The 72,089-nt window shown below is 35.5% G+C and overlaps 3 protein-coding genes and 2 non-coding genes across 5 annotated transcripts; 3 read left to right on the forward strand and 2 right to left on the reverse strand.

Moving 5' to 3' along the window:
- Positions 1-18,601: 18,601 nt before the first annotated feature.
- LOC130959092 (small nucleolar RNA R71) lies at positions 18,602-18,709 on the forward strand. The gene has a single exon (XR_009078187.1). It is a non-coding gene; the product is annotated as a small nucleolar RNA R71 (small nucleolar RNA).
- Positions 18,710-22,974: 4,265 nt separating this feature from the next.
- Positions 22,975-28,294, forward strand: LOC130956475 (DNA-binding protein BIN4-like). Its single transcript, XM_057883525.1, has 13 exons — positions 22,975-23,445; positions 23,996-24,065; positions 24,148-24,424; positions 24,892-24,953; positions 25,289-25,568; positions 25,671-25,732; positions 25,876-25,929; positions 26,067-26,184; positions 26,954-27,000; positions 27,144-27,170; positions 27,399-27,474; positions 27,576-27,709; positions 27,793-28,294. Exons 2-13 carry the CDS (start codon positions 24,018-24,020, stop codon positions 27,904-27,906), a joined length of 1,299 nt encoding a protein of 432 aa, XP_057739508.1. The 5' UTR covers positions 22,975-23,445; positions 23,996-24,017; the 3' UTR covers positions 27,907-28,294.
- A 76-nt stretch (positions 28,295-28,370) lies between these two features.
- On the reverse strand, positions 28,371-29,869 carry LOC130957350 (pathogenesis-related protein 5-like). Its single transcript, XM_057884214.1, has 6 exons — positions 29,857-29,869; positions 29,719-29,723; positions 29,101-29,554; positions 28,725-28,986; positions 28,558-28,601; positions 28,371-28,474 (listed from the first exon to the last, which is right to left on the reverse strand). The coding sequence occupies exons 1-6, from the start codon at positions 29,867-29,869 to the stop codon at positions 28,449-28,451; spliced, it is 804 nt and encodes a 267-aa protein (XP_057740197.1). The 3' UTR covers positions 28,371-28,448.
- Positions 29,870-32,384: 2,515 nt separating this feature from the next.
- On the forward strand, positions 32,385-32,458 carry TRNAT-AGU (transfer RNA threonine (anticodon AGU)). Its single transcript has one exon. It is a non-coding gene; the product is annotated as a tRNA-Thr (tRNA).
- Positions 32,459-33,814: 1,356 nt separating this feature from the next.
- Positions 33,815-35,547, reverse strand: LOC130954720 (uncharacterized). Its single transcript, XM_057881479.1, has 2 exons — positions 35,329-35,547; positions 33,815-34,666 (listed from the first exon to the last, which is right to left on the reverse strand). The coding sequence occupies exon 2, from the start codon at positions 34,597-34,599 to the stop codon at positions 34,162-34,164; it is 438 nt and encodes a 145-aa protein (XP_057737462.1). The 5' UTR covers positions 34,600-34,666; positions 35,329-35,547; the 3' UTR covers positions 33,815-34,161.
- Between the last annotated feature and the right edge of the window lie 36,542 nt (positions 35,548-72,089).

Consider the following 72,089-nt stretch of genomic DNA (forward strand, 5'->3'; position numbering starts at 1 on the left):
GCCAGAAGGTTCTACTAGTTAATTCTCAGCTCAAGCTCTTTCCTGGAAAGCTGAAGTCCCGGTAGTCAGGACCTTTTGTGGTAACCGGAGTGTCAACCTATGGTCATGTGGAACTTCAAGAGAAAAATTCTGATAGACGATTCACAGTTAATGGCCAGAGAGTAAAGCACTATCTTGGAGACGAGATTGATCACCAGAGGTCCACTCATCTGCTGACTTAGCAGAACTGACTATCAAGATAATGATGGTAAAGAAGCGCTTGTTGGGAGGCAACCCAACTCTTAGTATCCTAATTTCATGCTCAGTATGATTTCAATTTCTTTTTCATTAATTTTAATGGTCATTTTTAGTTTTCCTTGGTTTAACTATGTTTATGGTGATGCAAAGTATTTAGGATAGGAACAGGAGGAAGCAGAGAGAGGAACAAAACATCCTGGGGGGCCATACACTTGAGTGCTCTAGCGCTAAACACCAAGATGGGCGTTCAATGCCCCAATTGGTACATTCTTTTAAGGAGTGCTGGCGCTGAACGCCAGGGAGGGCGTTTAACGCTTGGATTGGCAGCAATGGTGCTGGCGTGAAATGCCAGGTGGGCATTTTATGCCCTGGAAGGCATGTAGAAGTTGGCGTTAAATGCCAGGCAGGAGTTTAACGTTCACAACAGGCTCAATTCTTAAGATGCGCCCATACCCCTTAGGGCGCTAAATGCCAACTGTACGTTTAGCGCCAAGTCTCACCCTAAAAAAATGATTATGGCATTTAACACCAGGAGTGACACTAAACGCTCATAATCGCATGCGTTATACAGCGTCATGGCGCTAAACACTGGAACTGGTATTTAGTGTCAGCAACGTTGATTTCAAATTTTGAGAATATTATTGACCGTTGCAAACGGTGCTCTCCCCCTTCCACTTTTGACCATTGAAACCTTACTCTCTCCTCATTACTCCTATTCACCCATCAAATCACCTTTTTCACCCACCAAATCATATTCTCTCATTCAAATTCCCATATCATATCATATCATATCACATCTTATCTCTTCACATCTCTCTTTCCCAAGATCACCCAACCAACCAACCAATTTAGTTCCCTAACCCCATAATCCCCATCTGTGACCGAACCCCAACCTTCTCCTCCTCTATAAATACCACCTCCCTTTTCACTTTTTACCACATCTCCATTTTTCACCTTTCTATTCTTCTTACTTTCACTCTTCACATTCCCCTTCCTTATCTTCCCTAGTTTTATTTTTCCTTCCTTGACCGCACCCAAACCAACCCCCTCTACCCTTTTACACCTTGCATCCATCTATTTTCTTTCTCTTCCCTCTCTTTCTTCACTCTTTTTTCTTATTCTCTTTTTATTTATTCGAGGACGGGCAAAATCTTTAAGTTTGGTGTTAGGGCGCTCTACTTTTCACTTTTTCTTACCTCACATGGCACCAAAACTTGGAGAATCCTCTTCAAGAAAGAGAAAGGAGAAGGCTCCTACCACAATACCATATGATGTCAACCGATTTTAAACTAAGATTTATGAGGACCACTATAATAAAATTATCAGCAAAAAGAAAGTGATCCTAGAGGTGCGATTTGACCTGAAGCTAGACGAGTATCCGGAGATCAAAGAACAAATTCTGAGTAGGGGTTGGGAGTTCTGGCCAACCCTGTGACTGAGGCTGGAGTTCTGATGGTAAGAGAGTTCTACGCTAATGCGTGGGTGACCTACAAGCACTCCAAGGATGTGAATCCCGAGTTCAAGACTTGGTGCACTATGGTCCGAGGGGAGATCCTAGAGTTCGGTTCGGAAAGAGTGAGGGAGATACTTCAGTTGCCACCATCCAGAGATGACCCTCACTCTTACACTAAGAGGGTTAACATTGATCAGAGACCGGACCAGGTCTTCACTGATATATGCCTCCTCGGAACACAGTGGAGGAGGGATGCTGAAGGTTAGTCATACCAGCTGGGAAGGCACGATCTGAAGTCGGTTGCTTAGGGTTGGTTGGAGTTCATTCAGCGCTCCATCATCCCTACGAGTAACCGATCTGAGGTTACTGTTGAACAAGCCGTGATGATCCACTGCATCATGCTCGGCAATGAGGTGGAGGTGCACCGTGTGATTGATGAATCCATATTTGACAATATATTTTGGTTTAATTTGAGTGAATTTTATCACATAAACTCACATTTATTCATCCAAATAGCATGCTTTTGTATTCTCTCCCTAAATTGTGCTTAATTGTAAAAACATGCTATTTTATGCTTATTTTGATCAATTTTATTCACCTTTTATTCCATTCAATGCCTTGATGTGTTTGATGGGTGATTTCAGGTGTAATAAATTGGAATGGCTTGATAAGAGTGGAAGAAAAGCATGGAATTGGGAGAAAGCATGGAGAAAACAAAGGAGAAGCACACAGCTATGCGTGCGTACGCATAACTCCCTGTGCATACGCATGTGAGGAAATTTCAGCATGTATGTGTACGCACACACCTGTGTGTACGCATAGGTACCAACACGTGACTTCATTTAAAAGTCACGTGGCTCGCAATTTTGGGGCTCTTTTGGCCCATTTCTGAAGGCTTGAATGCTGAAATCAAATGCTATATGAAGGAGCAACAACACATAGCAAAGGGAGCTCACTTGTAGGATAGAAAACACATAGTAGGAGTAGGAGTAGTGTAGATTAGAAAATTCTCTCTTAAGATTCTTAATTAGGGTTTGTAGCATTTTATACTTCAAGTTTTGATTTGGATTCTAGCAATTTGCATTGTAAGTATTTCTTTAATTTCTCTTTTATTACACTTCTTGTTCTACACTTTCATCTATTTTACTTCCCTTTATCAATATATACATAGTTTTCAATTTTAAATTTCTAGTTAGTTAATTTAATGTTTGATAATTTTTATATGCTTATTGGATTGCTTTTGTTCATTTTGATCATTTGGTTGTTCATAGATTTCATTAATTTACCAATTTTGCCATGCTTTATGTTTGTGCCCTCTATGTGTTTGATGAAATGCCAATTTTGATTATGGGGTAATTTCCACCCCCTGGCTTGGGAAAAATGAATTTATGGATTACTAGAGTCATAATGTCCAATATTTAGTGATAATTCTTAGGTTGTTAGTTGTTATTATTTCCACTAACGTTAGCTTTTTACCAATTAATTTGGTAAGTTAGCTAGGAATTGTGGATTAATGACAATTATACTCACTTAACCTATCCTTCGATGTTAAGGGTTGACTTAGTGAGATTAATCAATCATAATTATCATAGTTGTGGTTATGGTAAGGAAGGGATTCCATAACTCATCCCAAGTCAAGGTTTCATTTATGTTTTAAACCACATTTCCATCACTTTATAGCATTACTTGTTTATATCACACACTTAGTTCTTTTATTCCTTTATTAGTTTATTAATTGCAATTTTGTCTTGTTCTTTCATTTCTTAATTGTCTACTTCCTTATTGAAAACACCCTTACTTTCCACAACCAAAATTGTATGCACTCTTTGGCATTAGTTCCTATAGAGAACGACTCGGGAGTCTAAATACTCTCGATTAATTTTGCATTGATTGTGACATCTTTTGAATTTAAATTTGATTGATGGTCAATTATTGGGTTTGGAACTATACTAGCAACGGACATCTATTTTGTGAAAATTCCTAACCCGCTCTAGGCCAATGTCAGTGATCCCTCAGGAGATATACAGCATAGCTGCGAAGGCTTCCACCTCTGCTAGATTAGCCTTCCCTCACCTTATCTTCTGCTTGTGTGAGGTTGCTCGTGTCCGTATTGATAGAGACACTCTTATTACCATTGACAGACCGATTACTAAGAGAGGTATGGAGTATGCTAGGGAGCTTGGACAAACACCACCATAGGAGCCAGTTCCCCCTCTTCAGCAGGAGCAACATGAGATGCCTCAGGGATACTATTTTTTTCCTCGTGACTATTGGGATCAGTGATGCGTGAGCATCTTTCCTATCTTTTCCTAGTGAATTTTCATCTAATTTGTTGAATTTAATAAAGAATTAATTATCTTTTAGCCAATATGGATGCTACTTTGAGTCTTTTGCAATTTTGTTTATTTTAGGTAGCATTCGGTGGAATTTGATGGAGTTTCTGCAGCACAAGAATCAAAGGAGATGGTAGTGAGGAGCGACGCGCACGCGTGCCTGATGCGTACACGTGATTTGGAGCTTTCCATGGCGACGCGTGTGCGTGACTGACGCGTACGCATAATTTGAAGAATTTCACAGCGACGCGTGCGCGTGATCGATGCGTTCGCGTGACTCGGAAAAAAGACCATCGACGCGTACGTGGTGCACGAAATTGTTGTTCATGTGTTAATATTCATTGCTTGTTCATTCCCTGGTAATGGCGCCAAAAACATGATGCCAACACCATGGTTTCTATATAATTTTTCCACAATTTCGCACAACTAACCAGCAAGTGCACTGGGTCGTCCAAGTAATACCTTACGTGAGTAAGGGTCAATCCCACGGAGATTGTTGGTATGAAGCATACTATGGTGACCTTGTATTTGTCAGATAGGCAGATTAAATAGTTATGGGTTTCGAAAATTAATAATAAAATAATTGAAAAGGGATAGGAATACTCATGTAATTCAATAGTGGGAATTTCAGATAAGCGTATGAAGATGCTGTGCTCCTCTTGAATCTCTGCTTTCCTACTGCTTTCATCCAATCCTTCTTACTCCTTTCCATGGCAAGCTGTTTGTAGGGCATCACCATCATCAATGGCTACTTTTAATCCTCTCGGAAAAATGGTCCTATGCGCTGTCACTGTACGGCTAATCGTTTGGAGGCATCACCCTTGTTGATAGCTACATCCGATCTTCTCAGTGAAAAAGGTCCAAATGCTCTGTCACGGCACGGCTAATCATCTGTCGGTTCTCAATCAGGCTGGAGTAGAATCCATTGATTCTTTTGCGTTTGTCATCACGCCCAGCCTTCAGGAGTTTGAAGCTCGTCACAGTCATTCAATACCGGAATCCTACTCGGAATACCACAGACAAGGTTAGACTTTCCGGATTCCCAGGATCCTACTCGGAATACCACAGACAAGGTTAGACTTTCCGGATCCCCATGAATGCCGCCATCCATCTAGCTTATACCACGAAGATTCTGTTGGGAAATCTAAGAGATATGCGCCCGGCCTAAAGTAGAACAGAAGTGGTTGTCAATCACGCGCGTTCATAGGTGAGAATGATGATGAGTGTCACGGATCATCACATTCATCAAAGTGAAGTGCAACGTATATCTTGGAATAAGAATGAAGATGATTTGGATGGAAAACAATAGTAATTGCATTAAAACTTGAGGTACAACAGAGCTCCACACCCTTAATCTATGGTGTGCAGAAACTCCACTGTTGAAAATACATAAGTGAAAGGTTTAGGCATGGCCGAAAGGCCAGCCCCCAAAACGTGATCACAGGATTCAAAATACAATCCAGGATAAGAATATGATAGTAAAAAGTTCTATTTATAATAAACTAGCTCCTAGGGTTTACATGAGTAAGTAATTGATGCATAAATCCACTTCCGGGGCCCACTTGGTGTATGCTTGGGCTGAGCTTGATCTATCCACGAGCTGAGGCTTTTTTTGGAGTTGAACTCCAAGTTATAACGTGTTTTGGGCATTCAACTCCGGATCATGACGTTTTTCTGGCGTTTAACTCCAGACAGTAGCATGTACTTGGCGTTCAACGCCAAGTTACGTTATCAATTTCCAAATAAAGTATGGACTATTATATATTGCTGGAAAGCTCTGGATGTCTACTTTCCAACGCCGTTGAGAGCGCGCCAATTGGAGTTCTGTAGCTCTAGAAAATTCATTTCAAGTGCAGGGAGGTCAGATTCCAACAGCATCAGCAGTCCTTTTGTCAGCCTTTTTCAGAGTTTTGCTCAAGTCTCTCAATTTCAGCCAGAAATCTCCTGAAATCACAGAAAAACACACAAACTCATAGTAAAGTCCAGAAATGTGAATTTAACATAAAAACTAATGAAAACATCCCTAAAAGTAGCTTGAACTTACTAAAAACTACCTAAAAACAATGCCAAAAAGTGTATAAATTATCCGCTCATCAGTACGCGTGACTGACGCGTACGCGTGACATGCGCCACGTGCAGAAAATGCAGAAAACGCTAGGGGCAATTTCTAGGCTGCTTTGACCCAGTTTTCAACCCAGAAAGTATAGATTAGAGGCTGCAGAGTGAAGGAATCAAGTGGTCCCCACCCATCAACTGAAGACTAGTTAGTTAATTCTGATTTAAATTCTTGATTTTAAAATAGGAAAAGATATTATCTTAATTTTAGATATTAGATTTTAAATTAATTAGGATTAGTTATAAAAAGGAGAGACTTCTCTTCTATTGGTAAGGTTCCATCAGGGGGATTCCGTTAGGGAATTCTATACAAATTTACATTCCACATTCCATGAGCAACTAAACCTCCACTGTTAAGGTTAGGAGCTCTGTCTATTGTATGGATTGATTCATTTGCTCTTTCTAATTTAATTTATGTTTTGATTTATATTTCAATAATTGTTTTCGTTCTTTATTTTATGAATTTGGGTAGAACGGAAGTATGACCTTCTTTCTATTTGAGTTCTTGTAAAACTTGGAAAAGCTCTTTACTTGAACAACAGCTTGAAAACATATTATCCTGAATTTCTAATTGTTTGTATTTAACGGGATACGTGACATATAATTCCCTTATTTTTGGATAATTAGGATTCTTGTGGCATATAAACTGGAATTTGATCATCACCTTTTAATTGGAATTAATTGACCAAGAAATTGGTAGTTAATGAATTTTAGAGGAGACTAGGAAGGTCTATGGAATTAGGGTCTAGTCACATATAGTTTGCCATGAATTAAATCTTGCATGATTAAAATAGTTAGTAAGAAAAATTAATCTAAAAAATAGATAACTCCGAAGCCTTAACTGTTTTCTCCATATTTTATTCCCAACTTATTTATTTATCTATCCTTTTGATATTCTGAGTTCGAACTTAAACTTTTTGAACATCCAAACACTCTTTTCTGTTTGCCTAACTAAGCCAATCAATCAATCATTGTTGCTTGATCCATCAATCCTCGTGGGATCGACCCTTACTCACGTAAGGTATTACTTTGTACGACCCGGTGCACTTGCCAGTTAGTTTGTGGGTTATAAAATACAGCATCAATTAGCTAATGGCATCCATTGGACAGCTGGCATCTTCTGTCGACTAGCTGAGGTTAGAGCACCAGGACCACTCAGCCCTCTTCCATCAGCTAGTGAAGGAACAATAGAGTTAGAGGAGAGACTTGGATTAGCTAAGGCATTGGAGAGGATTCCCAGGAGGGAGCAACAGCCACCAAGACTGAGGTGGTTGAGTTTTATTATCTGCTTTTCTATTTTTTTTTCTGTTCTTCAGTATTTTATCTTATTTTCTGTTTTTTATTTAAAGCCTTTGCATGATCATTAGTAGTATTTTGTTGCTTTCTATTTTAGTCATTTATTTTGATATTTTATGTTTATTTTGAAAAATGTCTCTTGTATTACTCACTGAGCTTCAAAAATCAAAAGAAAAAGAAAAGAAGTAGCAAAATGCATGAGACTTAAGTTATATATTATGAGTTATTCTGGTTACTCTAATGTGGTGGTATTATCTTTGATTCTGAGGTACAGAAACTTAGAAAAATATTATAGATTCTCTAAACTAAGTAAGACATTGATCCTTGAAGCAACACGAATATCACAAAGAGAAAAAGAAAAATAAAAGGGAAGATCCAAGGTTTTGAGCATCAATGGTTAGGAAGGTCAAGTTTGATTAAAAGCTCAAAAGAGTAGTTTTTCTATCCATATGCTTGTGGTGTGAATGTGTCAAGTAACCCTTAAGACAGATCACTAAAGGTCGAGACCAAATACAAGTACAGAGTATGCCAAAGGCTCTGAGCACCACTAACTGAGAGAAATTAAAAGAAATATTAGAACTCAAATAGTTCCTTAGTTAAGTGCTTGTGGTATTCTTTTGTCAAGCTAAGCTTGAGACAAAACACTTAGAGTCACAGATAGAGTCAAGGTGCAAAGTACCAAGAAAAAGATAAGAAAAAGCTATGTTCAAGGATCAATCAGAGCTTAAGGAAGAAGAGAATCCTTAATATCATCTGGGTTCTAGCTCTGAGAGATATCAACATTTCTAAGCTTCAAAGGATAGTGAGATACCGAACCTATTTAGAATCATAGTGTCTTTAACCCCACTCAGTTATTGGACATGAGCTTAAATGAACACTCGTGTCTTTAGATAAGCAACAGTTCAAGTTTGGTGTTGTGATGTGTGAGCATCTTTTCTTTATTTTCTATTTATTTTAGATACAAATTTATGGAGTTTTAATCTTATTTTAGTGTTTTAAACCTATTTGGATGCTACTTTAAGTTACTTTGGTGTTTTGATTATTTCAGGTGAAGTTCGGATCAGTTTGGCAGAGTTCATGTGCAAGAAAAGAAGAAGAATCCAATTCTGCTAAGTTGGCACTAAACGCGAACCTGGGCATTTAGCACCAGCAACTCAGCAGCATTAGGGAGCATTCTGCATACTAGGGCGCTAAATGCCAAGCCTGACGTTTAGCGCCAGCAAGCCAGAGATGAAGGGAAGCTTCCTTCCCATAAGGACGCTAAACACTGGTTCTGGCGTCTAGCGCCAAGGATCCGGATCACACTTTTCAAATAGAGTATCTTTAGTTGGATTTAGCTTTTAACTATTGTTTTATCTCTTATTTTCGTAATTTTTAATTACAAACAACATCTTTTAGCTTTAGAATTTATTATTTTATTTTAGTTCTAAATCAAATTAGGTTAGATAAAAAAGGAAAAAGATTATGCCCTTTGGGGGATCTTCTCACTTCCGCACTCTCACATTTTCTGAACCCTAGTTTTTCTCTGAAGCATGAGCCACTAAACCTCATTGGTTAAGGTTATGATCTCTATTTATCACTATGGATTAAGATTATTATTCTTCTATTTTAATTAATGCATTGATTCAGTTTCAAGGATTACTTTCGTTCTTTATTTTATGAATCTGAGTAGATCGGGAGAATAACTCTTATTTTATATGCGTTCTTGTGATTCCTGGAAGATTTATCTCACTTGAACAATAATTTGAAAGTAAATTCCTCCTAAATTGCTAATTACTTGGACTTAACAGGATACGTGACATATAATCCTTTTATATCTGGGTAATTAGGATTTTTGTGGCTATAAATTAGAATTGAACTTAACTCTCTAATTGAAATTAAGTGAGCAAGACATTGGCGGTTAACTGGGTTAGGAGAGACTAAATCACTAAGACATTAGGGTTTAGTCACTAACAGTTTGCCATAAAATGAATCTTGGATGATTAAATTAGTTGGTAAAAAAACTTAATCCGGAATGATAAATATCTTCGATACCTTAACTATTTTTCTCATTTTCTACATCTAATCCACTGTTTGCTTTCTTATTCTCTGAAGTACTGTTTAATGCTTTTGAACCCCAAAACATCACTTTCTGTTTGCCTGACTAAGGAATCATTCGACCATTGTTGCTTAATCCATCAATCCTTGTGGGATCGACCCTCACTCATATGAGGTATTACTTGGTATGACCCGGTGCACTTGCCAGTTAGTTTGTGATTTTGAAATACCGCACCACACCTTATATAAATTCAGAATGAACCGAAACTACTTAATGATTATGTTCGAAAACAAGAACACAAAAAAATTGAATCATGAACAAAAATACATCTAAATCCATTAAATAATTTTGCAGCATTATGCATATCTTCTTCTTTATTTGATTTTTTTATGTTTTTAGTATTGTTAAGAGGGTAAAACAAGAAGAATTATGAGAAGAAAAAGCAAGAATGAGAAGATGAACATGAAAAAAAAAGAAGAAGAATATGATGAGGAGTTTTGAGAAATTTTGTATTCTTGTGTTTTGAGGAATTTTTTTATTCTTGTTTCTTCTTTTTTTGTTTGATTTTTCTTCCCTTTTTCTTGGTTTTATTCCTCTCAAGAGATGATGTGAGGAGGAAGAGTTTTAAATTGTGCAGAACAACGAGACCAAATGTACCTTAATTCACTCAGAAATGAATCAAAATTACATCGAGGATGATCTTAAAATTAATTTCGGAATGAACCAAAATTACTTAATGATTACGATACACAAATAAACTCGTTTCAAAATAAGCACAGACCAAGTGCACATTATTTAAATCCAGAATGAACCGAAATTACTTAATGATTGCGTTAAAAAATAAGCACACAAACAAAATTGAATGATCATAAATTCACTCAGAAATGAACCAAAATTACATCCAGAATGAACCAAAAATTAAATTTCAAATAAATTAAAATTACTTAATGATAACAATACACAAACAAACTCGTTTCAAAACAAGCACAGACCAAGTGCACCTTATTTAAATCCAGAATAAACTGAAATTACTTAATGATTACGTTCGAAAACAAGCACACAAACAAAATTAAATCATGAACAAAAACACATCCAAATCCATTAAGTGATTTTGTAGCATTATGCATTTTTTCTTCTTTGTTTAATTTTTTCATATTTTTATTATTGTTAAGACAGTAAAACAAGAAGAATTATGAGAAAAAAAAAAGAAGGAGAAGATGAACAAGACAAGAAGAAGAAGAATATGATGAGAAGTTTTGAGGAGTTTTTTATTGTTGTTTTTTTCTTTTTTGTTTACTTTTTCTTCTATTTTTCTTGGTTTTATTCCTCTCAATAGAGGATGTGAGGAGGAAAAGTTTTGAATTGTGTAGAACAACGAGGCCAAATGTGCCTTAATTTACTTAGAAATGAACCAAAATTAATGAGCAGATAATTAAATTCTAAATTAACCAAAATTACTTAATGACGACGATACACAAACAAATTAATTTCAAAATAAGCACAAACCAAATGCACCTTATTTAAATCCAGAATGAACCAAAAATTAAATTTCAAATGAACCAAAATTACTTAATAATGACGATACACAAACAAACTATTTTTAAAATAAGCACAGACCAAATCAATTTTGATAAAAAAACACATCCAAATCAATTTTTGGATCAGGCAATGTCATCAATATGGCAAAAATTCGATGATAATGATAACAATAATGATGATAACGATAATGAAGATACGTATTAGAAGAAGACAATAACGATAACGTCGATGATGAAAAGGGGGAAAAGAAGAAATTCCAATAAGAAAAGAAGAAGGAGGAGGAGGAAGAGGAGGAGGAGGAGGTGGTGGAGGTGCTGTTGGTGGGCGACGGTAATGAAATTGAAAAAATAATGAAAAAGGAGGACAAGAAGAAGAAGATGTAGAATCGCGTGTGAAGAAAAATGTGCGTGCTTGAATTTGAAAGAAAAAGAAAAAGAAGAAGTGCATGAATCTAAGGAAGCCTTTGGAAGAGAGTTAGACACTCAGAAACTGATACTGAGAGATTGAAATTGGGAGACTGACATCCTATTTGTTTTAGAATAAAAGTAAAGACTGAAATGTTTAAAATTACAATAATACCCTTAAATTTAAAATCTAACCCTAACCCAAACCAATTTTCATTTTTATCAAACTCCGGCCCCTTTCTTCTCTCCCATGAAATTGTAACAAAGAAGGGAAGGAATCCCCCGGTCTTCATTGCCACCGGCAGTGGTGTTGTTGCTGCTGTGGTTGTGCCTCTGGGTCTGCGTTACTACCGCCCGCATCATTCACCTCACCGCGGTCCCTCACAAAGCCCACATTGCTCCCATTTCTTTCCTCGCCGTCCGTCATTCACCTTGCCAGCTCACCTCTCCGGTCTCCAGCCTCCGCTTACCTCACAGTCCCTCACCTTCCTCCCTCATCGTCTCTCTTTGGTAAGTCCTCCTCTCCTCCTCACTCACTACTTACTACTGCAGTGTTTCTTTTGCTAACTTTTGGGAGTGAATTTTTATGATTTTTTTATGTTAAAACAGTTAAAATAAACTTAAATTATCATAATTTATGATTGTTGTTGATGGTTGATAATCTGATTTTGTGTTATTGGAGGTATATAAATACGAATGAGAAGATGAAGGAGTGAGAGGCTGCTAACACTGAAGTCCTAATTTGATTTGAAGAAAGAATAAAGTTGGAATTAATTAATTAGAATGAAATATTTTAGGTGTAAAATGTTATTAAAATTTCCGTCCTCGTCTCCAAAAATTTCAATCTCCTGTGTCCTCACTTTTTGGAGGTATTGAAATATTGAAATTTTGAGGACAGAGACTAAAACTTTAGTACTAATCTCTAGACCAACAAATATAAAATTGAGTCACAGTTCTCCAGTCTCCATTCTAGTACCTTGGTGCGCGAAATTGTGAACAATACTTTTTCACAACTCAAATAATCCCCGGTAATGGCTCCAAGAACTTGGTGGCTCAATACCATGGCATTACACAACTTCGCACAACTAACCAGCAAGTGCACTGGGTCGTCCAAGTAATAAACCTTACGTGAGTAAGGGTCGATCCCACGGAGATTGTTAGTATTGAAGCAAGCTATGGTCATCTTGTAAATCTTAGTCAGGCAAACTCAGATGTATATGGTGATGAACGAAAATAACATAAAAGATAAGGATAGTGATACTTATGTATATCATTGGTGTAAGAGCTTCAGACAAGTGTATGAAGATGCCTTCCCTTCCGTCTCTCTGCTTTCCTAATGCCTTCATCCAATCCTTTCTTACTCCTTTCCATGGCAAGCTCGTGTAAGGTTTCACTGTTGTCAGCAGCTACCTCCCATCCGCGCAGTGAAAGCTAATGCACACACTCTGTCACAGTGCTGCCAATCACCGGTTTGGTTCCCTCCCCTACCGGAATAGAATAACTCTTTTGCGTCTGTCACTAACGCCCAGTAGGTTACAGGTTTGAAGCACGTCACAGTCATTCAGTCATTGAATCCTACTCAGAATACCACAGACAAGGTTTAGACCTTCCGGATTCTCTTGAATGCCGCCATCAGGTCCTGCCTATACCACGAAGATTCCGAAGAATCCAAGAGATATTCACTAAGCCTCAGATGCTTGTAGAACAAGAATGGTTGTCAGTCACCTTGTTCATGGTGAGAATGGTGATGGGCGTCAATCATCACCTTCATCATGTTGAAGAACAAGTGATATCTTGGATAAAGAACAAGCGGAATTGAATGGAAGAACAATAGTAATTGCATTAACACTCGAGGTACAGCAGAGCTCCACACCTTAATCTATGGTGTGTAGAAACTCCACCGTTGAAAATACATAAGCATAAGGTCCAGGCATGGCCGAATGGCCAGCCTCCCAATGATCTAAGATAGCATAAAACTCAAAGATAGCTACCAAGATGTTCCAAGATGTGTTAGTAAAAGGTCCTACTTATAGAAAACTAGTACATAGATGAGTAAATGACATAAAAATCCACTTCCGGGCCCACTTGGTGTGTGCTTGGGCTGAGCAATGAAGAAATTTCGTGTAGAGACTCTCCTTGGAGTTAAACGCCAGCTTTAGTGCCAGTTTGGGCGTTTAACTCCCAATTAGGTGCCAGTTCCAGCGTTTAACGCTGGGATTTCTTGAGGTGACTTTGAACGCCGGTTTGGGCCATCAAATCTTGGGCAAAGTATGGACTATCATATATTGCTGGAAAGCCCAGGATGTCTACTTTCCAACGCCGTTGAGAGCGCGCCAATTGGGCTTCTGTAGCTCCAAAAAATCCGCTTCGAGTGCAGGGAGGTCAGAATCCAACAGCATCTGCAGTCCTTTTTGGTCTCTGGATCAGATTTTTGCTCAGGTCCCTCAATTTCAGCCAGAAAATACCTGAAATCACAGAAAAACACACAAACTCATAGTAAAGTCCAGAAAAGTGAATTTTAACTACAAACTAATAAAAATATACTAAAAACTAACTAGATCATATCAAAAACATACTAAAAACAATGCCAAAAAGCATACAAATTATCCGCTCATCACAACACCAAACTTAAATTGTTGCTTGTCCCCAAGCAACTGAAAATCAAATAAGATAAAGGAAGAGAATATGCAATGAATTCCAAAAACATCTGTGAAGATCAGTATTAATTAGATGAGCGGGGCTTTTAACTTTTTGCCTCTGAACAGTTTTGGCACCTCAATCTCTCCTTTGAAATTCAGAATGGTTGGCTTCTTTAGGAACTTAGAATCCAGATAGTGTTAATGATTCTCCTAGTAAAGTATGATGATTCTTGAACATAGCTATTTATTGAGTCTTGGCTGTGGCCCAAAGCACTCTGTCTTTCCAGTATTACCACCGGATACATACATGCCACAGACACATAATTGGGTGAACCTTTTCAGATTGTGACTTAGCTTTGCTAAAGTCCCCAATTAGAGGTGTCAAGGGTTCTTAAGCACACTCTTATTTGCCTTGGATCACAACTCTTATTATTATTTTTTTTCGTTTTCTCTTTTTTTTTCGGTTTTTTTTTTTTTTGAATAGCAATGCTTTTTCTTGCTTCAAGAATCATTTTATTGATTTTTCAGATCCTCAATAACATGTCTCCTTTTTCATCATTCTTTCAAGAGCCAACATTCATGAACCACAAATTCAAGATACATATGCACTGTTTAAGCATACATTCAGAGAACAAAAATATTGCCACCACATCAAAATAATTAAACTATTATAAAATTCAAAATTCATGCAATTCTTCCTTTTTCAATTAAGCACATTTTTATTCAAGAAAGGTGATGGATTCATAGGACATTCATAACTTTAAGGCATAGACACTAAGACACTAATGATCATAAGACACAAGCATGGATAACATAAAGCAAAAATCGAAAAACAAAGGAATAAAGAACAAGGAAATCAAGGAACGGGTCCACCTCAGTGATGGCGGCTCTTCCTTGCTTTTGAAGGTCCTATGGAGTGCTTGAGCTCCTCAATGTCTCTTCCTTGCCTTTGTTGCTCCTCTCTCATGATTCTTTGTTCTTCTCTAATTTCATGGAGGAGAATGGAGTGTTCTTGGTGCTCCACCCTTAGTTGTCCCATATTGGAACTCAACTCTCTTAGGGAGGTGTTTAGTTGCCCCCAATAGTCTTGTGGAGGAAAATTCATCCCTTGAGGAATCTTAGGGATCTCATGATGAGTGGGATCTCTTGTGTACTCCATCCTTTTCTTAGTGATGGGCTTGTCCTCATCAATGGTGATGTCTCCCTCTATGTCAACTCCCACTGAATAACAGAGGTGACAAATGAGGTGAGGAAAGGCTAACCTTGCCAAGGTAGAGGTCTTGTCCGCCACCCTATAGAGTTCTTGGGCTATAACCTCATGAACCTCTATTTCTTCTCCAATCATGATGCTATGAATCATGATGGCCCGGTCTATGGTAACTTCGGACCGGTTGCTAGTGGGAATGATTGAGCGTTGTATGAACTCTAACCATCCTCTAGCCACGGGTTTGAGGTCATGCCTTCTCAATTGGACCGGCTTTCCTCTTGAATCTTGCTTCCATTGTGCGCCCTCTTCACATATGACTGTGAGGACTTGGTCCAACCTTTGATCAAAGTTGACCCTTCTAGTGTAAGGATGCTCATCTCCTTGCATCATAGGCAAGTTGAACGCCACCCTCACACTTTCCGGACTAAAATCCAAGTATTTCCCCCGAACCATAGTAAGATAATTCTTTGGATCCGGGTTCACACTTTGGTCATGGTTCTTGGTGATCCATGCATTGGCATAGAACTCTTGAACCATCAAGATTCCGACTTGTTGAATGGGGTTGGTAAGTACTTCCCAACCTCTTCTTCGGATCTCATGGCGGATCTCCGGATATTCACCCTTTTTGAGTAAAAAAGGGGACTTCGGGGATCACCTTCTTCAAGGCCACAACTTCATAGAAGTGGACTTGATGCACCCTTGAGAGGAATCTATCCATCTCCCATGACTCGGAGGTGGAAGCCTTTGCCTTCCCTTTCCTCTTTCTAGAGGTTTCTCCGGCCTTGGATGCCATAAATGGTTATGAAAAAGCAACGCTTTTACCACACCAAACTTAAATGTTTGCTCGTCCTCGAGCAAAAGAAGAAAGAAGAGAGAAGAAGAAGAAATGAGGAAGAGGGAGATGGTAGTGTGTTCGGCCAAGAAGGGAAGAAAGGGTGTTTAGGTTGTGGAAAATGAAGGGGTAAGAGGGGTTTATATAGGAAAGAGGGGGATGAGGGTTCGGCCATTTGAGGGTGGGTTTGGGAGGGAAAGTGGTTTGAATTTGAAGGGTGAGGTTGGTGGGGTTTTATGAAGGATGGATGTGAGTGGTGAAGAGAAAGATGGGATTTGATAGGTGAGGGGTTTTTGGGGAAGAGGTGTTGAGGTGATTGGTGAATGGGGGAAGAAGAGAGAGAGTGATGGTAGGGTCCTGTGGGGTCCACAGATCCTGTAGTGTCAAGGAAAAGGCATCCTTGCACCAAATGGCATCAAAATCCACGTTTTGAGCCTTTTCTGGCGTTAAACGCCGGGCTGGTGCCCATTCCTGGCGTTTAACGCCAGGTTTTTGCCCTTTACTAGCGTTTAACGCCAGTCTGGTGCCCCTTTCTGGCGTTAAACGCCCAGAATGGTGCCAGACTGGGCGTTAAACGCCCAACAGCTAGGCTGACTGGCGTTTAAACGCCAGCAGCATCTTCCTCCAGGGTGTGCTGTTTTTCTTCCTGTTTTTCATTCTGTTTTTGCTTTTTTCATTGTTTTTGTGACTTCTTATGATCATCAACCTACAAAAAAAAGATAAAATAACAAAAGAAAATAATTAATTATAAAACATTGGGTTGCCTCCCAACAAGCGCTTCTTTACTGTCATTAGCTTGACAGAGGACTCTCATGGAGCCTCAGAGATGCTCAGAACCGTGTTGGAACTTCCCAACACCAAACTTAGAGTTTGAATGTGGGGGTTCAACACCAAACTTAGAGTTTGATTGTGGCCTTCCAACACCAAACTTAGAGTCTGACTGTGGGGGCTCTGTTTGTCTCTGATTTGAGGGAAGCTCTTCAAGCTTCCTCTCCATGGTGACAGAGGGATATCCTTGAGCCTTAAACACATAGGATTCTTCATTCACGTGAATGATCAGTTCACCTCCATCAACATCAATCACAGCCTTTGCTGTGGCTAGGAAGGGTCTGCCAAGGATGATGGATTCATCCATGCACTTCCCAGTCTCTAGGACTATGAAGTCAGTAGGGATGTAATGGTCTTCAATCTTCACCAAAACATTCTCTACAAGTCCATGAGCTTGTTTTCTTGAATTGTCTGCCATCTCTAATGAGATTCTTGCAGCTTGTACCTCAAAGATCCCTAATTTCTCCATTACAGAGAGGGGCATGAGGTTTACACTTGACCCTAAGTCACACAAGGCCTTCTTGAAGGTCATGGTGCCTATGGTACAAGGTATAGAAAACTTCCCAGGATCCTGCCTCTTTTGAGGCAGTTTCTGCCTAGACAAGTCATCCAGTTCTTTGGTGAGCAAAGGTGGTTCATCCTCCCAAGTCTCATTTCCAAATAACTTGTCATTTAGCTTCATGATTGCTTCAAGGTATTTAGCAACTTGCTCTTCAGTGACATACTCATCCTCTTCAGAGGAAGAATACTCATCAGAGCTCATGAATGGCAGAAGTAAGTCCAATGGAATCTCTATGGTCTCATTTTGAGCCTCAGATTCCATTGTTCCTCATTGAGGAACTCAGAGGAGATTGGTGCACGCCCATTGGGGTCTTCCTCAATGGCGTCCACCTCCTCTCTTTCCTCTCCATATTCGGCCATGGTTATGGCTTTGCACTCTCCTTTTGGATTTTCTTCTGTATTACTTCGGAGAGTGCTAGGAGGGAGTTCAGAAATTTTCTTGCTCAGCTGTCCCACTTGTCCTTCCAAATTTCTGATGGAGGACCTTGTTTCATTCATGAAACTTTGGGTGGTTTTGATTAGATCAGAGACCATTGTTGCTAAGTCAGAAGTACTCTGCTTAGAACTCTCTGTCTATTGCTGAGAAGATGATGGAAAAGGCTTGTTATTGCCAGGCCTATTTCTTCCACCATTATTGTTGTTGAAACCTTGTTGAGGTCTCTCTTGATTCTTCCATGAGAAATTTGGGTGATTTCTCCATGAAGAATTATAGGTGTTTCCATAGGGTTCTCCTAGGTAATTCACCTCTTCCATGGAAGGGTTCTCAGGATCATAAGCTTCTTCTTCAGATGAAGCATCCTTAGTACTGCTTGGTGCATTTTGCATTCCAGACAGACTTTGAGAAATCAAATTGACTTGTTGAGTCAATATTTTACTCTGAGCCAAAATGGCATTCAGAGTATCAATCTCAAGAACTCCTTTCTTCTGACTTGTCCCATTGTTCACAGGATTCCTTTCAGAAGTGTACATGAATTGGTTATTTGCAACCATTTCAATCAATTCTTGAGCTTCTGTAGGCGTCTTCTTCAGATGAAGAGATCCTCCAGCAGAGCTATCCAAAGACATCTTGGATATTTCAGATAGACCATCATAGAAGATACCTATGATGCTCCATTCAGAAAGCATGTCTGAGGGACATCTTCTGATTAATTGTTTGTATCTTTCCCAAGCTTCATAGAGGGATTCTCCATCCTTCTGTCTGAAGGTTTGGACTTCCACTCTAAGCTTACTCCATCTTTGTGGTGGAAAGAACTTTGCCAAGAAGGCATTGACTAGCTTTTCCCAAGAGTCCAGGCTTTCCTTAGGTTGAGAGTCCAACCATGTCCTAGCTCTGTCTCTTACAGCAAAAGGGAATAGCATCAGTCTATAGACCTCAGGGTCAACCCCATTAGTCTTGACTGTGTCACAGATTTGCAAGAACTCAGCTAAAAACTGATGAGGATCTTCCATTGGAAGTCCATGGAACTTGCAATTCTGTTGCATTAGAGAAACTAATTGAGGCTTTAGCTCAAAGTTGTTTGCTCCAATGGCAGGGATAGAGATGCTTCTCCCATAGAAATCAGGAGTAGGTGCAGTAAAGTCACCCAACACCTTCCTTGCATTGTTGGCATTGTTGTTGTTTTCGGCTGCCATGTGTTCTTCTTCTTTGAAGAATTCGGTCAGGTCCTCTAAAGAGGGTTGAGCCTTAGCTTCTCTTAGCTTTCGCTTCAAGGTCCTCTCAGGTTCAGGGTCAGCTTCAACAAAAATGCCTTTGTCTTTGTTCCTGCTCATATGAAGAAGAAGAGAACAAGAAAATATGGAATCCTCTATGTCACAGTATAGAGATTCCTTGAGGTGTCAGAGGAAGAAGAGGAATAGAAGACAGAAGTAGAAAATTCGAACTTATCAAAGAAGATGGAGTTCGAATTTTGCATTAAGGGATAGTGTTAGTCCAAAAGTAGAAGGATGTGAGAAGAAGGGAAGTAATTTTCGAAAATTTAAGTAAGAGATTTTGAAAACATTTTGAAAAACACTAATTGATTCTCAAAAACTAAGAATAGAAAAAGAATCAAGTGATTTTTGAAAAAGATTTGAAATTAGAAATCAAAAAGATATGATTGAAAACTTATTTTGAAAAAGATGTGATTGAAAAATTATGGTTTTAAAAAGATATGATTGAAAAGATATGATTTGAAAACAATTTTAAAAGATATGATTTGAAAACAATTTTAAAAAGATTTGATTTTAAAAATTAATGACTTGCCTAACAAGAAAAGATATGATTCAAACATAAAACCTTCCTCAAGGCAAAAAATGTTCAATCAAATCATTAATTGTTAGTAAGTATCTTTGAAAAAGGAAAGAAATTGATTTTGAAAACATTTGATTGAAAAGATATGATTTGAAAAAGATTTGATTTTGAAAAACTTTGAAAACTTGAAAAAAAATTGATTTTGAAAACAAAATCTTCCCCTAGCACCATCCTGGCGTTAAACGCCCAGAATGTGCACATTCTGGCGTTTAACGCCCAAACTACTACCCTTTTGGGCGTTAAACGCCCATCCAGGCACCCTGGCTGGCGTTTAAACGCCAGTCTGTCTTCTTCACTGGGCATTTTTGAATGCCCAGCTTTTTCTGTATGATTCCTCTGCAGTATGTTCTGAATCTTCAATTCTCTGTATTATTGACTTGAAAAGACACAAATTAAAAATATTTTTGGATTTTTAATAATAAGGAATAATCAAAAATGCAACTAAAATCAAATAACAATGCATGCAAGACACCAAACTTAGCAGTTTGTATACTACTGACACTAACAGAATGAGAATGCATATGAGAAACAACAAAACACTCAAGTCAATAGAATTCAAAGATCAAAACAAGGAAATCATCAAGAACAACTTGAAGATTAATTAAGACACATGCATAAATTCGAAAAATGCAAGAAAAACAGAAACATGCAATTGACACCAAACTTAAGATGAGACTCTAGACTCAAACAAAAAATATTTTTGGTTTTTATGATTTTGTAATTTTTTTGGCTTTTTCGAAAATTAAGTGTAAAAGAAAATAAAGGTATCAAAATTCTTAATGAGAATTCCAGGAATCATGCAATGTTAGTCTAAAGCTTTAGTCTAAAGGAATTAGACATGGCCGGCTAAGCTTCAGCAGGACATTGCATTCAAGAGCTAAATTGATGAGGATCAATCAGCTTTGGTGATGATAAGAACATCACCTTGAAACACTAGAATTCATTCTTAAGAACTCTGAAGAAAAATACCTAATCTAAGCAACAAGATGAACCGTCAGTTGTCCATACACAAACAATCCCCGGCAACGGCGCCAAAAACTTGGTGCGCGAAATTGTGAACAATACTTTTTCACAACTCAAATAATCCCCGGTAATGGCTCCAAGAACTTGGTGGCTCAATACCATGGCATTACACAACTTCGCACAACTAACCAGCAAGTGCACTGGGTCGTCCAAGTAATAAACCTTACGTGAGTAAGGGTCGATCCCACGGAGATTGTTAGTATTGAAGCAAGCTATGGTCATCTTGTAAATCTTAGTCAGGCAAACTCAGATGTATATGGTGATGAACGAAAATAACATAAAAGATAAGGATAGTGATACTTATGTATATCATTGGTGTAAGAGCTTCAGACAAGTGTATGAAGATGCCTTCCCTTCCGTCTCTCTGCTTTCCTAATGCCTTCATCCAATCCTTTCTTACTCCTTTCCATGGCAAGCTCGTGTAAGGTTTCACTGTTGTCAGCAGCTACCTCCCATCCGCGCAGTGAAAGCTAATGCACACACTCTGTCACAGTGCTGCCAATCACCGGTTTGGTTCCCTCCCCTACCGGAATAGAATAACTCTTTTGCGTCTGTCACTAACGCCCAGTAGGTTACAGGTTTGAAGCACGTCACAGTCATTCAGTCATTGAATCCTACTCAGAATACCACAGACAAGGTTTAGACCTTCCGGATTCTCTTGAATGCCGCCATCAGGTCCTGCCTATACCACGAAGATTCCGAAGAATCCAAGAGATATTCACTAAGCCTCAGATGCTTGTAGAACAAGAATGGTTGTCAGTCACCTTGTTCATGGGTGAGAATGGTGATGGGCGTCAATCATCACCTTCATCATGTTGAAGAACAAGTGATATCTTGGATAAAGAACAAGCGGAATTGAATGGAAGAACAATAGTAATTGCATTAACACTCGAGGTACAGCAGAGCTCCACACCTTAATCTATGGTGTGTAGAAACTCCACCGTTGAAAATACATAAGCATAAGGTCCAGGCATGGCCGAATGGCCAGCCTCCCAATGATCTAAGATAGCATAAAACTCAAAGATAGCTACCAAGATGTTCCAAGATGTGTTAGTAAAAGGTCCTACTTATAGAAAACTAGTACATAGATGAGTAAATGACATAAAAATCCACTTCCGGGCCCACTTGGTGTGTGCTTGGGCTGAGCAATGAAGAAATTTCGTGTAGAGACTCTCCTTGGAGTTAAACGCCAGCTTTAGTGCCAGTTTGGGCGTTTAACTCCCAATTAGGTGCCAGTTCCAGCGTTTAACGCTGGGATTTCTTGAGGTGACTTTGAACGCCGGTTTGGGCCATCAAATCTTGGGCAAAGTATGGACTATCATATATTGCTGGAAAGCCCAGGATGTCTACTTTCCAACGCCGTTGAGAGCGCGCCAATTGGGCTTCTGTAGCTCCAAAAAATCCGCTTCGAGTGCAGGGAGGTCAGAATCCAACAGCATCTGCAGTCCTTTTTGGTCTCTGGATCAGATTTTTGCTCAGGTCCCTCAATTTCAGCCAGAAAATACCTGAAATCACAGAAAAACACACAAACTCATAGTAAAGTCCAGAAAAGTGAATTTTAACTAAAAACTAATAAAAATATACTAAAAACTAACTAGATCATATCAAAAACATACTAAAAACAATGCCAAAAAGCATACAAATTATCCGCTCATCATACCTCAAAACAAATATATCCTAAAAAACTTAATTGAATTTACTTGGTTAAATTATTTAGATGTTTTAGTGATCTCCAATATCACTTTGGAGTTTAACTCAACAATATAATAGTTTTATCTATCCAAAACAATATCTAATATGTACTTTTGTATTTATGAATTTGTCTATTATAGGAGTGTGCATGGTCCGACCCGACCCGGTCCGCTTCCGAACACTTTAAGGACTAACTTGGCGTGATTTCTCTGGGTTTGGAACCGGTAAGGATCTCAAAAATAAACCCTACCATTATTTCGGATCGGGTCTGGATCAATGCGAACTCGATTATAGTTGTGGTCCAAAAATATTTAAGTTTCATTGAATTTAAAGTCGGATTAGAATCTAAAAAATAAATTCAGTATATATCGAGAATCGAATATGGATGAGAACAAATCTGATTTTATCCTACCTATGAACACCCTAGTCTATTACTAGCCTAATCTAAATCGGTTATGACTTATGAGTCTTCATTTGTTATGGTTAATTTTGTGGGAGACGACGCGCAGTTGGTGATTTACTTGTGACTTGTGAAGTATAACTTTAGGCTTGAACTCACCTGCCCCACCGACCCGCCCACCCATTCGTCTCGCACTGCACTGTCTGTCTGTCTCACTCATTCCTCAGCCCTCTTCCTCTCCAACCTGCGAAGTGCCACCAGCCTATCACTAGCCTATTTTCTTAGCTCTAAGTACCCACTTGCTCCGCCCTGTCCTCTCCTACCCCCTCTCTGCGTTGCTTGTTCGCTGCACAGCTTGCATTCCGCTGCCTGCACGCATGCGCTGCTGCCTGCCCGAGTGGCGAGTGCCTGGCCTCGGTATTTTGCGGCGCCACTGCCTTGCTGCGATCCTGCCTCTGCCGCCAGCGGTCCCCTGCCTCTGACTTCCTGCTTCAGACACCAGCCTCCTTGATCCAGTGTTTCCCTGCCTCTGCCTCCCCAGCTGTCTCAGCCTTTGAGGTTTGCATTTTTTACCACTTTCATTTCGACCCATTCTTTTTAATTTTGAGAAAGCTCACTTATGAATTGGAGGTTTATTTTGAGAAATCAGATGAAGTGGAAAGTATATAATTTAATCCTTAAAATTTAGGGTTTGGAAATCAGATGAATTGGAAGTTCAATTTGAGCTTGTATATCATATATAATTGTGAGCTGCTGTATTTTTTGTTTTCTGTTAAAAGATGAAACATGTTCTTTGTGAATATGAAGTTTAAGTTGGTCATTTTTTGTTGCAGTAATTTTAATCAAGGATATATTATGGTTAATTGGTTAGATTATTTTTCATTTAATTAACAGTATAACAATTTTGTCTCAAATTTTACAAAAGGAAAAAAGCTTTATGGCGCGGGGCAGGCTAAGATTTTCAGACTGCTGGCCTGCCCGGTTTAGTGGTGGGCTTCGGCTCGGCGGGCTGGGGAGGGGTGGGGTGGGGTGGGGCGTACATGCCTGTTTGCCACCTCCTATATCATGCAACTGACTTTAATGTTATACATGTATATATTACTTTTAGCAATCAACACAGAGAAACAGCAATGAGTGATTCAAGGGATAGCTCCCCAGATTGGTTGCGTTCTTTTCAGGTAATTTGATCAGTTTCCATTGGGATAGATGATGAGTTACCACGTTTTACATCCTCAGATAAATTTTATTATTATTGACTAGGTGCCATCGTATTCGCCATTGATACTGTCATCTGATTCCAAGTCCTTACATGATGATAGCCTGTCAATTGGAGATGAGACTGATGCTGAAGGATCATCTCTGGAGATCAGCAAGAGTAAGAGTAAGAGTAAGAGTAAGAGTAAGAGCAGGAGCACTGGTCTTGGCAAAAGCCGTTACAAGTCTTCACCTAGAAAGACATTAGAAGTAGCTGCTATTGAAATAGAAGGTTGTACTACGTCATCTAGAAGAAAGAAATCAGAGAAGCAAAATGCAGAAGGTATACTGATTTGTATTTGTGTTTAGAGTTCTGTATTGATGAGTAAATAGAACATTTAAGTTCAGAGGTCTAGGACATGAGTGATGCAATCCTAATTAATTGTTTATTAACAGAACAGAAAAAAAGGCTGTATAGATTATCTATACTAATTGCTGAGAGAGTCTCCCGCGTTTGATGCCTTCTCTATATTTCTAAAATTTCCCAAATTTTATTCCCAATATAAGTAAAATCTAGGGGAATTTTTTTTGGAATCAATTAAACACAAAAGACCCATGACTTACACACATTGGAGCTATTATTTTTTTGTACTTCTAATTTAAAACAAATCTGCATATAGTTTTATTTCCCCCCCTAAAAACATGATATCATTAACATATCAGGCTTTGTTTCTATCTAGTGATAGCATGCAACAATCATTTTACAATTTGCTACTTTATTGAATTGTCGTTTGGTCTCTTATGATGCAGGAGACATAGAGGAAAGGAAGATTGGCATTGATTCAAACAATGACATGCATGTCGAGCATAAAGTAAGAACCTTGCCCCATTAATTCTTAGGTGGGATCAGTAGTTTTAGAGAAGCTATTGATATTTCATCCTTGAACATCAAGAGGATTCTAATCCATCAGGCATAGAATATCTAACCAGCATACCATTTTTTCTCGTCCATAGAATAATTCTGTTTCCTACTACAACACCAATATGAGCATTGCAGGGTTGGACAGGTAAAGGATTAAGAATAATATATCACCAGAAAAAAAGAAGCATATTTTCCCTTGTATTTTATAAGAAAAATGTGTTTGGCTTGCTAACGCTTGGCTGCGATTACTTTCTGGTTGCTGATTAGTCAAATGTTTTTGCATAGGAATCTGTTTATCGAATTTTGAATCTATCATTGGATTCTGAGTCGTGCCTTGATCATAGCCCCAAAAAAGAAATTCGTAACAATCAGGTGGAAGCTTCTCAGCAACAAATACCTCAATTGATTAGTGAAGAAGCTAAGGATAAAATTATCCTTGGCAATGATGGAAAGTCTCCATCCAGAAAGGGTTCAAAAGGAAAGTCTTCTCAGAAACCAATTCATGTAGAAGAAGATCATTCACCAGTGAAAGGGAAGAAAACAAAGGGCAGTGCAAAGGAGAGAGGTATGAAATGGGTTAGTATGGGCATATAAGTTGTAAGATATCACTCCGTTCTCTTTTTATGGATTTCTGACCATGTGCTTGTGGTATCTACAAATAGGACAGGTAGTGGTGGAGATCTGGAGGCTGAGGAGGAAGAAACTTGTGAAAAGCTCATTGAGACAAATGTAAGAATGACTACGATAATTAATTAATTATAATGACTCACCACACTCCCATGACTTTGAAACTGAAATAAGTAATTGCCATCATAAGCTATCTTGTTATCTAGTCCAGCATCCTGATTTTGCGTGCTATTTGTAATTTGCAGGTCTCCTCTTCAAGGCTACCTTTGGTGCTTTCTGAGAAAGTTCAACGAACAAAGGTTGGATAGCAACTATATGTTATGGATTTTTCTTTGCTGTATGTTGTGTTTTGTAATTGGAAGGGCCATGTTGTTATGTTCCCTTCTTAATTCATGAGAATGGAAAGGGTACCTGAGGAGGAGCTTTGGTTTTGCAGGCTCTTGTTGAGTGCCAAGGTGACTCCATAGATCTCAGTGGTGATGTGGGAGCTGTAGGCCGGGTTATAATTTCAGATTCTGCATCCAGAGATCAGGAAATGCACTTAGACTTGAAAGGTACTTTTTGTTTTAGCTCATATATTTTCTGATTTCCAAGGAAATCTGAGTGTTTCATCAATATAAAGACATGGACAAATATTTTTTTAATCATAATATTGTAGCATGAGTATGTGAAGAAAAACAGAGTACAGTTTAGTAATGTTAACTTACTTCTTAAGGCAAAATTATTACGTGTGGAGTTCCCAAAATACAAAAGGACTCGTGCTTCGTATTTTAAAAATAGGAATATCGGAATCATAAGCACAGTACTTTCTTTTCTTCTTAATGACATATTGTATTTTTTTATTTAAATAAAAATACAACAACAAAGCCTTGTCCCACTAAGTGGGGTCGGCTACATGAATCAAACGACGCCATTGTGCTCTGTCATGTATCATGTCTACAGAGAGACCGTTTACATGTAGATCTCGTTTGACCACCTCCTGGATGGTCTTCTTAGGTCTTCCTCTGCCTTTCGCCCTTTGTCCATCTTCCATCTCATCCACCCTCCTGACTGGATGTTCTATCTGTCTTCTTCTCACATGTCCAAACCACCTGAGACGCGATTCAACCATATTTAAATAAAAATGATCATAAATATTACCTCAGTTTTTTAGCTTAAAAAAAGAGAAAAAAGAAAGAAAAAACTTCTTGTAATATATTTTCATTCCTTACCTAAGTTATCTGCCTTTATAATATGTTCATTATAAGTATATTCCGTTTTCTGTGTTAGTTTTAGGAAGTGACAAACTGTATCTGATTGTTTGTATTGTTGGCATCATTTCAGGAACTATATACAAAACATCTATAGTTCCTTGCCGGACATTTTGCGTAGTAAGTAATTAAGTTGGATGTAATCTGCATTTAAAATTTTTATTTGTAATGTCCTTGTGGCTAGTTACCTTCATGATCGAGTTATATCAAACCTTTCCTGCTCGTATTTTTCAAATACTTATACGAGCTTGTTATTTGTTCAGGTTAGCTTTGGACAGTCTGAGGCAAAGGTCTGTTGATTATCTAATATTTTCGTATTTACTCACATATTTGAAAATTGTTTGACGCAATTACTACTATCCTGAATTATAAAAAATCTGTATTTATGGGCAAGGTTTCTCTTCTACTTTTTATTTGTGTTATTCATCAGTATCAGCCCTGACAAGGATTATGATAAATATCTGCTGTCATTATGTTTAACTGATATTTTGATGCTATTCTTAATATTTCTTCATCAGATAGAGGCCATTATGAATGACTTCATACAGCTGGAGCCACAATCTAATGTATATGAAGCTGAAACTATGGTTGAAGGTTATTTGCATCTACCAAATTGAGGCTTTTATTTCTGGTAGTTTTTCCTTTATATTATGAATAAACTCCTTTACTCACATCTTAACCTTTCATATGAGAAGGGACACTGGATGGTTTTGCCTTCGATTCAGATGAGGAAGCTGGCAAGATGCCGAAGGCCACCCAAACTGATCAAAATGAGCATGCTGAGGAACAAACTCACAGTAAATCCAAAGGGAAGGGTGACAAGAAAACAGTAAGTTCCTAAAAAGTTTTCTTGGTTTCAGATTCTCCCTTTATAAATGAAAATATACTAAACTGTATAAAATTTGGATACAGGGTGCTGAAAAGAAAAGAGGTAGAAGTACTGGAGGAAAACCACAACCTAAGACAGTAAAGAAAAAAGCTCCAAAAAAAGCTCCAAATTCTAAGAAGGCAAAGACGAAGAATTGAGTCGAAGAAGTGTTCCATTGTATATGTTGTAAACTTATACTCAATCCTTGGGTTAAAAGTACTAGTTGATGAAATACTTTGCCCATGTCAGAGATAATAACATTACAGCAGCTGCCATTGGAGTTCTTATCAACAAATCCACCCCAGAAGAATTGGATACTTTTATGATTGGTGAATGAGTTCTTATCAAATCCTTCTTACATGTTCCTGTTTCCATAATACTCACATTGCAGTTTCTTTTCCACTGAATTATTATTTGTTATCTCTGCTTTTAGTTGACTTGTATTAGCTGGCTAATATAATTTTTGAAATATTACTTTGTTAACTAAATTTCTGCCAAACATGGGAGAATGAATTTCAGGATTCTAATTTTCCTGATTACATTGACTATGCTTGTTCCCCTCCAAAGAATGTCTTGCAAGATTGTAAATCTTGTTCGCTGATTGCTAATATTATTCTTGCTTGTTCATTTCAATCTCACGAGCAGGGATTCTTTTCTCCCTCTTTTAAGAAGCACTCCTGGAGTTTCTTGTCATTCCATATCAATAATGTTCGTGTCTTAGAAACACTGAGAAAGAAGATTGAGAATCAAGAGAACGATAGGCGCTGGTAAGGGCAAGAGAGTATTTGATGAGGAAGTAACTTGCTTACGCTTGGGATGTCTAGGTGGTGGTGTATGATTTTGGTTTTTCATCCTGTGTTGTAAATTGTAAAGTAAAATGTTAGTTATTGGATGGGTTTATCATGAAAATGTGGCAATAAACAAAAAGAGAAGGGAAACAAATCACAGTGGTGGAAGATGATGCATAGTTGTAAACCTGTAGGGACAAAAAACAATCTCATATTCACTAGCTTTGCAAGTGAAAGTGCTGGTTCCATCATCAAATGCATAACTATAAGCTCTAGGACAGGCCTTCTTGAAGATAGTTGAATAAAATGTAGGCTGGCAACTCTTTGGGTTAGCATATTGTCCAGCGCTGCAGTACCGATCCGACTTGAATGCCTCACAAGCACTTCTGCACCCTACTACACCACGCTGGTTTCCTTCTTCACCAAGCACTTGAAGTTCTCTAGGACAACCTATACCGTTGCATTTTTTTTATTATTCTGAGGTGCCCTTTTTATTCTTGCATGTTAGCTTTCAGCTAAACTTAATGTATAGTTTATTTTCTTTATGTACTTTTGAACTCTTACCTCTGTTGACATCAGTCACGCATCCTGTAGCATTACAGGCTCCACCAGATACACCTCGTGGTAGAGCCAGTAACGACAAATTGTAGCCATCTACCATGCTGACATCGTAGAAATCTTGTCCATTGGCTCTATCGAGTGTTATCTCAAACAGTGAGGTAGGAGGTGCAGCACCATTTCCATCACATTCCAGTTTTCCCCCACAGTCACCAGTTAGGCATTTGCCAGCTCCTGTGACGTCAAATTTGCAACCTGTCCTTGCCCATATTCGTCCTGACCATCCTGGTACCGTGGTTAGTCTGACACTTTGGCCCGAGTCCAACTGGAATCCAGTCGATGATAGTTTAGGGCTCCCTGAACCAGCAAGTGTACCAGGCCATATGGTATGAGGGCAGTTGTTGATTATGGTGAATATGTAAGAGAAAGTGTTAGAGAAAAATGTAAAGAGAATAGGAAACTAGGCCACGTGCCATAGTTGTGTATTTGAAGGATTATATTTGGTAGTAAAAGTTGAGTCCTAAGGGGGTACCTAGAGGGGATTGGTGCGAGAAAGGGAGTAGTCAATGGCCCCCAGATTTGATATTTATAAGGATGTTGAAGGAGGTAATTGTATGGTATTACCGTATCTGTTATGCAATGTAGAACCAAACCGTTACGTTGCTTAAACCAATATTATGGATTTCGCATTTCTTTTATTGTGGATGGCCTCTGTTGGAAGCAATTCTTTGCTTTTGCTGTTGCATGGGAAATTTTACAAACTTTTGGAAATCATTTCCTCGTAGAATCGGGTATAGAACTCCCTAGGTTGAACCTTGTAAGAATTTGCATGGATTATTCGGTGTGTTTCCAAGTCCAAAGGTAGAAATAGAACTTTGACTTTTACCAAGGTTTTTGGGAAGCAAAATAACTTTTCAATGGTGAAAATAGAAATTGACCTCAACCTCCCTCAACCTCGAGTATGCAAATTAAGCAATTATCCACCGCGAAGACTAAGGCTGCAAGAGAATCTTCCCTGAGACAATCTTGTATATCTGAAAACTTTTCGAGAAAACTTGGAGTTTTGGTAGCAAATTTTTCACAAACTTATTATAAACAAATTTAAAAGCTTGCCTGGAAGAAATCCATTTTTCTAAGTGATATTTGATTGAGAAGTAAAAATGAAGTGAGAATTTTTATGAATTCAATTTGTATGTAATTTTATCTATTAAATTTAGGACAAGTTACATAATTAAAATGAATTGTTTTAGAATTTATCCAATTGTAACTTTTTGGAGGACATGTTTGCAATTTTTTTAATCTATGTAAATCGCTACTAGCTGCAGCAGTTTTAATTTAAAAGTAATTCGCTACAGATTAGCGCGGATTATAAAGAAACGTTGGTATGCGCGCTGTGGGAGACTCTAGCAGTCTATGTAAATATGGCTTCTCTATAAATACAAATGTAAGGCAATTGAAAAGAAGTGGAGATATTTAGAGATCCAATTAATAGAACATAAATTAAAATGCTATCTTTGACAATTTAAGGTAAAAGGATTTATTAAATAAATAAGAATTGTATTAGATGCAAATAGGGGTCAACGTGGATGGAATCGTCAAAATTTTGAATCTGCACTAAAATTATCCGATCAGATCTATCATCTACGTTTTTTTAGTTTGGATCTGATCCGCACATTTGTAACTCGAATATATTTGCAAAATATAAAATATTTTAAAAATTTTATTTTTATTAAAAAATCAATAAAATTTTTTTTAGCTCTTTTTAACTCCTAAAATATTATTAAACATACTTTTTCTAAATAATAAAAATAAAATAATACAACATAGGTGATAATTATTAGTTAAAATAAAATATTAAAAAAATATTTACTTATTTATTTATATTTTGTGGATTCTTAGAATGTGCGAAAATTTACCTGTCGTAATTTGACTTTATTAGTGTGCGAATCAAATCTGATCTCATATTAATATACATACACAGATAAAAACAAAGTCAAACAGATTAAGTAAAAAAAGTATTGTATAATAGTGATATATTTGTGCATGTCTTTTGCGATAAAAAAAATTTACAAATAAATAAAATATAAAATAATTTGCTTAAATATTTTATAACAATTTTTTTATTTTTTATTTAAAAAAATACATATTTAGTGTAAAATGATAAAGATCATTATAATAGTTAGTTACTTTGCTTATTCAAGCTACATATAAATCATCATCACAAGATAATTATTTAAGTATTATTTCTTAACTCATTATAATTTGACATGATAATAATAATAATAATAATAATAATAATAATAATAATAATAATAGTAATAGTAATTTATTTTCTGATTATGTTATTATTTTATTATCCCAAATCATCATCACAAGATAATTATTTAAGTATTATTTCTTAACTCATAATAATAATAATAATAATAATAATAATAATAATAATAATAATAATAATAATAATAATAATAATAGTAATTTATTTTCTGATTATGTTATTATTTTATTATCCCAAACATTCTTATATTCTTAATTGCTTGTTATACCATTATATGTCAAATGTAGTGTGTGTCTATATATATATATATAAAACTATTCTTAATAGTGAATTCGAGATGATAATTAACTGATTTAAAATAGAATTAGTCAATTTAATTTTATTATTTATATTTAAGTAATTGCTATGATATCTAAAAGTGTTTGTTTAACTTACTAAAAAGAGTTAAAAATTAATATTTAATTTTAAAAGTATAAAAATAAATAATTATTAAATATTCAAAAGTTAACATAAAAAATAAGTTAGACAAAAGTTATGCATCAAATTATAGACACCATAGAATTTACCTTATATTTATAATGGAAGAAAACTCAAGTGTCAATTCAATCACATCTAGAGATTATCAAAAATTTTACACATTAGAATCTATATGAGAATAACCAGCTTCACGTAAATCGCTAAAATTTTCCACAAATTGTGCATACCAATGTTTTTATATAAATCGCTGTAGCCAATAGCGATTTCTGTTTAACACCTTTTCTTACGTAATTCGTCCTAACTTGTAGCGAATTACGTTCAAGTTAAAATTCCTACGGCCAATAGCAATTTATATAGAGTAAAAAAGTTGCAAACATCTCTTTGGTAGTTGTAATTGGATAAATTCCAAATCAATTCATTTTAATTATGTAACTTGTCTTTAAATTTATTCATAAAACAAATTATATGCGACTCCAAAGCAAATGTTCACATTCCTTTAAGGTATTAAATAAGAGTTTCAAAACTAGAGTACCAGCAAGCTCTCGTAGCTCAGTTGGTTAGAGCACCCGTTTAGTAAGCGGGAGGTCTTGAGTTCGACTCTCAACGAGAGCAATTAATGTGTGAAATTTTTCCTATCTTTGGTCTATGATGGATTTGAACTTGTTTTTTAGGTATACCTTTTTGTTTTTTTAGATTTATTCTGAATAGCAACTTGCTTTGGCTTCCTGGCTTAATTTTTTCTATCTTTGGTCTATGATGGATTCAATACTTGTTTTTAGGTATATCTTTTTTGCTTTTTTAGATTTATTTTGAATGGCAACTTGCTTTGGCTTCCTGGCTTAATAAATTTTCAATTTTTATAACACAAAAATACTTTGTATACACAAATGAAACTCAACTGTTCTAAATGTTCCACTAATTGATATTAATGGTTTGTTACAAAAATGATAAAGAGTAAAAGCAGCAGCCATGGTTACCATTACAAATTTATGGCATCAAAATTTCAAAATACATAATATCATTCAATACAAAGTTGAATCTGCCCAGACGACAATGAAAAACTTCAAGAAAATATCCTAAGGCTCAAATACAGGGTAAATCTTTTCTAATACTCAAATGTACAGAGGAAATGCAAGTTTGATATATACACTGTGCTCATACTTGAAAATAATTAGGTCTGCGTTGATCAAGTCCTCTTTTCGCCCAATAAATATCACACCCAATAGATGATAATCTGACTTGGTGGATGAAGAAATGTGGTCTCACTTAACATGTAACTGGGTATATACTTTCCAAGTTTTCAAATCTTAACAGATTCATTAAAACTTGCAAAGCGAGGACATCTTAACCATCTGTGTCACTTTCTGTCTGGAGCACCTGTGGCATCTCAAGATTCTTCACAACCCCATAACCATCCTCCTATCCAAACTCCAGCAGATGCAAACTTTAGCATAAGTTGCAATGCTTGTTCCTACATCTAGAAAATAAGCAGATAGGTATCAATATTTCATTTTCTAGTATAAACCAATGTTTATAAAGCTCCTTGATAGTACATGCTTCTGAACTTGCACAAGTTACATTAAACTCAGACAGCCAGCAATTAATCAAAGGATGTAAAGAAAAGATATTTCATCTCTGGTGAGTCTGCAAAAGTAGGAAGACATTCAGGAAGGAAAAAAGAAAAAAGAAAAAAAAGAGTAGTGTTTTTCACATTCTTCATACTTGACTATTTTGAGCATATAAGGAACATTACCTGCATTGATCAAGGTTATCAAAATAACCCTGATTAGAATTATCAGCCTAATGGACATGATTGCCAATGGTGCACTATTCTAATGGAATTCAGATAAATAAGATCTAAAATAAAATAGTGCAACTCACAGCAGTAGTATTAGTAATTAACACACCAACTCTTAGAAAGTTATGCATTGCAATTAGATATTTGCTAGAAACTACAAAACAGCCAGCTAGAAAAGGGTTACAGTTAAGTAAATTGATGAATGCTGATACATAGTACATCATTTCAGGTCCGAAATCAAATCCAGGCATCATAAAGTCTGAGTTTCATCTTGTAGCTAAATGTCTCCTTCCCGACAAAGTAAGCAAGAAACTAAAGTCATCTGAATACTAAACAGTCAAGCTACTTTTAAGTGCCACATTACATTATTACTGGAAATATAAGTAATTCTCAAAGTAGATGGACATACATGTTGTCCACCAATAGGTAATCCATTTATTCAAGTGCTGTTATTGATACTCATCTGATAGTAAAAGGGAAAAAGAAAAAAAGATCCAAAAAGGAAGGAAATATGTATCTAGCTCATATCCATGCCATCTCCAACTTGGCTGCAGATAGGACTGACAGCAGAAAAAGATCTCTCAAAAGGAGAAGTATGGAATTGTGCATCCCGTCTACGCTTAAAACCACAGCCATCAGACGATGAATTCTCTGCATCGAGCTTTCTTCGAACACCCCTCACTGCTTGTTCCTCTGCTGGTGTAAGGGGGAAAATTTGACCACTTGCTCTACAAAGCGAGCTGTGGTTATCATACAAAATTCTCTGGTTACAGTTTTTATCACAGATGTGAGTTAGCCCTGTTAGCTTGCAGCGATACATGTTCCCGCAAATATTTTCGTTTTGACATTTCCAGTCGCACTTATGCACAGGATTTGGTCCATCACGGCCCAAAATACTCGACATATAAATAACATTTGCAGGAGCTGCAAGCATAGATTTGCCATATACCTCCATTCCTTTAATGGAAACAACCTCTTAAGAACTCTTCCACACTTCAACTTCAATGCCTTGCCTGAATCCTCTGCAGGTTACACAGCCACCACAACAACACAGATTTCAGTCATACTCAAGTGGAAAAGATACCTAAGGATTTACACTTTCCAATAAGTAACCTTTAATTATCCCGTTTAGTGATTTCACTTAACCTTTTCTTCTACAAGGACTTTCAATAATCTATTATTCCCATTCTTCTACATTTGAAAAATAATGGAATTCAACTCAAAATTCTATCACCTATCACAATAGAAAGATCGAGTTTCAAAAACAGAACGGATTATTATAAAACCTAAATCGAGAATCCGACCCATGTAATTATTGTTTAATTAGATCATTAGATGACAAATAATATTAAAATAGAGAGCTTTCATAATTAATTAATTATATACGAAGAAGACAGATCTAAACCGTGGAAATGTTGGAATCCTAAACAATGGATAACACAATAATTAACACGCGCTCCATTAAGAATCAAACACGCCATCACCTTCAAAACCAAACAATTCAGCACCCGATAATACAACCGTACATTAATCTTACTTTCTCGTTTCAACAAATGCATGCTGCATGCTTAATTATTACACCATAACAATAACGCGCATGGAAATAACATGAATTAAATTAATTGCACCAGCCTAATCACACAGAGAGAGAGAGAGAGAGAGAGCAGAGGAAAAATTCACTCACACGCTTTCTTCAGCTATAGAGTTTTCTTCCTCTTCAGTGCCTACAGAGAACAAAGAACAAACCTAAAAACTCACTCACGCTCTCAGAAGAACCTAAGCTAATAAAGAAAGAAAGAAAGAAAGAACGCTAAAGTAGATAAATGGAAGAAGCGGAAGACTTGTGGGATTACATTTATAGAAACTTGGCGTTGAATAAATGCTCATAGCTCATTCCGCTTACCTTTACACTTGTGGGGTTGACGCTTCCCATATACGACAAAACTCACGCTAAAATAAAATCTCAAATGCAAGTTACTATGATAAATGAAAGATAGACCCAAATGTAATTTTACTTCCTTCAGTGATCACCTACTTACTGCTACAATTTATTTTTGGATAACCTTGCGGAACGTTTCTTTCGGATCGCATTAAACCCATCTTCATTTTAAAATTATTATTTTTTATTTGAATAAAAAATATACAAATTAATCTGTTAAAATTAGTCAACTTTTTTAATGTTAAAAATTTCTACATTTTTAGAAAAAAAAATTATGAACTATGGAGCTAAATGTTTGGAAAAGAAAAAACTACACCAAATTGCTCTTTAAAGAACAAATAAGATAAAGTTGATATGATAACTATGAGCTAAATTATGACTGAAACCGTAAATTTATATGCATAAGTATTAATCAAATATTTTTTTAAAATTTAGTATTTATAATTTATAATTCAGAATTAAAAATTTATTTTAGAATTTAAAATTTAAAATAAATATCAAATTTTAAAAATTTATTAATATTGATCGAAAAGATTTACTTCTTAGCATCATTTTTAAATAAATAATCAAATACAAAAATTTTATAACATATGTTATAAAGATATATGAAAAAGTTATTATTAATAAAATTTTAAAATATATTTTAATTTAATAAATACATCATAAATATATTGGCACTTAACTTTTATATATTTTTATAAAAAAATTGACAAATAACCTTAGTACATTTTTTTAAAAAGTCATGTTATTTAAACGTTTAATTAGATTACTTAACTTTTATTATTATGGCTTGTTTGTCACGTGTACCAACGGCTCGCTCTCTCTTTTCTCTTTCTCATCTCATGTGTGCCTTGCTTTCACACTTTTCAATGTTCTAAGAGCAACGGATTTTGAAGAGTTAAATTTTAAAATAGTCTCTGAAATTGGTGTGTACTAAAATTATCATTGAAATTTTAATTGTATTAATTTTGTTTTTGAAATTGATAAAAGTGTACTATGTTAGGTTTTTATCTATTTTTCATTAACGATGTGATGACATAGTTTAATGATGTAGGCTGTTAGTGACACATGTCACTTTATAGTTTGGCCACATGTAATGGTATGATTATGTGGTGACCAGTGACATGTGGCATGTGGATGTAGATAGTTGTATCACGTGTCACAACAGTATTCGTTCATGTGTTGTCCATTATGGCATCGTTCTAGATGCATCAAATTAGTCCCTCATTTTATATTAAGTGACTCATTTTAATTCCTGAAATTGAATGTCGTCCACCAAACTAGTCCCTTCACCTTCTCCTTTTTTCTATATATTCAAAATTCCTGATATCTTTGAATGCATTAATTTCAATTTTATTTTTGTACATGTTATTTAAATATAAGTGTTTTTATAAATTATTTTTTCTCTTGCAAATATCCCTAACCGCCGTTTTGGAGTTGACGTGAAGGCATTTCAAGCACTCTCACTATCATCTCTGACCTCTTTTAGTACTTTTATAAAATATTTTTTCTCTTGCAAATACCCCTAACCCTCGTCTTGGAGTTTATGTGAAGACATTTCAAGTATCATCACTACCATCTCCGACCCCTTTTGTCTAGACTGAAGAGGTCGAAGATGGTAGTGAAGGTACTTGATGTGTCTTCAGTCTAATCCATTTACACACAATAGAAACGTGTATTTCTTAAGAACAAAAAAATATTTATTTTAATTATTGATTTTTTATTAAAAACACATATTTTTTTATGAAAAAATGTATTTAACCAATCATATAATTCTTTTTTTTTATAATAACATACTTATATATTACAAAATTTATCAATATTAAATTATTATAGAAAAAATTATATAATTAAAACTAAAATCTTAAATTTTTTTATGAAAACACTTGTATTTAAACGATATATGAAAAAATAAAATTAAAATTAGTGCATCTAAGATATTGAAAATTTTAAATTTTAAAAAAATGAGAAAAAATTGGTGAAGTGACTAGTTTGGTGCACGACATTTCATTTAGGGACTAAAATGAGTCACTTAATGCAGAGTGAGGGACTAATTTGGTGCATCTACAATGATAACATAATGGACGACACGTGGACGAATACTATTGCGACATGTGGCACAAACGGACACATGGCCAAATAGCATTGTGACACATGGTATAACCATCCACATCAACATGCCATGTGTCACTAGTCACCACATAATCATACCATTACACGTGGCCAAACCATAGAGTGACACGTGTCACTAACAGTCCATGTCATCAAGCTATGTCATCACGTCGTTAATGAAAAATGGATCAGGGACTAACATGGTGCACTTTTGTTAATCTCAAGGACGTAATTAGTGCAATTAGAATCTCAAGGACGATTTTAGTGCACGATGCCAATCTCAGGGACCATTTTGAGGTTTAACTCGATTTTGGGAGAGAGGAGAAAGAAACGAGTGCACGAAGACCATATTCTCTCGTATTTACACTTGACACGTCTAACTACCACCGTCATGTTTGTTGGTCGTACCAGTCTTTTTAATTCTGGTTGAAGGTCATACTGGTCTTTTGGACTTTTGAAATTTTGTGGTGTCTTCTTTCTTTCGAGCTAGGCCCATGTTACCTAATTACTAATTAGATGCCCAAAAATATCCAATAAAAAATTATAGTCTCTCCTGATCTAATTTGTTAAGGTTGTCAACCATAAATTTATTTACCTTCTTGTCTTTTTTCTTCTACAAATCAAGTCAATGGAGGCTCCCTCCAACCTCCAGTATTGAGGGTTCTATGATTCTGTTTTTCTACTACAGTTGGTATGAACTAAAGATTTGTAATCCGTCATTGAAGCAGTGCATCGCTGCTCTTCTTCTTCCGACAGGTCGTCGTTCGCATAGGATCAGAACCGCTCCTTGCAGCACCAGCTATGGGTAACTTCACCACCAAACACCAAAGTAAAAGAATATTAGCGATCCATGCTCTTGTTACTCACCAAATGTTCTCGTGACTAAGGATCAGGGACAATTGTTACAAGAAAAGTCACGTATAGAAAGTTTGTTAGATGAAAGAGAGGCATAAGTGGTTAGGATGATTAATTCAAATTAGCATATTGTTAGTTTTTTTTGTTTGGAGGGGGAGAGGGAAGAAGGGGTTTGACCTATCTGGGTTGTATAGTGAGTGTGTTGGTATGGGTCGGGTTGGTTCGGCCCATGTCCAGTAAAAAAAATCATAAATTTGTATTAGTTGGGTTCATTGAACTAAATTAGTTAGAGTTGTAACTAGATATATTATTGCAGCTCAAGTTTGGCAGAGAGAAATTTTGTTAGTCTCTCGTTAAATTGTGCTAGAGTTTGAAATCTCGGTTTAATATGAATAGTAAAATATAGAAATATATAATAGTATACTTGAGAATATTATAGTGGCTAAAATGTTGATTTAACTTTTAAAATGTTTGAATATTATGATTTTAAATGAGTAAATTTAAGTTTTACAAATTTTTTATTTCATCAGATTTAATCTTGATATAATTTTATATTTTTATGTATTTAATTTATTTTTTTATTTTTACTCAATTTTTATTTTTTGTCTTAAAGGTAGTGTAAAAAAAATAAAGTGCAGAGAAAATATGTACATTCAGTTTTGAGTGATACACAACAAAACATTAACTATTAGCAGCAACGATCATGATGACGTCTATATTGAGTATTAAGTATTAACAATATATGCTTTCAGCAAAAATTTTCAATGTGTTTAATAAATAAATATGTCCGATGCTCTCTACTTAGTAGTTAGTACTCGGTTCGATAAAACATTAAACATAAAAGACGAAAATACCGACCATACTGCCAAACTTAGAGCCAAAAACCAAGCTACCTGTCGACTTCCATATTATTAATCAAATTAGGCAAACATATTTGAAAGTCAGAAATCGCAATGTATTCTTTAATAATCAACACTAAACAATTACTTAATTTCTATCTCAATCTTTCTAACAATGGTTGATCCATTCCACCAAGATTTTTGCTTTGACTATGAACTGAATTTATTATTTTGTTTTATTTTTTTTACTTCATTTATTATCTGTGAGAATTTGTTGTACTAAAACAGATTTTATCTGCCAAAAAAATAGAACTGATAGTAATTAGTTTATTTGTCTGATAATTTTTTGCCATGATTACCTAAAGTATCATGTAATAGTAAAACAATACATTTTTCAGTCATTATTACAAATTTAATATAATATGCAGTTATACGTTTGTGAACTCTAAGAGCATACAAAATTTTTTCTGTACAAAGAATTGTATCAGTAGCACTATTGTCCTTGTTTCATTCTTGTTATATTGTGAAACGCATTACTTGTGCCAAAAGTTTTTGAAAGTTATTAGTTACACGGCGGATTTTGTAACAACTTCCATTTTTCCAATGTTAAGGATTTCAGAAATTCCTTGTAATTTTTTGTACATAGTATATATAGTGTGATCTAGCCTGGCAGTAACTATATTTTTTATACTCACTCAGTCACTCTGCTATGTTTCTTGTCACGTGGAATCACAACTATATTATTATTTATTATTATTCGGGATATAACTATTAATATTATTTTTTATTAGTTTAAACTTATAAAAAAAAGTGATATCATAATATAGTATCAGAGTTTTATGTCCAAAAGGTCTAGAACTCGCTCCTTATTAAATTCCAAAAAAAAGGATAAAACAAATAAAAGAAAAAAAAAAAGAAGGCCTATGTAAAAGTCAAGCAAACTTAAAATAGATTTTTTGCTTAAAAGGTGTATAGAGATATAACCATTCATGTTATCTCCTCTTCCTATCAGTTTAAACTTATGAGAAAAATGGTATCATGACAATTATTATTGTTCCAAGTGTTACCTAAAACTGGGTTGCTTTGTGCTTGAACATGAGGTCTAAAATGCCTTTAGGTAGTTTGTCCGACGTCTTCCGCTACTAGGGTGCCGCCGTCCGACGTCTTGATGAAGATGGGGTAGTACATGCAAGAGACTCCGATACTTAACCGGTTGCACATTTTTCATGAACTTTCTGTGCCTTAAGTCTACTAAAGAAAGCATTCCATGTATCCAGACCGTTAAAATAATCTACTTTATATCTTCATAGTTAAGGAAAATGCTATTGTGCTGAAGAGAAAATCTTTCAGCAGGTAAAGAAACGCATTGGTGATTATAGTTGGTGGACGTGTGTTAGTGTTGGCGCTACACGCACGGACCGAATATAACGCTTTGCAGTAGTTGGCAGACAGTGCTCCATTTAATAACGTTTCTGTTATCCGATATTAACAATAATTATCTGTATGAGTTACCTTTTTTGTTGGGCATGGGCATTATTGGTGCAAAATTTAAAGTCCACAAACTAACCAGTAAGTGCACCAGGTCGTACCAAGTAGTACCTCAAGTAAATAAGGGTCGATCCCACGAGGATTGATGGATCAAGCAACAATGGTTAAGTGATTAGCTTAGTCAGACAAACAGAAAATGATGTTTGAAGGTTCAAAAGCATTAAACAGTAATTTAGAGAATCAGAAAACATGCAGTAAATTAAAGTGAAATATATATGGAGAAAACAGTTAAGGTTTTAGAGATATCTATCTTCTGGATTGAATTTTCTTATTAGCTATTTTAATCATGCAAGATTCAATTCATGGAAAACTATATGTGACTAAATCCTAATTCCTTAGACCTTTTTAGTCTCCTCTAACCTTCATCAACCGCCAATTCCTTGGTCACTTAATTCCAATTAGAGGGTGAAGTTCAATTCTAGTTTATGTGCCACAAAAATCCTAATTACCCAAATATAAGAGGATTATATGTCACGTATCCCGTTAAGTCCAGATAATTAGTAGTTTAGGAGAAATTATTTTCAAGCTGTTGTTTAAGTAAAGAGCTTTTCCAAGTTATACAAGAACTCAATTAGAACAAGGGTCATACTTCCGTTCCACCCAGATTCATAAGATAAAGAACAAAAATAATTCTTGAAATAGAAATCAGTACATGAATTAAAATAGAAAAATAATAGTATCAATCCATACAATAGACAGAGCTCCTAACCTTAACAGTGAAGGTTTAGTTGCTCATGGTTCAAAGAGAAAAAATAGGATTCTGTAAAACTGTAAATTGCGGAATGAGGTGTGAGAGAAGAGAAGAGCCCGAAGGGCTGATTCTTTTCTCTTTTATATCTAATCCTAATTAATATTCATATTTAATTTTTCTGCCCGCAACAATTTCTTTGAGTATAAATCCTTCACCCACTCATGATCCTTCACGCCACACTCACTCACCATCGCTTCCCACTACAACTCAAACTCCTCCACCTCTATGTCTGCTAGCATGCAGTGCCTAAACAAGGATGTGAACCTCAGTATACATACATTAGAATTAGCATTTCTCAATAGGTGCCATGCGCAAAGCTTATGATGAGTATCGGGAAAGACCTCCTGGATAGCTAGTCGCATTGATCTATTTCCGTCAGTTATTATGGCCTTTGGAGCTCTGCCTTCCATACATTCAAAGAATTTTCTTAGAACTTATACATATGAAGATTGTGTTTCACTTGATACCATTGCGGTTGCAAAAACACATGTCTGGTTGTGATTGTTAACCCCAAAGAAAACAACGACTGAAAAATTGTATTTGTTTCGTCCGTACGTATCATTGAAGGCAAGAACATCACCGAATAATTTGAAATCCTCTTGACTGCAACTGTCACTCTAGAACAAGTCACACATGTGTTGACCAACCCTACCTCGTACCTCCAATACATCTTCTCATGTCTCCTAGAAGCCACCTCCAAGAACCTTAGTGCTGCATTGACATCACCATTTTGCAAGGACCGTTGTCGCCTAACCTCGTTGTACATGTCTTGCTTGGTGAATGATACACGGTTGAAACCCCCAGCTTGTGCTGCTATTGACTCATATATTTTCGGGATTGAAATTCCTACTTGCCGCAGGCTATCCATGTGCGCTATGTCAACATCCGAAATTTTTCTGTGGGTAGGCAAGTACTCCACAAACTTTTGAACAAAAGATCATGGTTATGGTCATCCACAAAACGTGCCACAAACTACTTTTCCGTGCCAATCCTTGGCTTTATCCGTATCTCGGAAGGACACCCACAACAGGTGACAACCTTGTGCTTTTCTAATCATTTCTTGTCCCGAAAATCTTCTCTATTGCACAAATACGTAATCCGCACAAATTTTCCTCTCTTGTTTTTTATCTTCTTACCTTGTCGTACAGGAAAACCCTTCACCCGGCTGTACTCTTCATATATACAAGCAGCTTCCTTAGGATTGTTGAACTCCATTCGCAAAAAATGATTAGCCGTTATTGTCACAACTTCAGCTACGTTCATTTCATTTCGACACTTTGTTGTCTTCCACCTACCTCAACCTCATCATCTTCCATTCCCGTGTCTTGTACTATTTCCTGAAAACACAATTAATTCAGCTATTTAGTCCACATTGCCAAACTTAATGAATGAAGCTATTTGCATAGTCACATTGCATTGCATCATTGTAAATACATCTTTTAACCAAACCTCTCTACCACATACCTCTTTGAAGGCAACGTCCTCCACCCTTTCACTCTATCCAATACCGCCTCATCCACAAATGCGTCTTCTATCTAGGACCCAACAACCTCTTCCATTCTGAATCACTTTGTCTGACCTTCACACCACCTAAGCTCAATGGGTCAAACCAACCAGCTCTTGAAATTATTATTTTCAGAGATATCTCATTAATTCCAATTTCATCAAGCAATTATTTCATGCAACCTGACTTAAACAAGCACAATTCACAACCATACACCTCAAACACTATCATTAAATTAAACCAGTAATTTCAATTTCACGCTCATTCACATTAACTCAACATACTCTCAACATACCCTTCCCGAATTTCAATTCCTAATGACCCTGTTGCGAGCACACTCCCAACATTACCGCAGTTTGCTCATTCATACATTCGATCGCATTAGCAGCATTACCCACCTCTCCTACAATTCTATACTCAATAAACCACCATCAATACCTTACAATACACCATTTCCCATTGCAAGCAAACTATTAAACATGTATATATTTAATCATAAACGTCATCTACATCTAATGTGTCTTTATTACTAACCTTAGTTGTAATATTTGTCCGTCTAACTTTGTCCACTTTTGTCTCGATGCATCGAAATGAAATTCCCTTCTTAAAATGATGGTCCACCGTATCCAAAATTCCCTAAAGTTGCCTGTGACACCGTCCTTTGGCATTGCTACCAACCATCGCGCCTTCGGCGTCCTCCGTTTTTTACACCACCAAAAGCCCCAAATTGGCAAACTAGCGCATTCGATCCTAACACCAACTTGGTTATTGCTCTCTCCTCATTCCAATCCAGCTGAGTTCCCACACGCTCTCTCTCCTCACAGCTGACCCTACACATAATTTTCTAAGTAAAAATTGAGGATGTTATTGTAATTTCAGTGTTTGCATAGCAACTACAAAAAAAACACTTTTACCCATTAACACTAGCTAGGAACAGCGCTATTCTAAAAAGGACAATGATACACCTAATAACTTTCCTATAACATTACTAGTAGTGGGTTAAATTTAGTCACAAAAAGGAAGAAGAACTATATATAACTATAGGAAAATGATTAGATGTTCTGTTGTATTTTACCGGAACACTGATGTTCTCCGTACGAACAGGTAAGCCACATTTTTTTATCTTCTAGTTAGTAAGTGAATGACAATATTAACTCCTGATAAAAAAGTGTTTTTCCAAAAATGACAAGCTTAAAAAGATAGATATTGGCTTGGAGTGAAAAATGTTTAGTGCTGAATATTTGGGTTAGTGCCGGAGTTTAACTGTACTTGTAATTCCACTAAGGAGATACTCATTTTTTGGTACATCTTTGGTGGTCCAGTAGTACCAGATTGGGGAATATCGAGCCTGAAGCAAACACTGTGTTTAGGAGGAGAGGGAAGGTGGTGGTGGTGATGGCTGTTGGAGAGGAAAGGATGGAGGAGTGCCATGTGGAGCAGGTGTTGCGGAAGTGGAAAAGGTCGATGGTGGTAGTGAGGTGTTTCGATATGAGGGACATTAATTCCTTTGGGAAAGCTAACCATCTAAATTGACTTGGTGCTGTTGTTTTTATCATCTTCATTGATAGTGGCCATGTTTTTGGCAAATCAATGAAATTTTTAACAGTGAAACAGTGTCTTAGCTATGTTGTGCTAATAATAATAATCGTGCAATGATGATCATAATCTTACCTTACCAAGTTTTTCTTTTCTGCACTCTCTATACCAACCACGTTCAACCTTCAATTTCAATGTAGCGAAAAACATACAATTTGCATAGTAAATAAAGTTGAGTGTAAATTATTGTTTTTCTAATATATATCCAACTTGATTTCATCTAACAATTAGTCAAGCTTTGGCCATTTTTTTATAGTTTTCCACTTTTTCTTTGGTTTAGGCATTGGCTTTGGTTTGAGAAGAAGGCTTTGATAAAATTTGTTGCAGTTAAAAAAAGCATTGACCTTGTTTAAAATTGTCTTGTACCACCTATTCATTTTGCGGCTCTTCGGTTCGAGCGATTTAGAACATGATTTTTGAGAATTTGACTATTATTTATCGGTTTCATATATTTACATAAGATAATAATTATTCAATTTTCAATTCATCTTTTTTTAATTTGGTTTTTTGCAATTTTACGATAATACAAGTTTAATTTCTAGAGTCAGTGCTTGTTAGTGTCTTTTTTTTCCAAGCTTAATGCCCATTAATTATAATTATTAAGAGTTAGGATAAACCGGATTCTTTCCCACTTGTAATTATTTATTGCATGTTTTTTTTTTAATTGTCTTATTAACATTTTTCAAGAAAAATAAAATTGGCAATGGGAGAAGGAATATATGCAGATGAACCGAGGCAGCCAATGTTAAAAGGGATGAATTGGTGGACAGGGCAAGCCAGCTTTGTTTCTAGCTACACAGAAAAGAAATCTCCTAGGCATATGTACTGAGCAACTACTTAACCGGTTGCACATCTTTCATGAATTTTCTGTGCTTCAAATCCACTGAAAAAATACATTCCATGTATCCAGACCGTTTAAATAATTGGGTTATGTTATAGTGCTGAAACAATTTTCAGCAGCTGCTGAAACGAATTGGCGGGTAACTGTGGAAGACGCGTTGTTCCGCTATACGTATTTGTATAGATAGAAAACTGATTTAGCAATAAAGAGTGCAGGATTTTGTCGATTTTATACCTTGATTAATTACTTATAGATTTATTTCAAAGCTTGAAAAAATTGTTAAAGGAGTTAATTTTTTTTTGTCCGTTTTTATTATCGATGAGTATGAACATTTTCGGGCCATTACATGATATTCATCACGTTTGGCAAAAAATATGAGTTGTGATGCCGATAATAATAATAATAATAATAATAATAATAATAATAATAATAATAATAATAATAATAATAATAAAAGCTATAAAAATGTTATCAACATTAACGAGTTACCGTACGTACTAACTACAAAGGACTATGTAAATTATTATATATTTGTAAATAAATATTAATAGATATTTGTAAATAAATAAATACATTATTTTATATATTTTTTATTTTTTATTTAAATATATTTTATAATAAATATATCTAATTTAGTTACTGATTTACGTAATATGATTAAAACTTTTAAAAAAATTTTATTATTTAAGTTTTTTAAATGATATTCTAAGTAAAAAAGTATAAAATATTTTATATTAAAAGATAATATTAATAGATATTTATCACCTTTAAATAAGCTTTAAAGTTATAAAAAAAAATACATCATATATTAAAAGATAATAGTAATAGATATTTTAATATTTGTATCCTTAAGCTACAAAATCAGAAGAAAAATAAATTCAAAAGAAAAATTAAAGTATGTATAGGATAGGAAAATAAATATTAAAAGGGTGTCATGCCACAAAAGAAATTGATTTACTTTAAACAAAATTAGATTAGATAGAATATACTAAATCTCGTGCATCAATCCTTTTTTTAAAAGTTATATCATATCATTATAAAAAAACAAGAATTTTTTATTATTTAATTTAATAATAATTTTAACGCTATTTGTGAACAGTGAAAATTATAAAGAATATAAATGATTTTATGAGTACTATATAATAGAAAAAGAATTTAGATTAACTTTAATATTATTTGATAAATCTTTTGAAATAAAATTATTCTCGCATAAAATATTAGAAATTCGTTTACTCATTTCATTATTAGATTTGACATTTGAAAATTTTAGATTTTTATAGTAAAATTTTTTAATTTAAATAATTATATAAAATTGTTTGAGACGGAGAGAAACATAAAACAACAAAGTAGTAATCCCTTCTCCACCTTTGTAGCAACCTAAGTCTCTTTCTTTTGCTGAATCTATATTTTTGTTTTTTTTATTATTATTATTATCATCATCAATGTTTTTTGGACCTCATTATAATTATCATTATGGCCCTATCATTATTACCCAAAAATGGTAGCATCTTTTGCTCACCTTACTCGCCCACAGCAACTCACCGAAAAAGGCCTACATGCAACAAAAAACATGGTTCAATTCTTAACAAAGTTAATAACAAATTAGTTATTCACAATTAATCAACACCATCCACTAATTAACTTTGAATTCTCTCAGACACCTTCATGTTGCCAGTGAAAAAGACCTGTTCTTGTCTGCTAGTGTACATGCAATATACACACATATCTCTCTCTTCACAATGCCAACACATTTTAACACTTGCTGAAAAAATTGTATTTAAGCACCGTAGCACTGCCACATAGTTAAAATAAATGGAACATAATGTTTCGCTAAAGTACAGTGGAACACCTGAACCGCTTTCCTAACTATATAAGTATACTGCCGGCCGGAATCGGCTTGGTCCCTCTTTTCACTACCTGACAAACAGAAAAATGTACAATCGGATTATGACAACTATGATATCATAGACTTTTTTTATTTTGAGAGCTTAATAAGATAGGATAAGGAAAATAAAATACCCAAGACAGATATACAAATTAGTATTTTTATATTTTATTTATTAATTAAATATAAAAAAATTATGAAAGTAGAAATTATTTTATTTTTGTCGCACAAAAAATAAAAAATATGTAATGATAAAAAATATAATTATAAAAAATGATTGAAATAATAAAAATTAAAAAATAAATTATATATTTTATTAATGTTTCTATGTCAATTTTATTAAAAAAATATAAAATAATTACTTTAATATTTTATATATCATTTATTAAATATAATTTTATATTCATGTCTAAGTGTTTCATACTTCTAAACAAATACAACTTAAAAAGTTCACTTTCTTTCCTTTTTTTTAGGTTAAATTACGAAATAATTTTGTTGCACTGCTAATTAATTCTACATGAAATACTATATCATCCTCTTCAAATTAGATGAGATTCCAAAAAAATCAGGTCAATACTTAATATAGTAAATGAAAGATGAACCCATACTTGTGCAAGCCAACTCACGAAAGAATTATTTGTCTAGGAAAAATGATAGATGGGATTAGTTTGTTGTTTTTTAATCGAAAGAAGACAATTTGTCTATTTTAAAATCAACAGGGTCGGACAAAAATTTTACTCTACAAAAATATGATTTCTAGGTAAATAACTTTTTTTTCCTTTTTATAACCAGGTTGTTCTATTCAAAGGTGTGCTGGTATTTGATATATACTTTTAAAAATGACAATATTACTCATATTTTAATAATATTATTTTCATAAATTTATATAAATATATAATATAAAAAAATCAAACCATATTAAATGTATATAAAATTAATTACTATTATAAAATATATATTTAAAATAAATTAAAAAATATATATTTTTATACACAAATATTAATAGCTGAATTTTAAAAAGTTGTGTGTAAAATAATATTATAAAAAATAATGATTATCCGTTTTTAAGACATTCTGTTTGAATCCAAGTGAATATGCACCGGAAAAATGAAATAATATAAGGCTATTTTTTATTCTTTATTTTATTCTTTTACATTGGCTCACCGGCTACACTATGAGAAATCCACGGTATCAACTCTGTCTTTTTCTTGATTGGACTATTTTTTTTAATACAAAGTGGACCATTGGAACAACAACAATATTAAGAACATGACTCCGTTGATGTTGTCAACATTCAACTTTCATGCTTGACAGAAGAAAAGTCATCTATCTTATCTGAAGCAGACCCTTATTTTAGAGTTCAACATGCATCAAAATAGACCTCCAAAGATTACCATAGTTAGAGAATTTTTTTTTATTTAAATTATTTAAATGTAATATTTATAAAAATGTATAATTTATAGCATATTTACGTATTTGTATAAATTTTATACAAACAGTCAAAATTATAAAAAGTACATTTCTGTTGTGATAAGATTAAAATGGTCAAGATGGATATCCATTAATATGGGCGGCTAATTTTATTCTCAATACTTAACTTTTTAAGACAGACCAAATTAATAAAGTTGAAAAATGTAAAACTTCTTTGTCTATAAATAGAGAAGCAACTGAGGTACACTATATACAGCAATAAACAAATCAAATTTTTCTCTTTTATATATATTCCTTATTTATTTTACAACACGTTATCAGCACAAGACTTTAATCAAATTTTAGGAAAACTAAGGTAACAAATTTTTATTATGTCAAAACTCTCTCATCTGGAATTCAATGCTCTTGATATATCTGGAAACAATTATTTATCATGGATATTAGATGCTAAAATCCATCTTGATTCAATGGATATTGGAGATACCATTAAAGCTGAAAATAATGCATCCTAGAAGGATAAAGCCAGGGCCATAATTTTCCTTCGTCGTCATCCTGACGAAGGATTGAAAAATGAATATCTCGCATTAAAAGATCCTGCAGATCTGTGGAAAGACCTTAAAGAAAGGTATAATCATCAAAAGACGGTGATACTTTCTCAAGTCCGATATGAATGGACGTACTTGCATCTACAGGATTTTAAATCCATAAATGAATATAATTCAACAATGTTTCGAATCACCTCACGAATGAAATTATGTGGGAAAAAGATAACTGATAATGACATGTTAGAAAAAACTTTCTCAACCTTCCATGCCTCGAATGTGCTCCTACAGCAGTAGTATCGAAAAAAAGGATTTAAAAAATATTCTGAGTTAATTTCTTACCTTCTTGTTGCTGAACGCAACAATGAGTTGCTCTTAAAGAATCATGAAGCGCGCCAGCTGGTGCCGTCCCATTTTCTGAAGTAAATGCAGCAAATCATTACCCCAGAAGAGGCAAATGGCAAGGTTTTGGTAACAAGAAAAATTATGGAAGGAAAAGGAATTATGTTCACACGAGATGATCTCACCAGAAGTGGGATAAAAAAAGAAACTCTAGGCAAAATAAATCAACAAAGGATAAGTGTTTTCATTGTGGTGGAAAGGACCATTGATCACGTACCTGTCGTACCCCAAGGCACCTAGTCGATCTTTATCAAGTATCTTTAAAAAAGGACGACAAAGAAAAAGAGTCGAATTTTGTTTCAAATGATGCTGAAAATTCCACCACTCATTATGATGTATCCGATATCTTTGAGGATCCTGAAGGAAATATTGGTTATTTGATTAATAATAGAATTGTTTAATATATGAGATTGTTAAGTATTCATGTAAATAAATTATGTAAAGAACCTCTTGTTAAATTTTATTTTTTATGTATTTGAATTTCAAGTATAATGTGTATAAATAATGAAATATTAGTGTTTATGTTTAAGAATTTTGAAATCATTAAATGTGTCAAGTTTTAAATAATAATAATAATAATAATAATAATAATAATAATAATAATAATAATAATAGTGATAATAATAAAATTTTAGTATATGTCATTATTTTATGTACAGTATTTTTTAGAAAAATAATTCCGATCAAGTATTCAATTTAACTAAGCATACTACTCATTTTATTATTATTATTATTTGTTTTTGAAGAAAATGGTAAGGATATATAATGAAAATGTATGCCTTACGGATAGTGCAAGTTCGCACACCATTCTCAAAAGTTTTATATATTTTACCCATCTTGTGCCAAAAGAAGAATATGTTAATACTATTATTGACTCAGGCAATGTGATTGAAGGCTCTAAAAGAGTTAGAATTTTATTTTCTGGAGGGACAAAATTCATAATAAATAATGCACTATTGTCTACCAAGTCTTTAAGAAACTTGTTAGGCTTTAAAGATATTCGCCGAAATGGATATCATATTGAGACTATGCGTGAGGAAAATCATGAGTACTTATGTATCACAACTCATGATTCAAATAAAAAGGTTATATTAGAAAAGTTGTCCTCACTTTCATTTGGGTTATATTATACCAATATTAATGCAATTGAATCACATGCCACTGTAAACCAGAAGGTTACTGGCCCAAATTAACTCATAACTTGGCACAACCGATTGGGTCATCCGGAAACAACTATGATGCGGAGAATTATTAAAAACTCCCATGGACATTCACTAAAGAACCAGAAGATTCTTAAATCTAGTGAATTTTGTTGTGCTGCATGTTCTCAAGGGAAGTTAATTTTAAGGCTATCACCAGTAAAGATTGGATTTGAGTCCCCTGAATTCCTAGAAAGGATTCAAGGTGATATATGTGGACCTATTCATCCACTATATGGATGTTTTAGATATTTTATGGTCTTGATAGACGCATCTTCGAGATGGTCACATGTGTGCTTATTGTCTTCTCACAACCTGGCGTTTATGAGATTACTGACTCAAATTATTCGATTAAAAGCACAATTTCTAAAAAATCCAATCAAAGCAATTCGTCTTGATAATACTGGTGAATTTACTTCCCAAACTTTTGATGCTTATTGTATGGCTAATGGAATAAGTGTTGAACATCCAGTAGCTCATGTTCACACACAAAATGGGTTAGCATAATCACTTATTAAACATCTCTAATTAATTTCTAGACCCTTACTTATGAGAACAAATCTTCCAACCTCAACTTTGGGGGCATGCTATTTTACATGCTACAGCACTTATTCATTTGAGGCCAACGAGTTACCATCAATTCTCTCCTATGCAATTAGCTTTTGGCCAGCAGCCAAATGTTTCTCATTTAAGAATATTTGGGTGTGCGATATATGTTTCTATTACACCACCTAATCATACCAAAATGGGACTCCAAAGAAAATTGGCGATATATATTGGATATGATTCTCCCTCTATAGTGAGGTATCTTGAGATACAAACTGGAGATGTATTTAAAGCCCAATTTACGGATTGTCATTTTGATGAATCAAAATTTTCAATATTAGGTGGAGAGAATAAGCTTCCTGAAAAGGAATTTAATTAGAATGCATCATCCTTGATGCATTTAGATCCTTGATCAGGGCAATGTGAACTAGAAGTTCAAAAGATTATACATTTGCAAAGAATAGCAAATGAATTGCCTGATGTATTTTCCGATACAAAGAGGATAACTAAATCTTATATACTAGCGAAAAATACCCCAATTCGAATTGATGTCACAGTCGGACAAATTGCCACTAAAACAAATTCACGCCGGAAGCGTGGCAAGCCTATCGGTTCCAAAGACAAAAATCTTCGAAAAAGAAAAGAGGTAAATACTATTCCTGTTGAAAAAGACATAGTAAAGACACCTGCAGTTGTCCAAAATTTTGATATGATTTTAACGCCAGAAGACGTTCAAATACCTGAAAATTGTGGAAATGGCGAGATCTCGATAAATTATGTCTTTACAGAAGAGAAATGGGACTGAAATAAGACAATTGTCAATGAAATACTTGCATATAATGTGGCATTGAATATCATGCATGAAAATAAGGATCTTGAGCCAAAATCAGTCGAAGTATGTCGACAAAGAAATGATTGGCCAAAATGGAAAGAAGCCATGAAGGCTGAATTAGACTAACTTGCAAAACGGGTGAAGTCTTTGGACCTATAGTCAGTACACTAAAAGATGTAAAACCTGTTGGATACTGATAGGTATTTGTGAGAAAACGAAATGAGAAAAAAGAAGTTGTGCGCTACAAAGCTCGACTTGTAGCACAAGGTTTTTCATAAAGGTTCGGTATAGATTATGAAGAAACCTATTCCCTTGTAGTGGATGCAATAACATTACGTTATTTGGTCAGTTTATCCGCATATCATAAATTACATATGCATTTAATGGATGTGGTAACAGCCTACTTATAAGGCTCGTTAGATCGTGATATCTATATGAAAGTCCCTGAAGGACTAAAGATATCTAAACTATCCAATGAATATTCACAAGGGTTATACTCATTTAAATTGCAAAGATCTTTATATGGTCTAAAGCAATCTGGATGAATGTGGTATAATCGTCTTACCGAGTATCAGGCCAAAAATGGATTCAAGAATGATGATATTTGCCCATGTGTTTTCATAAAGAAATTTGCATCTGGATTCATTATAATTACTGTGTATGTTGATAATTTAAATATTATTGGAACTCCTGAAGAGATTCCAAAAATTATAAAAACTCTAAAAGAAGAGTTTAAGATGAAAGATCTTGAAAAGACTAAATCGAGCATACAAAAAATGAGATCTTTATTCATCAAACAACATACACAGAAAAAATCTTGAAGAGATTTTATATGGATGTGTCACATCCATTAAGTACCCCAATGATCGTAAGATCTTTGGATGTGGAAAAGGATCAGTTCCGTCCTAAAGAAGAAAATGAAGATATCCTTGGTTCTGAAGTACCATATCTTAATGCCATTGGAGCGCTAATGTATCTTGCAAATAATACAAGACCTGATATATCATTTGATGTGAATTTACTAGCAAGATATAGTTCCTCTCCAACCAGAAGACATTGGAGTGGAATCAAACAAATCTTTCGATATCTTCATGGAACGGTTGATATGGGATTGTTTTATCCATATGGATCCAAGTAATAACTAGTTGACTATGCAGATGCTGGATACTTGTCTGATCCACACAAAGGGAGATCTCAAATAGGATACCTGTTCATATATGGTGGTACAGCTATATCATGGAGGTCCACAATACAGACGATAGCAGCAACCTCCTCTAATCATACTGAAATACTAGCGATACATGAAGCTAGTCACGAGTATTTTTGTCTCAGGAGTTTGATCTAATATATTCTGTCATCATGTGGACTAATTGATCATAAGATAGCTCCAACTGTCCTGTTTGAAGATAATACAGTATGCATTGCTCAACTTAAATGTGGATACATTAAAGGTTATGAACAAAGCATATTTCTCCCAAATTCTTCTTCACTCATGATCTTCAAAATCAAGGGACAATTGATATCCAACAAATCTGCTCAAGTGACAATATGGCAGATTTATTCACAAAGTCACTCCCAAAATCCTCCTTTGAAAGATTGGTACATGAGATTGGGAAGCGCCGATTTTGAGACATTGAATAATGTCGACAAGAGGGAGAGACTGTACTCTTTTTTCCTTGATCAGGTTTTTTTCCCATTAGATTTTTCTTGACAAGGTTTTTAATGAGGTAGTCCCCATCAAAAGATATTGTACTTTTTTTCCTTCACTAAAGGTTTTTTTCTATTGGATTTTTCTTTAGTAAGGTTCTAACGAGGCATAATCCTGAATGGGCATTCAAGGGGGAGTGTTGTGATAAGATCAAAATGGTCAAGATGGATGTCCATTAATACGGGCGGCTGGTTTTATTCTCAATACTTAACTTCTCAAGGCAAACCAAATTAATGAAGTTGAAAAATGTAAAACTTCCTTGCCTATAAATAGAGAAGCAACTAAGGTACACTATATAAAGTAATAAACAAATCAATTCTCTCTCTTTCTTTACGTTGCAATTTTACCAAATACTTCTCTCTTATATATATATATATTACAACATATAATATTAGTAAATACATATATAAATTATTGTTATTAAGCTAATTATATTAATACTAAAGTCTCCTATTTACACATTTTTATTTTATATATCTTCCTTATTTATTTTACAACAATTTTAAATATATTGTACCCAGAATACATGCAGTCTAAAAATTCGTACATAAGCCGAAGGCATTCTATCCAAAATATAGCCAGAACAAAATTTTTGATATTATATTCGGGATACATATAATTTATAAAAAATATCTTTTTTAAATAATATTTATGTATTTTTTATTCGTATATATTATATTTATGAATTACTCCGTTGATTTTGTTACATTATTATTATTCATAATTTTATTATAATTAATATTTAAAGACTTATTATTATTATGATTTAGTTCTTTTACTAATATAAAATATTTTTTTGTAATATCTATTAGTTTAGTTTCTTCTTTATTTTTATGATAAATTTCACCTATATTTAGAATATTAATAAAATAAAATATACCACATATGATCCAAAAATAAAATTATTTAATTTTTATTATTTTTTAATTATTATATAAGAATATTAATATATAATTAATTTAAACCTAAATTTTTTAAAATTTAATTTAATTACTTTTAATAAAATAATTTTTAAAAATAAAATTAATTTTTGTACTGACAACCTTGTTAAAATTATGCATAAATTATTATTATCTTCATATAAAGAGTGCTAAATTATTAATAATTGATAATAATCAAAGGTTATTTATACATTTTATGATTTACAATTTTAGTTATGAATGATAGTATTAATCAAGAAACACTTTTTGTTTAACTAATAACTTTTGAGTTTGTACTTTGATAAGATATAAGACTTTTGTTGATATAGTATTTTAAATTTAGATGACATTTTAAAATATATGTTAGACTATAATTATGTTTTAGTGTATTTATTTATATTTATTTATTATTTAATTATAAAACGGTTATTCTAATTGAACTACACTTAAACTAGTTAGACCAATAAAACAATAAACTAATAACTAAAACGATTTGACGATCGGTATAATTTTTAGAACCTTACTTTTAAAGCTAGCTAATATAATAAACTAGTTGGTTAGCTAGAATGTTAAAAACTTAAAATTCAATTTAATTCAATATAATTTAAATTTAATAATAAAATATATCAAAATTAAAAACAATTTGCATTGAATTTAGATTAAATTTTAGGTTTAACTTTAAAAATTTATCTAATCTAATTCAAATAAATTATCTTTTTGTTTTCATAATTTTATTTATATTTCACTTATAATATTTTTTTATTTTATGAAGTGATCCTATTAAATGTTTAAAAATTAAGGAAAATATAAGAATAAAAGATAAATAAATATTATTTAAAGAGAAAAAATATTTTTTATAAATTATATGTATTCTAGATACAGTGTTAACAATTTCGTTATGTCTGTATCTCGGGTACAATACATCAGCTTTATGCACGAATTTTTAAACTGTATATATTTCAAATATAAAATACTCAAGTTGTGTTTTTTTATTGTTTTGATGACTCTATATTTAAAATGTATAAAATTTATACAACTGCGTAAATACGGTACAAAATTACACATTTCTATAAATATTACCTTTAAACCATTTAAATAAAAAATCTTTACTTAGAGAATGTTGATATTACTTCCCTTTGTTTTAGAATTTTATCGTCGTCGTCGTTATTTAGATTACTTTATAAGTTTTTCAAAATTCAATTTTATATTTGACTTTAATAATAATTTTGTACTTTTGTTAGGTGTCATGTGGTTCATCTTAATTTTTTTTTTCGAAATAAAATAAAAAAATATTTATTTTCTCAAACAAGATTTTTAAATTTTAATTTCTTAAATATGATTTTTTTTTTTTTTTTGCATTTAGGACAAGTTCACCGCACCTAACAAACTTCAAGTGAAATTTCTAAAATAAAAGTATTCCTGCTAGAGAACGGAGCTCAAAACCACAATTTTATTCTCCACTTTCATCCTCATTCTTAGCATTTTTCTCTATAATGTCAATAAATCTATTGTTATCCATTCATTGTGATGATGAAATAGTGTATGATGAAGAATGTTCTATTGTTTTTAGGTATAGACAGCCGATAATTACGTATATGATACCGGAAGTCAACAGTTTAACAGCGTTGAAGAATATGATATTGCACACCATTGGACAACAACAGACGAAAAGAATAAAAAAATTTACTATAGATATCCAACCAAAGTAGATGACAATTTGTTTTATAAAAGGAATCTCACAGTTGGCTTGGCTCTATTGTTAGTATGTTTATTAGACCATGATTTTGATAAATATTTCTATTTTTTTGAATTAGGTATCAGTTATGTGACGACGAGGATGTACGTCTGATGAGCGGATAATTTATACGCTTTTTGGCATTGTTTTTATATAGTTTTTAGTAAGTTTAAGCTACTTTTAGGGATGTTTTCATTAGTTTTTATGTTAAATTCGCATTTCTGGACTTTACTATGAGTTTGTGTGTTTTTCTGTGATTTCAGGTAAATTCTGACTGAAATTGAGGGATTTGAGCAAAACTCTGAAAGAGGCTGACAAAAGGACTGCTGATGCTGTTGGATTCTGACCTCCCTGCACTCGAAATGGATTTTCTGGAGCTACAGAACTCCAAATAGCGCGCTCTCAACGGCGTTGGAAAGTAGACATCCAGGGCTTTCCAGCAATATATAATAGTCCATGCTTTATTCGAAGAATGACGACGTAACTTGGCGTTAAACGCCAAGTTCATGCTGCTGTCTGGAGTAAAACGCCAGAAAAACGTCATGATCCGGAGTCAAACGCCCAAAACACGTCATAACCTGAAGTTTGACGCCAAGAAATGCCTCTACACGTGGATTGATCAAGCTCAGCCCAAACACACACCAAGTGGGCCCCGGAAGTGGATTTATGCATCAATTACTTACTCATGTAAACCCTAGTAGCTAGTCTAGTATATATAGGACCTTTTACTATTGTATTAGACATCCTGGATTGTATTTTGATCTAGTGATCACGTTTAGGGGGCTGGCCTCTCGGCCATGCCTGGACCTCTTTCACTTATGTACTTTCAACGGTGGAGTTTCTGCACACCACAGATTAAGGGTGTGGAGCTCTGCTGTACCTCAAAGATTAATGAAGTTCTATTTTCTTTTATTCAATTCTCTATCTTATTCTTATTCCAAGATATTCATTCGTACTCAAGAACATGATGAATGATGATGAGTTAGATAACCCTCATTATTATTCTCACTCATGAACGCGCGTGATTGACAACCACTTCCGTTCTACATGCAACAAGGCTTGAATGTGTATCTCTTAGATTCCCCAACAGAATCTTCGTGGTATAAGCTAGGTAGATGGCGGCATTTGTCTGGATCCGGAAAGTCCAACCTTGTCTGTGGTGTTCCGAGTAGGATCCTGGGAATCCGGAAAGTCTCACCTTGTCTGTGGTATTCCGAGTAGGATTCCGTTCATGAATGACTGTGACGTGCTTCAAACTTTAACCTGCTGGGCGTTAGTGACAAACGCAAAAGAGGGATTCTATTCCAGCAGGAGCGGGAACCAACCGGTGGTTGGCCGTACTGTGATAGAGTGCGTGCATTAGCTTTCACTGCGAGGATGGGATGTAGCTATCAACCATGGGTGATGCCTCCAGACTGGTTAGCTGTGCGAGTGACAGCCGTACAGGTTATTTCCCCGAGAGGAATGAAAGTAGCCACAGCTGATAGTGAACCCCTATACAAAGCTTGCCATGGAAAGGAGTAAGAAGGATTGAGCAGAAGGAATAGGAAGGCAGGCGTCCGAGAGCTCTACAGCATCTCCATTCCGCTTATCTGAAATTCTTACCAATGAATCTACATAAGTATTCTATCCTTTTTATTATTCCTTTTTATTTAACAATCCAATTATCACTATTACCCTTTAATCTGCCTAACTGAGATTTGCAAGGTGACCATAGCTTGCTTCATACCAACAATCTCTGTGGATTCGACCCTTACTCACGTAAGGTTATTACTTGGACGACCCAGTACACTTGCTGGTTAGTTGAACGGAGTTGTGACTTCAAATAAGGACAATTATTGAATAAATCCAATTACAATGAATCAGATCAAAGAACAGTGATCACAATTTCGTCCACCAAGTTTTTGGCGCCGTTGCCGGGGATTGTTCGAGTATGGACAACTGACGGTTCATCTTGTTGCTCAGATTAGGTAATTTTCTTTTTCAAAAATCTTTTTTCAAAAATTTTTCTTTTCTTTTTCGTTTTTCAAAAAAATGTTTTTCGAAAAAATAATAAAAATCCAAAAAAAAATTAGAAAATCATAAAAATCAAAAATATTTTGTGTTTCTTGTTTGAGTCTTGTGTTAATTTTTAAGTTTGGTGTCAATTGCATGCTTTAAAAATTTTTCTTGCATTTTTTCGAAAATCCATGCATTCATAGTGTTCTTCATGATCTTCAAGTTGTTCTTGACAAGTCTTCTTGTTTGATCTTGATGATTTCTTGTTTTGTGTCTTTTCTTGTTTTTCATGTGCATTTTTGCATTCCTATTTTTCATACATTAAAAATTTCTAAGTTTGGTGTCTTGCATGTTTTCTTTGCATCAAAAATTTTTGAAAAATATGTTCTTGATGTTCATCATGATCTTCAAAGTGTTCTTGGTGTTCATCTTGACATTCATAGCATTCTTGCATGCATCTTGTGTCTTGATCCAAAATTTTCATGTTTTGGGTCATTTTTGGTTTTTCTTTAAAAATTCAAAAATCAAAAATATCTTTTCCTTATTTCCCTCCACAATTTCGAAATTTTGGGTTGACTTGGTCAAAAGATTTTTAAAATTAGTTGTTTCTTACAAGTCAAGTCAAAATTTCAATTTTAAAAATCTTATCTTTTCAAAATCTTTTTCAAAATTATATCTTTTTCAAAATTTTTTATTTATTTTCGAAAATTTCAAAAATATTTTTCAAAATATTTTCAAAATCTTTTTCTTATCTTTATATGTAATTTTCGAAAATTCACTAATAATTAATGTGATTGGTTCAAAAATTTGAAGTTTGTTACTTTCTTGTTAAGAAAGGTTCAATCTTTAAGTTCTAGAATCTTATCTTGTAGTTTCTTGTTAGTGAAATAAATAATTTCAAATTATTTTTGAATTAAATCTTTTTATCTTTTAATTTATCTTTTTCAAAAATTTTATATTTTTCAAAATTTGATTTCAAAATATCTTATCTAACTTACTATCTTCTTATCTTTTTCAAATTTGATTTCAAATCTTTTTCAATTAACTAACCAACTTTTGTTTGTTTCTTATCTTTTTCAAAACCACCTAACTACTTTTCTCTTTCCTATTTTCGAAAATATCTCTCTCTTTTTCAAAAATTCTTTTTAATTAATTAATTGTTTCGTGTTTTAATTTTAATTACAATTTATCTCTAATTTTCGAAAATCACTAACTCCTTTTCAAAATTATTTTCGAAATTCCATTCTCTTTTCTTCTTCTATTTAATTATTTAATTACTAACACTCATCTTCACCTCTATTCATCTAAATATCCGAACCTCATTCTTCATTCTTCTACCACCTTTCTTTTTCTACTAACATAAGGGAATCTCTATACTGTGACATAGAGGATCCCTTTTTTCTTTTCTTGTTTTCTTCTCTTTCATATGAGCAGGAACAAGGATAAAGGCACTCTTGTTGAAATTGACCCAGAACCTGAAAGGACTCTGAAGAGAAAATTAAGAGAAGCTAAAATACAACAATCCAGAAACAACCTTTCAGAAACACTAGCACAAGAGGTGATGGCCGAAAATAATAATAATGATGCAAGGAGAATGCTTGGTGACTTCACTAAGCCAACGTCCAAGTTTGATGGAAGAAGCATCTCCATCCCTGCCATTGGAGCCAATAACTTTGAGCTTAAGCCTCAACTAGTTGCTTTAATGCAACAAAACTGCAAGTTTTATGGACTTCCATCTGAAGATCCTTACCAGTTTTTAACTGAGTTCTTACAGATCTGTGACACTGTAAAGACAAATGGAGTTAATCCTGAAGTCTACAGACTCTTGCTTTTCCCTTTTGCTGTAAGAGACAGAGCTAGAGTGTGGTTGGATTCTCAACCCAAGGATAGCCTGGACTCATGGGATAAGCTTGTCACTGCATTTTTAGACAAGTTCTTTCCTCCTCAAAAGCTGAGCAAGCTGAGAGTGGATGTTCAAACCTTCAAACAAAAAGATGGTGAATCCCTCTATGAAGCTTGGGAAAGATACAAGCAGCTGACCAAAAGATGTCCATCTGACATGTTTTCAGAATGGACCATTTTAGATATATTCTATTATGGTCTCTCTGAATTTTCGAAAATGTCATTGGACCATTTTGCAGGTGGATCTATTCACCTGAAGAAAACGCCTGAAGAGGCTCAAGAACTCATTGACATGGTTGCAAACAACCAGTTTATGTACACCTCTGAGAGGAATTCCGTGAACAATGGGGTACCTCAGAAGAAAGGAGTTCTTGAAATTGATGCTCTGAATGCCATACTGGCTCAGAACAAAGTGTTGACTCAACAGGTCAACATGATCTCTCAAAATCTGAATGGATTGCAACATGCATCCAACAGTAATAGAGAGGCAGCTTCTGAAGAAGCTTATGATCCTGAAAACCCTGCCATGGCAGAGGTTAATTACTTAGGTGAACCTTATGGAAACACCTATAACTCATCATGGAGAAATCATCCAAATTTCTCCTGGAAGGATCAACAAAAACCTCAACAAGGTTTTAACAATGGTGGACGTACTAGGCTGAATAATAGCAAGCCATATCCATCATCTTCTCAGCAACAGACAGAGAATTCTGAACAAAATAATTCTAATTTAGCCAATATAGTCTCTGATCTGTCAAAGGCCACTTTCAGTTTCATGAATGAAACCAGATCCTCCATTAGAAATTTGGAGGCACAAGTGGGTCAGCTGAGTAAGAAAGTTATTGAAACTCCTCCCAGTATTCTCCCAAGTAATACAGAAGAAAATCCAAAAGGAGAGTGCAAGGCCATTGATGTGATCAAAATGGCCGAATGCACAAAGGAGGAGGAGGACGAAAATCCTAAGGAGGAAGACCTCCTGGGACGTCCCTTAAGCAAGAAGGAGTTTCCTATTAAGGATCCAAAGGAATCTGAGGCTCATCTAGAGACCATAGAGATCCCATTAAATCTCCTTCTGCCATTCATGAGCTCTGAAGAATATTCATCCTCTGAAGAGGATGAAGATGTGATTGGAGAGCAAGCTGCTCTATATTTAGGAGCTATCATGAAGCTGAATGCCAAACTGTTTGGTAATGAGACTTGGGAAAGTAAACCTCCCTTGCTCATTAGTGAACTAGATACTTGGATTCAGAAAACTCTACCTCAAAAGAAACAAGATCCTGGCAAGTTCTTAATACCTTGTACCATTGGCACCATGAGCTTTGAAAAAGCTCTATGTGACCTGGGGTCAGGGATAAATCTTATGCCACTCTCTGTAATGGAGAAGATGGGGATCATTGAGGTACAACCTGCCTTGTTCTCATTACAATTGGCAGATAAGTCCATAAGACAAGCTTATGGATTAGTAGAGGACGTGCTAGTAAAGGTTGAAGGCCTTTACATCCCTACTGATTTCATAATCCTAGATACTAGGAAGGAAGATGATGAATGCATCATCCTAGGAAGACCTTTCCTAGCCACAGCAGGAGCTGTGATAGATGTCAACAGAGGTGAGTTAGTCCTTCAATTGAATGGGGACTACCTTGTGTTTCAAGCACATGGCCATCCCTCTGTGACAGAAGAGAGTAAGCATGAAGAGCTTCTCTCAGTTCAGAGTCAAGAAGAGCCTCCACAGTCAAACTCTAAGTTTGGTGTTGTGAGGCCACAACCAAACTCTAAGTTTGGTGTTCAAACCCCATATCCAAACTCTAAGTTTGGTATTGGGAATGCTACACACTAAATTGACCTGATCACCATGTGGCTCCATGAGAGCCACTGTCAAGCTATTGACATTAAAGAAGCGCTTGTTGGGAGGCAACCCAATTTTATTTATCTAATTTTAGTTTATTTTGTTTCTTTGTTATTTTTGTGTTTAAATAGGTACATGATCATGAGGAGTCACGAAAAAAATCAAAAAAATTAAAAACAGAGTCAAAAACAGAAGAAAAAAATTTTCACCCTGGAGGACGCACGGGCTGGCGTTCAGCGCCCAGAAGGAGCATCTGGCTGGCGTTCAACGCCAGAACAGAGCATCTTTCTGGCGCTGAACGCCCAAAACAAGCTACATCCTGGCGTTTAACGCCAGAATGCGCACACAGAGGACAATCTGGCGCTGAACGCCAGAAACAAGCATGAAACTGGCGTTCAACGCCAGAAACATGCATAACATGGGCGTTTAACGCCCAGAACTAGCATCAATGGGCGTTTGAACGCCAGAATGTTGCATGAAGGCATGTTACATGCCTATAGGGTGAAGGAATGGTATTTCTTTTCACCTCAGAATCTGTGGACCCCACAGGATCCCCACCTCAGGATCTGTGGACCCCACAGGATCCCCACCTACCTTTTCTTTTAATCCTATTCACACTCTCCCAATCCAAATCTCATTCTCAATGTCACTCTTCCCAAAAACCTTCATCAATCACCTCAACTCCTCTTCCCAATTACCCCATTCACCATTCACATCAACCTCCTCTTCCCCATAAACCCCACCTACCTCCATCAAATTCAAATTCAATTTCCCACCCTTTCCCACCCAAAATGGCCGAACCTATACCCTCCCCCCTCCCTATAAATACCCTTCTTTTCTTTTATATTTTCACACAACACAAATCCACATTCTCCAAAATAGCCGAACCCTCTCCTCTCCCTCTCTACCATCTTTTCTTCTTCTTCTTCTACTCTTCTCTTCTTTTTGCTTGGGGACAAGCAAATTTTAAGTTTGGTGTGGTAAAAAGCCTAAGCTTTTTTATTTTTCATTCACCATCAATGGCACCTAAGACCGGAGTTTCCTCAAAGAAAGGAAAAGGGAAAGCAAAAGCTTCTTCCTCCGAGTCATGGGAGAAGGAGAGATTCATCTCCAAGAGCCATCAAGACCACTTCTATGATGTTGTGGCAAAGAAGAAAGTGATCCCTGAGGTCCCTTTCAAGCTCAAGAAAAATGAGTATCCGGAGATCTGATATGAAATTCAAAGAAGAGGTTGGGAAGTCTTAGCCAACCCCATGCAACAAGTCGGAATTCTCATGGTTCAAGAGTTCTATGCCAATGCATGGATTACTAGGAACCATGACCAAAGTATGAACCCAAGCCCAAAGAATTATCTCACAATGGTTAGGGGGAAATACTTGGATTTCAGTCCAGAAAATGTGAGGTTGGCGTTTCATTTGCCTATGATGCAAGGTGATGAACACCCCTACACAAGAAGGGTCAACTTTAACCAAAGGTTGGACCAAGTCCTTATGGACATATGTGTGGAAGGCGCCCAATGGAGAGTAGACTCCAAAGGCAAGCCAGTCCAACTAAGAAGACTGGACCTCAAGCCTGTAGCTAGAGGATGGTTGGAGTTCATTCAAAGATCCATCATCCCCACAAGCAACCGATCTGAAGTTACTGTGGATCGGGCCATCATGGTTCATAGCATCATGATTGGTGAAAAAGTAGAGGTTCATGAAGTCATAGCCAATGAACTCTACAAAATAGCTGACAAGCCTTCATACATGGCACGGCTAGCATTCCCTCACCTCATATGCCATCTATGTTATTCAGCTGGAGTTATCATAGATGGAGATGTCTCCATTGAAGAAGACAAGCCCATCACCAAGAAAAGGATGGAGCAATCAAGAGAAGTTCCTCACGGCCTCCAAGAAGAACATGAGGAAGTGCATCATCAACAAATGCCTCAAGGAATGCACTTTCCTCCTAACAACTATTGGGAGCAACTTAGCACCTCCTTGGAAGATTTGAGCCATAATGTTGAACAATTAAGGGTGGAACACCATGAACACGCCCTCACTCTCCAAGAAATAAGAGAAGATCAAAAAGCAATGAGGGAGGAGCAACAAAGGCAAGGAAGGGACATAGAAGAGTTGAAGAACATCATTGGTCCTTCAAGAAGAAGACGCCACTAAGGTGGACTCATTCCTTGTTCTTTATTTCTTTCTATTTTCGGTTTTTAATGCTATGTTTATTTATGTTTTTGTGTCTCTACTTCATGATCATTAGTATGTAAACCATGCCTTAAAGCTATGAAATAAAATCCATTAGTCCTTCACCTCTCTTAAAAGAAAAATGCTTTAATTCAAAAGAACAAGAAGCACATAATTTTCGAAATTATTAGTGAATTTAGTTTAATTATATTGATGTGGTGGCAATAATTTTTGTCTTCTGAATGAATGATTGAACAGTGCATATGTCTTTTGATCTTGTTGTTTATGAGTGTTTAAAATTGTTGGTTCTTGAAAGAATGAGGAACAAAGAGAAATGTTATTGATGATCTGAAAAATATCATGAAATTGATTCTTGAAGCAAGAAAAAGCAGTGAAAAAGGAAGCTTGCGAAAAAAAAAAAATGGAGCTAAAAAGAGTATATAGAAAAAGAAGGAGCAGTAGAAAAAGCCAATAGCCCTTAAAACCAAAAGGCAAGGGTAAAAAGGATCCAAGGCTTTGAGCATCAATGGATAGGAGGGCTCAAGGAAATTAAATCCGGGCCTAAGCGGCTAAATCAAGCTGTCCCTAACCATGTGCTTGTGTCATGAAGGTCCAAGTGAAAAGCTTGAGACTGAGTGGTTAAAGTCGTGATCCAAAGCAAAAGAGTGTGCTTAAGAGCTCTGGACACCACTAATTGGGGACTTTAGCAAAGCTAAGTCACAATCTGAAAAGGTTCACCCAGTTATGTGTCTGTGGCATTTGTGTATCTGGTGGTAATACTGGAAGACAAAATGCTTAGGGCCACAGCCAAGACTCATGAGTAGCTGTGTTCAAGAATCAACATGCTTAACTAAGAAAGTCAATAACACTATCCCAAATTCTAAATTCCCCCAGAGACGCCAATACCTCTAAACTACAAAGGAAAAAGTGAGATGCCAAAGCTGTTCAGAAGCAAAAAGCTACAAGTCCCGCTCATGTAATTAAATTAATATTCATTGATATTTTGGACTTTATAGTATATTCTCTTCTTTTTATCCTAAGTGATTTTCAGTTGCTTGGGGACAAGCAACAATTTAAGTTTGGTGTTGTGATGAGCGGATAATTTATACGCTTTTTGGCATTGTTTTTATATAGTTTTTAGTAAGTTTAAGCTACTTTTAGGGATGTTTTCATTAGTTTTTTTGTTAAATTCACATTTCTGGACTTTACTATGAGTTTGTGTGTTTTTCTGTGATTTCAGGTAAATTCTGACTGAAATTGAGGGATTTGAGCAAAACTCTGAAAGAGGCTGACAAAAGGACTGCTGATGCTGTTGGATTCTGACCTCCCTGCACTCGAAATGGATTTTCTGGAGCTACAGAACTCCAAATGGCGCGCTCTCAACGGCGTTGGAAAGTAGACATCCAGGGCTTTCCAGCAATATATAATAGTCCATGCTTTATTCGAAGAATGACGACGTAACTTGGCGTTAAACGCCAAGTTCATGCTGCTGTCTGGAGTAAAACGCCAGAAAAACGTCATGATCCGGAGTCAAACGCCCAAAACACGTCATAACCTGAAGTTTGACGCCAAGAAATGCCTCTACACGTGGATTGATCAAGCTCAGCCCAAACACACACCAAGTGGGCCCCGGAAGTGGATTTATGCATCAATTACTTACTCATGTAAACCCTAGTAGCTAGTCTAGTATATATAGGACCTTTTACTATTGTATTAGACATCCTGGATTGTATTTTGATCTAGTGATCACGTTTAGGGGGCTGGCCTCTCGGCCATGCCTGGACCTCTTTCACTTATGTACTTTCAACGGTGGAGTTTCTGCACACCATAGATTAAGGGTGTGGAGCTCTGCTGTACCTCAAAGATTAATGAAGTTCTATTTTCTTTTATTCAATTCTCTATCTTATTCTTATTCCAAGATATTCATTCGTACTCAAGAACATGATGAATGATGATGAGTTAGATAACCCTCATTATTATTCTCACTCATGAACGCGCGTGATTGACAACCACTTCCGTTCTACATGCAACAAGGCTTGAATGTGTATCTCTTAGATTCCCCAACAGAATCTTCGTGGTATAAGCTAGGTAGATGGCGGCATTTGTCTGGATCCGGAAAGTCCAACCTTGTCTGTGGTGTTCCGAGTAGGATCCTGGGAATCCGGAAAGTCTCACCTTGTCTGTGGTATTCCGAGTAGGATTCCGTTCATGAATGACTGTGACGTGCTTCAAACTTTAACCTGCTGGGCGTTAGTGACAAACGCAAAAGAGGGATTCTATTCCAGTAGGAGCGGGAACCAACCGGTGATTGGCCGTACTGTGACAGAGTGCGTGCATTAGCTTTCACTGCGAGGATGGGATGTAGCTATCAACCATGGGTGATGCCTCCAGACTGGTTAGCTGTGCGAGTGACAGCCGTACAGGTTATTTCCCCGAGAGGAATGAAAGTAGCCACAGCTGATAGTGAACCCCTATACAAAGCTTGCCATGGAAAGGAGTAAGAAGGATTGAGCAGAAGGAATAGGAAGGCAGGCGTCCGAGAGCTCTACAGCATCTCCATTCCACTTATCTGAAATTCTTACCAATGAATCTACATAAGTATTCTATCCTTTTTATTATTCCTTTTTATTTAACAATCCAATTATCACTATTACCCTTTAATCTGCCTAACTGAGATTTGCAAGGTGACCATAGCTTGCTTCATACCAACAATCTCTGTGGATTCGACCCTTACTCACGTAAGGTTATTACTTGGACGACCCAGTACACTTGCTGGTTAGTTGAACGGAGTTGTGACTTCAAATAAGGACAATTATTGAATAAATCCAATTACAATGAATCAGATCAAAGAACAGTGATCACAATTTCGTCCACCAACGTCTTATAAGGTCATGGGACAACCGATGGACAAATGTTCATTTGTTGGAATTATTCGTGTTCCTCGTTGAGTTGGGTGGACGAGGATCATTTGCAGATATTGTCGATGATAGTCCGTTAAGTGGAGTTGTTGGATGGAACATTAGAAGGATGATGGTCGATCTAAATATGCCAGCTGAAGGCAGTTAAGAGGGGTCTAACGTTGAAGTTGGTAATGCTGAAATTATGGAAGATAATGTTGAAAGTCATGAGGGTTCTGCTATCAAAAATCTGATAATGGATTAGTATGAAGTTAACCCCGATGACGGAGACGATGCTGATGATGAACCAACAGAACTTCCTGATGATGGTGACAAGGAAGAAGAGATGAAATACTGCGGTGACACACAAATTGTTTTGACACAGCCTGCCATTTCTCGACTATATGACCGGCCGGATCACTTCTCCAGGTTGAATCTCGATGCAATGATTTGGATTGGTCGTTTACCTAGGGAGGCCTCGAAGAGGATCCAAGCAATGAGTTCGAGGTTGGATAATGATAAACCCCAATTTTGTGGTTTATCTTGTGCTTAATTTGGGGAATTTTATCAACTTATCTCACATTTATTCAATGAAATAGCATGATTTTGTAATTCTCCCTTAATTTGTGCTTAAGTGTAAAAACATGCTTTTTAGGCCTTTAATTTGCTAGTTTTAATTCACCTTTGATTCCACTAGATGCCTTAATGTGTTTGTTAGTGAATTCAGGTTGAAAAAGTTAGGAATGGATCAAAGGAGTGAAGAGAAAAGCATGCAAAGTGGAGAACTCATGGAAAAACAAGGATTTGGAGTGCATACATCGACGTGCATGCGTGACAGACGCGCACGCGTGGATATGAAGTTGTATGGCGACGCGTACGCGTGGGTGCGTGGATGGTAAATTGCCAAGCGACGCGTATGCGTGACCCATGCGTACGCGTCACAGCTCGCACGTGATCTCGTTAAAGTGAAAACGCTGGGGGCAATTTCTGAGCTACCCAGGCCCAAATCTAACTCATTTCTAAGGCCATTTCATGCAGAATTCAAGATTAGGCAAAGGGGGGGAGCAATTAGTTTTAGGATAGCATCATGTAGGTTAGTTTTCTAGAGAGAAGCTCCCTCTTCTCTCTAGAATTAAGATTTTTAGGCTAAATTACATCTTAGATCTAGGTTCAATTTCTTGTTTTCATCTTGTTTCCTTTACAATTTCTTGTTTCTACCCCTTCATTCTCTTAGGTTGTAGTGTTAATTTTCCTTTTATGCATCTCTTTAGTTTTATGAATGCTCATGTTGGATTTGGATTTCATTTAATGCAATTTGATGTTTGATGTTCTTTTATTGTTAATTTGAGTTGCTATTATTGTTTCCTTGCAATTGGGTAGTTATTAGATTTATTATTCTTGCACTTTTATTATGCTTCCTTTTATTCCTTAGAAGTGTTTGACAAAATGCTTAGTTGGATGTTAGAGTAGATTTTTTAGCATTCTTGGCTTGGAAAGAGAATTAGGCAATCTTGAGTCATGAATACCCAACTCATGTTGGTGATCTAGAGTTGTTAGTTAATATTATTTCCATTGACTCTAATCTCTTGCTAATCTAATTAGTGAGTTGATTAGGACTTTTGGATTGAGATTAACTAATCTTATTTGACTTTCTCTCATGGAAGATAACACTATACCTTTTTCCCTTGTTGGGTTGACGAAATAAGATAAGCTCTTGTTAATTATTATTATGATTAGTGAATAGGATAGAAAGCCTATATTCTCAATCCTTGCTATGAATGTCTCTCTTTATTACTTGCTTTCCTTAGTTACTTGATTTACCTTTCGTGTCATTTACTTTCTTACCTCTTTTTACCAAATCAAACCCCTCTTGTTCCTTCATAGCCAATAATTAACCAATTCATTGCAATTCCTTGTGAGACGATCCGAGGTTTGAATACTTCGGTTAATTTTCATTGGGGTTTGTACTTGTGACAACCAAAACAATTTAAATTTGATTTGAGTATTATTAGTTGGTTGGGAACTATACTACCAACGGAATTATTTTGTGTGAAATTCCTAACCATACGAAAATATCTACTATCAAATTTATGGCGTCGTTGCCGGGGAATTACAATGGTGTTATATTATTGGCTATTGTGAATATGTGAATATGTTTGCCTTTTGCTTCTTTGTTATTTGCTGCTAGTTGTAGGACTTTGCTTTCTTTGTTTCTTGTTAGTTTTTGTTCTTGTTTTCTCTTTCACTATGAATTCTCATTCTTTTGGCTATGAGTGTGGTTACAATTATGTTGTAGGGAATGAAAGTTACAATGAGGATATGCATCAAAGATGGGACAATCAAAGGTGGGAGGAGTCCCAAGCTTATGTACAATCTTCTTGGCAACAACCTCCTCCGACTTCTTATGGGTACAATCCAACTCTTGATGCATACCAATCTAATGTATGTGATGACCCTCATTGTGGTTGTCAACCACAATTATCATATTCATATGATCCCCCTCCTTAATATAGCCCTCTACCATACTCACAAGCCTCATACCACCATTCACCTCCATATGATCCTAACCCATATTCACCATACCAACCACCATATTCACCATACTTAGAGCCACCATCATTCCAACACCAAGACTTTCTTGAACTACAAATTCCATATACACCACCTCAAGACTTTCACCACTATGAACCATCTTCCAACTATAATACCTTTCCCTCAAATAATGAACCATCTCTTCCACCACCTCCAATGGACGAAGGTCTCCACGCTCTCATGCTAGAACAAAGAGATCTTAGATCTCATATCCTAAGGCAACAAGAGAAGATGGTAAATGAGTTTAAGAAGCTAGAAGTCGTGATTGCTACCGTGGGAGAAACCGTTAGCAACATGATCTCCCCCCGCCTGAGCCTATACGATCAAGGCACTCCCGTTGTTGAATGTGGAGAAGCAATCAAGGAGCTTAGTGAGGGAGTGAATTTAGATCTTCAAGGTGGAGAAGAGGAGTTGAGACAAGAAATACAACAAGAGGAGGAGCTAGAGAAAATTGGAACAAAGGAAGTGGTTGAAGATGTAGGAGATGTTGAGTGCAAAGAGGAATCACAAGTTGAAGAGCCTTCTTCTATGGATTTTGAAGTTGAGGAGGCTAGTGTACAACCTCCAAGGCAAAATATGATTGAAAAATTAGAAGAAGTGGGGCAAGCATCAAGTTCTCCTATCTATAATGATTCCGCATCAACATATGATCCTTTTGAGCTTGGTGATTCCTTCACCATTAGACTTGGAATCGATGAGGAGGTCGATTTTACTAAACCTCCCATCCATGACTTAAGTGACGGGGAAGAGTTAGAGGACATTGATAAAGAAGAATGTGAACTTGAGGAAGCTTGGCAAGAGGTAAAGCTTGAAGAACCTTGTCAAGTGGTGGAAGCCTCTAGAAGATGATGGACAGGAGTGGAATGCTTTATCAAGACCGTTGGAAACTCTTCCACCTAAGTTGTCATCTAATTCTTCATTTGAGTGGGTAAAACTTCTAACTCTTAGCTTTATTATGCCACTTGAATTTGGTTTGCTTGAAATGGATGGCCAACTTAGGGCGCTTTGTGAAATTAAGCGTAAGAGGAGGATGTTCAGTGGTTGGCGTTGTAAATCTAGACTCATCATGGTTGGAAGCTCGAAATTTAGGAGCATGGATTGGTGTAGTGCTCAATTGGATGGGTTTAGGAGGGTAGTTTGGCACCTTCATGAGAATTTGACTTTTCTACCACCCGAAGGAAATCAACATGATCAACTTAAAGACAGGTGTGAAAACAAAGTATGGGATCCCGGATTACAAGAGGAGAATCAAATTTGGGAGCCCATGGTTTGTGAAGAACTCCATCAAGGCTTGGACATATCAACTTTGAATGATGGAGCTTATTGGAAGTCCAAGCATTGAGGGATGTTCAAGGATGGATTCAAGCACAAGCCACCCTGATGAAGAGCTCCCCATAAGTCCAACTTAAGGACAATAAACAAAAGTGTTGGGTGGGAGACACACCACCATGGTAACATATTTTCATTTTCTCTTTTGTATATATTGGTAAAATAGGTTTAATTTTATGTTTTTGTTTGGTTAGTTGAGTTTATTTGGGAGTCTAGTAGGTTAAATAAGGTTTTATGGTGTTTTGGTAGCTATTTGAAAGTTTGGAATGCTTGATTTTGTGCAAGAACTTGAAAAATTTTGAAAAATAGAGCACCATGCCACGTGTACGCGTCACCCACGCGTACGCGTGCCCTAAGTTTTCCTACCATTCACGCTCACACGTCGTCCACGAGTACGTGTGGATCCAAATTTATCACCTCCCATCCAAAAATCCAAGAGTTGTGCGTGAAGTGTGCTAGAATTATGCCTTTAGCACAAAATCCACCCACGCATACGCATCAATCCACGCTTACGCGTCG

This window comes from Arachis stenosperma, chromosome 10, assembly GCF_014773155.1.
Source record: "Arachis stenosperma cultivar V10309 chromosome 10, arast.V10309.gnm1.PFL2, whole genome shotgun sequence".
NCBI classification, from domain to species: domain Eukaryota; kingdom Viridiplantae; phylum Streptophyta; class Magnoliopsida; order Fabales; family Fabaceae; genus Arachis; species Arachis stenosperma.

Excerpts from the sequence above, each read along its gene's own strand:
- LOC130954720 (XM_057881479.1), bottom strand. The coding sequence starts at position 34,599 with ATGGAGGTATATGGCAAATCTATGCTTGCAGCTCCTGCAAATGTTATT.
- LOC130956475 (XM_057883525.1), top strand. The coding sequence starts at position 24,018 with ATGAGTGATTCAAGGGATAGCTCCCCAGATTGGTTGCGTTCTTTTCAG. Across the intron at positions 24,954-25,288 it reads ACATGCATGTCGAGCATAAA|GAATCTGTTTATCGAATTTT; the intron begins GTAAGAACCTTG and ends GTTTTTGCATAG. Across the intron at positions 27,171-27,398 it reads TTGGACAGTCTGAGGCAAAG|ATAGAGGCCATTATGAATGA; the intron begins GTCTGTTGATTA and ends TTTCTTCATCAG.
- LOC130957350 (XM_057884214.1), bottom strand. Across the intron at positions 28,987-29,100 it reads CGTGACTGATGTCAACAGAG|GTTGTCCTAGAGAACTTCAA; the intron begins GTAAGAGTTCAA and ends GCAACGGTATAG. Across the intron at positions 28,602-28,724 it reads ATTGTTTTTTGTCCCTACAG|GATGAAAAACCAAAATCATA; the intron begins GTTTACAACTAT and ends TTTACAACACAG.